The sequence below is a fragment of the Syngnathoides biaculeatus genome, chromosome 4 (assembly GCF_019802595.1).
Source record: "Syngnathoides biaculeatus isolate LvHL_M chromosome 4, ASM1980259v1, whole genome shotgun sequence".
NCBI classification, from domain to species: Eukaryota; Metazoa; Chordata; class Actinopteri; order Syngnathiformes; family Syngnathidae; genus Syngnathoides; species Syngnathoides biaculeatus.
In genome coordinates this window covers 16,314,734-16,386,822 of record NC_084643.1, presented here as the reverse complement: position 1 = coordinate 16,386,822, position 72,089 = coordinate 16,314,734, and the positions used below count along the sequence as shown (strand labels likewise).

General features: G+C 42.6%; 1 long non-coding RNA gene across 6 annotated transcripts; it reads right to left on the bottom strand.

Moving 5' to 3' along the window:
* Window positions 1-18,915: 18,915 nt before the first annotated feature.
* Window positions 18,916-64,731, bottom strand: LOC133499985 (uncharacterized). 6 transcript variants are annotated; one of them, XR_009794801.1, is made up of 11 exons: window positions 64,331-64,731; window positions 60,586-60,729; window positions 60,323-60,499; window positions 60,182-60,246; window positions 44,920-45,051; window positions 40,125-40,278; window positions 39,499-39,602; window positions 39,362-39,405; window positions 38,396-38,542; window positions 34,950-35,078; window positions 18,916-20,794 (listed from the first exon to the last, which is right to left on the bottom strand). It is a non-coding gene; the product is annotated as an uncharacterized LOC133499985 (long non-coding RNA). The 6 variants fall into 6 exon arrangements; XR_009794803.1 differs by having other exon boundaries at window positions 60,360-60,499; XR_009794798.1 differs by lacking the exon at window positions 44,920-45,051.
* Window positions 64,732-72,089: the final 7,358 nt, after the last annotated feature.

Below are 72,089 nucleotides of genomic sequence, written 5' to 3'. Positions count from 1 at the left end.
GCATACATTTGTCTTACACTGTTCAGAAAACTCAACTTGAAAAGTTAATTTTTGAAGTGGAGAAATGTTCAAAATATGTCATCTATATAAAGGCCCTTGAGCATCACATCAAATTTTTAAATAATTAATAATAGTTTTTCAGTCAAAACAGATGGATAATAACTGCCATAGCATGAAGGCAACGAGGTTTGGCCCCGTCCTATAAACAACATCGAGGCCAAGTTATTGGCTGCTGTTACAACCTCTGTCTCATTTAGAAGCTTTTTATGAGCCATTGTTCACCATATGGGGCACATAAAATGCTTTGTGTGTGTGGAGTACTGAAACAGAAAGGAGGTAACATAAAAGAAGGGGCCTCTGTGTTTGTGTGTGTGCACAACAGTCTATGTCATGGGTGTAATGCTTTGGAGTGAACAGGGAAACTGTTTGCCAAGTCCACTTGAATCCAATGACACTTGCAATGCAAAAAAGATTTCCCAAAGAAAGAATCAGACCCATAGCCACAAAGGTAAATCAAATGTGTGGAATCTTCCATCCTATTTTGCCATCCCACTGTGCTGCTCTACTCACCAGCATAGTGCCGTGTAATCCCAGCAGCACCATTGTGCAGAACAGCAGGCACTTCCCGTGCCTGCTGAACGGCGGATTCAGCTGACTGGTAATGCTTTGAGAAAGAGCAGTTAGTCACATTCAAGAGGACTCCCTTATTTATTGTATCAGTCAATAATAAAAAGATGAACATATTTGTCCTACAGCATGACCCAGTATCTCCAGGATGTACAGATTCACATTTCAAGTTAATGCACCTGTATGCTTGCAATTGTATTTGATTGTATTCAAACTGGTAGCACATTAAACTGAAGGCTCTGACCAGCCCAATCGTATTTCAATAAATCCTGCTGATTTTGGACCGAATATTGTGAATATTCGACGTGGAACGCTCCTGGTGACGACTTCAGTGGACTAAAGCCACTATCTGTGCAACATTAGTAACCAAATTAGAGCCGTATCGTTTGCATCGAAGCTGCTCGGCTGAAGTTAGCCAAGCTGAGACCGCTAACAACAAAAGTGTCTGTTTTCTTATATTTGCGGAGGAGGAAAACATCAAACGCTAGTATCTACTTGTCCTGCAAAACCCACGTATAGTATAGAACGAGGATAGTGAGTACCAATAAGAAGTTGGGGAAGGGGAAATGGCAACTTAAACTTGCTTATCAACCTATTATTTCCTTAGCTGAGCTCTCTAACAACGATACGCGTTTGTGATTCAATTCGTGGATGTTGAAGAAACATCGAAGGTGAGTAACTTCATAACTTGTACGACGAGGACCCTGAGGTCTTAGGAAATTTAACAAGTCTTATTTGAGTACATCTGAGTAAACAAATTGGTGCTGTATCGTTCGCGTTGAAGCTGCTCGGCCCAAGTTAGGCTAGCGCGCTAACATCATTACGTAGAGTATACAAAGAGGAACTAACATCAATTGCGGGCTCAACCTTCAACGACTAGAGTGAGGGCCATTGTGGTTTGAATCCCCTCCATCCATGTATCCTTTAAATCGCTATATCCTTTATATTTTTAACAGCGGTAGTATGTGATTTGTGTACCTTATGTGCTGACTGTGTTTATTGTGATTGCTTTCATTTGACCTTAACTTTAACATAGATTAGGTAGTATGTGAATTGTGTATCTTATGTGCTGACTTTGTTTATTTGTTTGCTTCTTCTTTTTGATTATCTGCAGGCAATTGGGTAGCACATTATTGTGCTACCTGTCAGCTGGTCTCAAGCCCGGATAAATGCAGGGGGTTGTGTCAAGAAAGGCATCTGGCGTAAAACTGTGCCAAACATATATGGGCGTTCGTCATACGAATTCCGTAACGGTTAGGTCGTGGCCCGGGCTTCCTACACCTACACCTGGAAATGTTAATCTACAAGGCGTAGATAGACATTCAGATAATGACAATGCATCACATACTGGCTAAGAATGTATTGGAGGTCAAAAGAGTATCAGATCGAGTGATGAGGCTGAAATTTGAAATTGAGGGTATTGTGTATAATATGATTAGCGGCTATGCCCCACAGGCAGGATGTGACCTTGCGTTGAAAGAGAAATTCTGGAAGGAACTAGATTAAGTAGTCTTGAGCATCCCAGAGAGAGAGAGAAAGAAAGAGAGAGAGAGAGAGAGAGAGTTGTGATTGGTGCAGATTTCAATGGATATGTTTGCGAAGGAAGCAGGGGCAATGAAGAAGTGATGCGTAAGTATGGTATTCAGCAAAGGAACATTTAGAGGCAGATGGTGGTGGACTTCACAAAAAGGATGGAATTGGCAGTGGTGAACACTTATTTCGAGAAGACACAGGACCATAGAGTGACCTACAAGAGCGGATGTAGAAGCACGCAGATGGATTATATTTTGTGCAGACGATGTAATTTGAAGGAGGTTACCGACTGTAAGGTAGTGGTGGGGTAGAGTGTAGCTCGACAGCATAGAATAGTGGTGTGTAGGATGACGCTGGCAGCGGGTAGGAAGACTAAGAAGACAAAGGTAGAGCAGAGAATCAGGTGGTAGAAGTTGAGAAAGGAAAAATGTTGTGTGGCCTTCCGGAAAGAGGTGAGACAAGCTTGAGATGGACAGGAGGGGCTCCTAGAAGACTGGAAAACTACTGCCAAGGTATTCAGAGAGGCAGGCAGGAGAGTACTTCGGGTGTCCTCTGGTCAGAAAGGGGAGAAGGAGACTTGGTGGTGGAACCCCAAAATACAGGAAGTCATCCAAGGAAAGAGGTTAGCGAAGAAGAAGTGGGATACGGAGAGGACTGAGGAGAGGTGTAAGGAATACAATGAGATGCATTGTAGGACAAAAGTTGAGGTGGGGAAGGCTAAACTAGAGGCACAACATACACTCCAGGTTGGATACGAAAGAAGGAGAAAAGGATCTCTCCAGGTTGGCCAGACAGAGGGATAGAGATGAGAAGGATGTGCAGCAAGTAAAGGTGATTAAGGGTAGCGATATAAATGTATCTTGACTGGTGCCAGTCGTGTGCTAAGTAGATGGAATTAGCACTTTGAGAAGTTAATGAATGAAAAAAAATGGGAGAGAAGGGAGAGTAGAAGAGGTAAGCGTAAATGACCGGGAAGTGGCATTGATTCGGAAGGGAGAAGTTAGAAAGGCACTAAACAGAATGAAAAATGGAAAGACAGTTGGTCGCGATGGCATACCAGTGGAGGTATCGAAGCAATTTGGTGAGGTGGCGGTGGAATTTTTGACCAACTTGTTCAACAGAATACTAGCGGGAGAGAAGATGCCAGAAGAATGGAGGAAAAGTGTGCTAGTCCCCATTTTTAAAAACAAAGCTGATGTTCAGAACTGTGGAAACTATTGAGGAATAAAGATGATGAGCCACACATTGAAGTTATGGGAAAGAGTAGTGGAGGACTCAGGTCAGTATCTGCGAGCAACAGTATGGTTTCATGCCTAAAACGAGTACCACAGATGCACTATTTACGTTGAGGATGCTCGTGGAAAAGTACAGAGAAGGTCAGAAGGAGGTACATTGTATCTTTGCAGACCTAAAGAAAGCCTATGACAGAGTACCAAGAAATGAACTGTGGTTCTTCATGCGCAAATCAGGTGTGGCGGAGAAATATGTTAGAATAGTACAGGACATGTATGAGGACAGCAGAACAGTGGTGTGTCAGAAGAATTTAAGGTGGAGGTGGAACTGCATCAGGGTTCCGTGCTGAGCCCTTTCCTGTTTGCGGTAGTAATGTATAGGCTTATAGACGAGGTTGGACTGGAATCCCCTTGGACCGTGATGTTGGCAGATGATATTGTGATCTGCAGTGAAAGCAGGGAACAGGAGGAGGAACAATTAGAAAAATGAAGGTATGCACTGGAAAGGAGAAGAATGAAGATTAGCCAAAGTAAAACAGAATGTATGTGTGTGAATGAGAGGGGCGGAGGAGGAAGAGTGAAACTCCAGGGAGAAGAGATAGCGAGGGTGGACGACTTCAACTTCTACTTGGGGTGGACAATACAGCACAATGGAGATAGTGGGATGGAAGTGAAGAAACGGGTCCAAGCGGGATGGAACAGTTGGCGGAAGGTGTCTGGGGTTCTATGTGACAGAAGAGTATCCACTAGGATGAAGGGCAAAGTTTATAAAACAGTGGTGAGGCCGGCCATGATGTACAGATTAGAGATGGTGGCTCTGAAGAAACAACACGTAGCAGAACTTGAGGTAGCAGAAATGAAGATACTTAGGTTCTTGCTTGGTGTGAACAGGTTGGATAGGATTAGAAATGAGCTCATTCGAGGGACAGCCAAAGTTGGATGTTTTGGAGACAAGGTTAGAGAGAGCAGATTTCGATGGTTTGGACATGTTCAGAGGTGAGAGAGGGAATATGTTGGTAGAAGGGTGCTGAGGATGGAGTTGCCAGGGAAAAGAGCGAGAGGAAGACAATGATACCTGGAAGAGCATGATTGGGAGCAATGGTAATCACGGTGGGAATCCCAGAACTCATTGGTGGACACCAGTGGTAAGGCATACCATGAAGCTGAAGAAAGAGTTCTATTGGGCCTCTTTGGCCTCTGGTACTCCAAACGTTGTTGATGGGTACTGACTGGCCAAGCAAAATGTAACTTTTGTGGTCTCTGTAGCAAAATCCCAGGCGTGGGAGGATTTCATTGAGAACATGAAGAATGACTTCAGGACAGCTTCAAGGAAATTCTGGTCCACCATGCACCATCTAGTGGGAGAACCAGTCCACCATCAATCAACACTGCGTGTAGTCGGGATGTGGCGCTGCTGACTTTAGCATGTTGTACTGTAAATCGATACAAGTTTTCGAAGACCTCCTCAATTTTATTGACACGCCTTCCCATGATGAAGTAGAATCTAGGGTTTCTGTGGCAGGCTCTCCAGTCTTTAGAGTTGAGGTCACCAAGGTGGTTAAAAAGCTCCTTGGTGGCAAGGCCCCAGGGATTGATGAGATTTGCCCGGAGTTCCTAAAGGATGTTTGAGGGCTGTTCTGGTTGACATGCCTCTGTCACATTGTGTGGACATCGTGGAATGTGCCTCAGGATGGGCAGACTTGGGTGGTGGACCCATTTTTAAGAAGAAGGAGCAGAGGATGTTTTCCAACTACAGGGAAATCACACTCCTCAGCCTCCATGGAAAGGTCATTTCAGGGATGCTGGGGAGGACGATCCATCGGAAAATCGAATCTTGGACTCAGCAGTTTGGTTTTCGTCCTGGCTGTGGAACAGCGAACCTGCTCTTCACCCTCGACAGTGCATGGAAGTTTGCCCATCAAGTCTACATGTGTTTTGCGGACTTGGAGACGGCATTCGACCATGTTGGGGTCCTAAACCCCCTGACACGGGCTGTTCGGCCCCTCTATGATGGGTGTCCGGGTTTGGTCCGCATTACCGGCAGTAAGTCGCACTCGTATCCGGTGAGTGTTGGTCTTCTCCAATGGATGGATGGAAAAATCAAGCAATGCTTTTCCTTATTCAACAGAATTATAATCGCTGTGCGCAAAGTGCTCCAGCTGACTTAGGCTTGAAATGATGTTTCTCCAGAATGACGTTTTACCGTTTCACACATTTCACACAAATCTTTCTTCAACTAAACAAAAACTTCTTCTTTTCCTTTCGGCTTGTCCCGTTAGGGGTCGCCACAGCGTGTCATCTTTTGCCATCTTAGCCTATCTCCTGCATCTTCCTCTCTAACCCCAACTGGCCTCATGTCTTCCCTCACCACATCCATAAACCTTCTCTTTGGTCTTCCTCTCGCTCTTTTGCCTGGGAGCTCCATCCTCAGCATCCTTCTACCAATATACTCACTCTCTCGCCTCTGAACATGTCCAAACCATCGAAGTTTGCTCTCTCGAATCTTGTCTCCAAAACATCCAGCTTTGGCTGTCCCTCTAATGAGCACATTTCTAATCCTATCCAACCTGGTCACTCCGAGCGAGAACCTCAACATCTTCATTTCTGCCACTTCCAGTTCAGCTTCCTGTTTCTTCAGTGCCACCGTCTCTAATCCGTACATCATGGCCGGCCTCACCACTGTTTTGTAAACTTTGCCCTTCATCCTAGCAGAGACTCTTCTGTCACATAACACACCAGACACCTTTCGCCAGCTGTTCCAACCTGCTTAGACCCGTTTCTTCACTTCCTGACCACACTCTCCATTGCTCTGTATTGTTGACCCCAAGTATTTGAAGTCCTCCACCCTCGCTATCTCTTCTCCCTGTAGCCTCACTCTTCCCCCTCCACCTTTCTCATTTACGCACAAATATTCTGTTTTACTTCGGCTAATCTTCATTCCTCTCCTTTCCAGTGCATGTCTCCATCTTTTTAATTGTTCCTCTGCATGCTCCCTGCTTTCACTGCATATCACAATATCATCTGCGAACATCATGGTCCAAGGGGATTCCAGTCTAACCTCATCTGTCAGCCTGTCCATTACCACTGCAAACAGGAAGGGGCTCCGAGCTGATCCCTGATGCAGTCCCACCACCACCTTAAATTCCTCTGTCACACCTAAGGCACACCTCACCATTGTTCTGCTGCCATCATACATGTCCTGTACTATTTTAACATACTTCTCAGCCACACCAGACTTACGCATGCAGTACCTCAGTTCCTCTCTTGGTACTCTGTCATAGGCTTTCTCTAGATCCACAAAGACACAATGTAGCTCCTTCTGACCTTCTCTGGACTTTTCCACGAGCATCCTCAAGGCAAATAATGCATCTGTGGTACTCTTTCTAGGCATGAAACCATACTGTTGCTCGCAGATACTTACTTCTGTCCTGAGTCTAGCCTCCACTACTCTTTCCCATAACTTCATTGTGTGGCTCATCAACTTTATTCCTCTATAGTTCCCACAGCTCTGAACATCACCTTTGTTCTTAAAAATGGGAACTAGAACACTTTTCCTCCATTCTTCAGGCATCTTTTCGCCCGCTAGTATTCTGTTGAATAAGTTAGTCAAAAACTCCACAGCCATCTCTCCAAATTGCTTCCATACCTCTACCGGTATGTCATCAGGACCAACTGCCTTTCCATTTTTCATCCTTTGTAGTGCCTTTCTGACTTCCCCCTTAGTAATCATTTCCACTTCCTGGTCCTTCACTCTTGCCTCTTCAAGTCTTCCTTCTCTCTCATTTTCTTCATTCATCAACTTCTCAAAGTATTCTTTCCATCTATTTAGCACACTACCGGCACCAGTCAACACATTTCCATCTCTATCCTTAATCACCCTAACCTTCTGCACATCCTTCCCATCTCTATCCCTCTGTCTGGCCAACCTGTAGAGATCCTTTTCTCCTTCTTTCGTGTCCAACCTGGTGTACATGTCTTCATATGCCTCTTGTTTAGCCTTTGCCACCTCTACCTTTGCCCTACGTCGCATCTCGATGTACTCCTTTCGCCTCTCCTCAGTCCTCTCAGTATCCCACTTCTTCTTCGCTAATCTATTTCCTTGTATGACTCCCTGTATTTTGGGGTTCCACCACCAAGTCTCCTTCTCCCCTTTCCTACCAGAAGACACTCTCCTGCCAGTCTCTCTGATTACCATAGCTGTTGTAGTCCAGTCTTCCGGGAGCTTCTGCTGTCCATCGAGAGCCTGTCTCACCTCTTTCCGAAAGGCCGCAGAACGTTCTTCCTTTGTCACCTTCCACCACATGGTTCTCTGCTCTACCTTTGTCTTCTTAATCTTCCTACCCACCCACCAAAGTCATCCTACACACCACCATCCTAAGATGTCGAGCTACACTCTCCCCTACCACTACTTTACAGTCAGTAATCTCCTTCAGATTACATCGTCTGCACAAAATATAATCCACCTGCGTACTTCTACCTACGCTCTTTTACGTCACTATATTTTCCTCCCTCTTCTGGAATTAAGTGTTCACTACAGCCATCTCCATCCTTTTTGCAAATTCCACCACCATCTGTCCCTCAGAGTTCTTTTCCTGGATGCCGTACTTACCCATCACTTCTTCATTGCCCCTGTTTCCTTTACCAATATGTCCATTACAATCTGCACCAATCACAACTCTCTCGCTGTCTGGGATGCTCAGAACTACTTCATCGAGTTCCTTCCAGAATTTCTCTTTCAACTCTAGGTCACATCCTACCTATGGGGCATAGCCGCTAACCACATTATACATAACACCCTCAATTTCAAATTTTAGTCTCATCACTCGATCTGATACTCTTTTCACCTCCAAGACATTCTTAGCTAGCTCTTCCTTTAAAATAACCCCTACTCCATTTCTCTTCCCATCTACTCCGTGGTAGAATAATTTAAATCCTGCTCCTAAACCTCTAGCCTTACTACCTTTCCACCTGCTCTCTTGGACGGACAATATATCAACATTTCTCCTAATCATCATGTCAACCAACTCCTGAGCTTTTCCTGTCATAGTTCCAACATTCAAAGTCCCTACACTCAGTTGTAGGCTCTGTGGATTCCTCTTTTTCTTCTGACGACAAATCCGGTTTCTTTCTCTTCGGTCCTGAATTAAATGAAAGAAATGCTTACAGAATACAAACCCAGTCGGGTTTTGAGATCAACCGACTCAGGTCGCAGAGCCCAAAGCAAATATGATGAAGCAGCACTTAGCTGTTATGAGTTACACAAATGGAGTTGCCAACAGAGGTGACATCAGCCACAAGTGTGAATGTTTTTAAATCCACTTTGAAGACGTTTCTTTTTTTCTCATGGTTTTTAAAGTATGTCTGCTTTTTAATATTATTTCTTGCACTGAACGCTGTTTTGACTTTTAATTTTATTTTCATTTTTTTCATTATTTTATTTTATTTTTTATGTTTTAAATGTTTGATTTCCTTGTATTCAAATGGTTTTAATCATGTAAAGCACATTGAGTGTCCTTGTGTATGAAATTCGCTCCATAAATAGTTTTGCTTTTATTTGCTTAATGTTTGAGGACACTGAATTATTAATTTTTGGTCATACTGCAAGGCAACAGTAACTTGATAGTTGCATCATTATTAGTTCTGAATCTATATGTTCATAGTTCTGAACATTTGTTTGTTATTGGGTTGACATCGGTGAACAAAAAGTATGATACTGGTGATGCATGTTTCTCTGTTGAAAGGCCTGAATGTGTCTTTGGAGAAACAGATGTGTTCTTTTAAACAGTTATAGGTATTTTAGAATGAGACTATTACATAATGACAGTGGAGCATGGATTTAACTCTTTGTGCTACAAATCATTTAGTCATCTTCAAAGTAGATTTAAATAGTCTTCTCTCATCTCGCAAATGAAATACATTGGGTGAATCTCAGACTGTAGGCAGCATGATGGAACTTGTGTCCTCCAGCCCGAGTGAGGTGCATTTGTTCCCCCTGCACCAGTACCTTGCCAGTTGGCAAGTCTAAGCCAGGAAACTGTCAGTGTCGATTGAGCTGAGTGGAAGAGGTCTTGTTGAAGGAGCCTTGCTAGTTCCAGGGCCCACCTCTGTTTCCAAAGCATGGGAATAAAGAGCTCTGCATTCCACGGGGCTGAGCTGCCAGCTTTCCCCCTGCCCATAGTTCACAGGGAACCCTGAATGAGATTAACAAAAGCATTCTGTTGGACCTCTCTTGGCAAGCTTCCATGTCAACAGCTCGCGGGGTCAGGGGTCACACTAACTACATTCATTCCCAGCAGACCCCTTGCTCCAAACACAGGCTGCCAGTCCCACAAACTCCAAGCTTTTCCTCTAATCCCCGAAGATATGTCTGATCTCTCCACATGTTTCTGCTCAATTAAAGCAATATCACACCTTGCAAATGGAACAGATAGAGGAAAGGAGAGTGAAAGCTTGAGAGAATGTGGCGCAATGAGGAACAGAGACAAACGTGAGAAAAGCAAATGAATGGAAGAGTGAAAGAGAGTGAAAGATTCAAAGGAGAAATAAAGTCAGTGGCTGGTGGAAGTCACTAACATGTTTCGTATATGCACCTGATCACACAGTAGAAGTAAAAACACATTTCATGCTTTCATTCATCTAGCCATTCTCAGCACCACTTATCCTGTTCAGGATCGCGGGTGCTGGAGCCTATCCCAAATGACTTTGGACCAAAGGGAGACTGAAATGGTCACCAGTCAGTTGCAGGACAGACATTCACAGATAACCATTCATACTGACATTCATGTCGTCACTGATAGGGCAGTGACCGCATGCTGCCTGCTGCAATTCAGACAAAACACCACACCACACCACACACACCACAGCATTATTCTCGCATATTTAGCATTTTTATTCACCAATGAAAACAGTTCTCTGGTATATTGATAATATGTCTCTGACATTTTTTGGGGACAAAAAAAAAAAAAAAACAAACACTACAAACGTTTTTGCCCCACTTGCATGCAGATGAGGCCCTGCTCAACCCGCCCCCTTGCTGTGCTTCACCATGGTCCAAACATTTTCTATTACCATGAAAATCAACCAGATTTTGATTCCCAACTAGATCTAGTGTATGAAGACAAAAAACATAACACCCCCCCACACCATCATGTAGGCATCATTGAGCAACACTTGTCAATTACTGTAGCGGATCCATGCATGTGGTGCATGCAGCTGACATTTTGTCAGACTCTATATCCCTATAGACCTACGTCGACAAGACAGCTAAATTAATTAATTAAATGTATTTGCTGGTTATCATTTGTGAATGCAGATAACACTGTTAGCTAATACTAATTTTTGGCAGTCTTTGACATGATAGTGGTTCTGTGTAGTCCAGCACACAGACTCTGGCTGTTACTTTGAAAATGACAGAGGCCTGCCAAGCAGAAAAACTCACTTTGGAGGTAGCATCGTGTAAATTTTCTGAACTTTCGGAGCGTAATCCGGCAAAATTCCAAGCAGTATGGTGACAGACACATTTTAGTAAAGAGGCAAATAAAAATATAACTACCTGGTTGTAAAATCTCACACTTTATGTGTGAACGGGTGCTCCAGAAACCCGACTATTTGTCGCAGTTAAAATGTCGATTTTCTGTTAAATGTCCTGATAATTAGTGATAAGGAATGAAATTGGTGGCTCAGTGGCACGTCTGGCTAGACTGTTAGCCTCACAGTTCTGACGACTGGGATTCAAATCCCAGCCCTGCCTGCGTGGAGTTTGCATGTTCTCCTTATGCCTGTGTGTTTTTTTTTCGGACAGTCCAGTTTTCTATCACATCCCAAAAAAATGCATTAATTGGAGACTTGAAATTGCCCTTGGGTTTTATTGTGAGTGTGAATGATTGTTTGTCTCTGTGTGCCATCCGACTGGCAGGCAACCAGTTCAGGGTGTAGCCCTCCTCCTCCCTGAAGATAGCTGGGATAGGCTCTAGCACTTCCATGAACCTTGTTAGGTTAAGCGATTCAGATGATGGATGGATGGATGGATAAAATGGTATGAACATTTCATTTCACAATTATTTTTAACAAAATTATCACAAACCTTTGCAAAACATGAATTTTCAATACCTTCCTCGAGCTGTCAGAAGGGGTTTGTGTCTCCTGATGATCCTAGAAGCTAAGTTGTCTGGGGTCACCCATGGCTAAAAGGTCCTAGGTGAGAGATCAAAGAACGATTCCATAAACCCCCATGACGAATACAAATATTAGATCTCAGTTCCCCTTGCCTGGATATGGGTCACCGGGGCCGCCCTATGGAGCTTTGCCTGAAGATGGGTCTCGAAGACGTGAGTCTGATAGCCGGGCCTACGCCAATGGGGCTTGGCCGGGCACAGCATGAAAGGATAACATTGGTTCCCCTTCCCATGACCCCTCACCTGTGAGAGGTAACAGAGTGATCGGGTGCAATGTGAACTGGCCAGGAGCCAAAGGCGGGAGGACCTTGGCTATCCAGTCCCTGGCTATAGAAACTACCTCTAAGGACATGGAATATCACCTCTCTGGCAGGGAAGGAGCCCGAGTGATGTGTGAGGTCGAGAGGTTTTGGTCTATATATAGTTGGACTCGCCTCTACGCACTGCTTGGGCTCTGGTACTAGTCCTCTTGAGGGTGGTAGGACTCTGTTCCACTCTGGAGTTGCCTACAGTGAGAGGCTCCAAGCAAGTGTGGGTATACTTATTGCCCCCCGCCCTGGCACCTGTACAATGGGGTTCACAATGGTGGATGAGAGGGTAGCCCCCACCCATCTCCATCGGGTGGGGGGATGGGTCCTGACTCTTCAGAGTTCTCATCCTTTTTGGAGTCCTTACAGGGAGTGCTGGAGAGTTCTCCCTATAGGGACTCCATCATTCTACTGGGAAACGTCAATCCCCACATGGACAATGACACTGAGACCTGGAAGCGTGTGATTGGGAAGAAGCCCCCCCGATCAGAACCCAAGTGGTGTTCTGTTACTGGACTTCTATGCTCATCCAGATTGTCCATAACAAACACCATATTCAGACATAAGGGTGTCCACATAGGACTTGGCACAAGGACACCCTAGGTTGCAGTTGGATGATCGACATTGTGGGCATTTCATCTGACTTGCGGCCATATAATGGACGTATTATGATGGTCTTCTTGAATTTCAACTCCCACCTCCGGAAGAACTTGGCTCATGTTCCAAGGGGTGGAAGCTCCTCAGTAGCACAGTCCCGGGGGTGGATGAGATTCGCCCAGAGTTTCTAAAGGCTCTGGATGCTGTGGAGCTCTCGTGACTGACACACCTCTGCAACATTGCGTGGACATCGGGGATGGTGCCTCTGGATTGGCAGACTGAGGTGATGGTCCCCCTTTTTAAGAAAGGAGACCACAGAGTGTGCTCCAACTACAGTTTGTCACATTCTTCAGCCTCCCTGATAAGGTCTATTAAGAGGTGCTGGAGAGGAGGGTCCGTTGGGAAGTCGGATCACAGATTCAGGAGGAGCAATGTGGTTTTCATCTTGGCCGTGGAACAGTGGACCAGCTCTTCACCCTTGGCAGGATCCTCGAGGGAGTTCGCCCAGCAAGTCTATATGTGTTATGTGGATTTGGAGAAGGTGTTTGAATGTGTCCCTTGAGGAGTCCTATGGGGGGTTCTTCAGGAGTATAGGGTACCAAACCCCCTGATGTGGATTTTTCAGTCCCTGAATGACCGGTGTCAGAGTTTGATCCACATCGTAATATGACGACAGACACTGCCAAGGTTCCTCTTTGTCACTTATTTGTTCATAACTTTTCTGGACATAATTTTTAGGTGCAGAGGGTGTCTGGTTTGGAGGCCTCAGCATTACATCTCTTTGAAAATGATGTGATTCTGTTGGCTTCATCAAGCCGTGGTCTCAAACGGTCACTGGAGCAGTTCGTAGCCAAGTAAGGAGTTCAAGTATCTTGTCGTCTTGGTCATGAGTGAGGGAAGAATGGAGCGGGAGCTCGACAGGTGGATCGGTGCAGCGTCTGCAGCGAAGCAGTCCATTGTGGTTAAGAAGGAGCAAAGATGAAAGGCTCTCAATTTACCAGTTGATCTACGTACCTACCTTCACCTATGGTCACGAACTGTGTGTCATGACCAAAAGAACAAAATCCTGGATACAAGTGGCCTAAGGGAGCTTCCTTCACAGTGTCCGAGAAATTACTTAGAGATAGAGTGAGAAGCTCGGTCATCCGAGAGGGGCTCAGTGTCGAGCAGCTGATCCTCCGCATCGAGAGGAGCCAGATGAGGTGGCTGGGGCATCTGATCCGAATGGCTCCCAGTTGCCTCACTGGTGAGGTGTTCCAGGCATGTCCCACTGGAAAGAGACATTGGGGACGACCCAGAACACGCTGGAGAGACTATGTGTCTCGGCTGGCCTGGGAATGTCTCGGAATCCCTCCAGTAGAGCTGGATGAAGTGGCTGGGGAAAGGGAAGTCTGGGTGTGCCTGCTCAAGCTACTTCCCCCACGACCTGACCCGGAAAAGTGGTAGAACATGGATGGATGAGTTTCAATAAAATGTGGACATAGAAAATTGTAACGTATACAAGACCTCATAAAATTTGCAACAGTGATATATTTAACAATGATGGGACTCAAACTAGGCGGCACAGTGGCTCAGCTGGAAAGCGTTGGCCTGTGTGGAGTTTTTATGTTCTCCTGATGACTGTGTGGGTTTCCTCCAGGTACTCCAGTTTCCTCCCACATCCCAAAAACATGCAACATTAATTGGACACTCTAAATTGCCCCTATGTGTGAATGTGAGTGCGGCTGTTTGTCTTGACGTGGCATGCAATTGGCTGGCAACTAGTTCAGGGTGTACCCCGCCTCCTGCTCATTGACAGCTGGGATAGGCTCCAGCACTTTCCGTGACCTTCGTGAGGATAAGTGGCTAAGAAAATGGATGGATGGGACACAAACTAATCAGAGGCTGTTTAATTATTCTCATTCTAGCTAAAGAAAGATTGTTTCTTCTTTTCTTTTTGGATACTACATACAGAAACCTGACAAGCTGCACTTTGAACTGACAGTGTTCATGAGGTTTAAACACACATCTCAGTTGATTGTATGGAACCTTTTAAAGGACATGTCAACTCAACTTTATCAAGGCATTGGCAGTTCCTCCTTGAGGGTCCAAGCCCATATCAAAACCGTAAGCGTCCTCTCTCTTTGACTGAAGGGCTGAGTCTGGAATATGTGGATTTCAGGGCTGTTTGTCATTTCCCCTCCACAGCTGAAATAAGTGCGCAAGAATCTGGTTGCTATGGATGCTTTATTTTTAATGCCTCTGCTCACCTTGTTTGCGCAGGTTTTCTCTGAAGTTGCTGCCACATTCCACATGCATGCATGTCAAGTCAATTGAACATTAAATTGTCCATAACTGTGTATATGAGTATGAATTGTATTTGTGGCCAGAGATTGACTGGCAACCAGTCCAGGTTGGCTCCTGCCTCTTGCCCATAATCAATTTTCCGCTCATGTTCAACACTTAACCAGTGTGCACCCACTTAAAAATACCTTGTGAGAGTGGAAACACAATCTGAGAAAATTAGGGTCAATTGAGTTGAACTAACTGGGGGTAAAAGACTGGTTGTTGGATAATTGAATAGTTGAATAATCACAACATGAAGAAAATTCAGGCTTTGACATCAACCTTTTTCTTCTTAGATGTTGATAATGTTTATTAAAACAGTGGAAATATCTTCTGCAATACATAGTCTTACAGTTTCTGTTTTTTCCTGAATAGGATACTACAGAATAAGCACAAAAGAAAGAGGGACATTAGAAAGAAACATACAGTAGATTGGAAGAAGACTGTTGGAAAATTAAATATTATTAGAGACAGGGTACTGTTGTCCACAGAGTGAATCATGTTCTTGTCCTTGATCTGCCTGCTTTTCTTTAAGCTGGATCCAGATCCCCACCCTCCTGTAGAGTCAGTGACCCAGAGGAAGGGAGGTCTTGGTCAGCTGAAGGCTCCACTGGGCTACTGTGGGCAGTGGTGGAGAGTGGGTGGAGCAAGGGGTGGTGTTGTACTCGATGGAAGGTGAAACACCAAAACAGGGGAGAGGAGAGAGCCAGTTGATGAGAGGATGAGAACAGCAGAGGATATTTACACTCCAAGACGCTCTGAGAGGTTGAGTTTCAAAGTCTCTCAAACAGCTGTCAATATCCTGGCCTCGCAATATGCGTCCAATTCAAATTGTCCAAAACGGTCAGCAGTGGTAAAGTCCTAGTGCGACACTTAGTCTCAAAATAAATCTAAAAAGCTTTAAAGCTACTGGATGCAAAAATTGATAGAAGAAAGATTCAACATTTTGGCTATAGATTTAATAAAATTATTTTCAGACAGTATTTTATCTAAACAAATAATAAACAAAACAATGGTTCTCAAATAAAGTCGAATTCAATTTAAGGCAGTGTAGCGCATATCTGAAAATATAAATACACAAAAAAAAGGACATCTTAATTTCTTTTTAGGTGAAGGTAATCTATCTGAAAAGTACAACTGTTAAACAAATCAACACACTAAGTTCAATATAACAAGTGTGTCACAAACGTTCCAGGACTGGTGTCACTTCACCAGACTACAAATTCTGAGTTTAAAACCAGAACATTTACAAACATGGTATTTTCTCTGTTCAGTGCGTGAGAAAGGGTGAGAAAGGACAACTCATGGCTGCCTCACCATGTCAACGTGGTTGTTCACAATACCTTGACCATCTAACAGTTCCTGGCCAAAAAGAAAATAGCTGCGCTTGAGCAACTGTCCTAGTCCTACTCACCCTACCAAGCTCCATGTAATTGCTTCCTCTTTCCCAAGCTTAAGCAGGTGACACCTGTCCCTGCAATTCATTAACACACCTAGTTGTTTTTACATTTAATTATCAATCCATCCACCATCCATCCATTTTCTGAGCCGTTTATACTCACAAGAATCACGGGAGTGTTGCAGCCTATCCCAGCTGTCATCAAGCACAAGGCGGGTACACCCTGAACTGGTTGGTTGCCAGCCAATCGCAGGGCACATCGAGATAAACAGCCGCACTCACAATCACACATAGGGCCAATTTAGAGTGTCCAATTAATGTTGCATGTTTTTGGGATGTGGGAGAAAACCGTAGTGCCTGGAGGAAACCCACGCAGGACAGGGAGAACATGCAATCTCCACACAGAGGGGTCCTCAGAAGTGTGAGGCCAACGCTTTTCCAGCTGATCCACCGTGCCGCCTACATTTAATTAATATTTCATAAACTTTAACATTTCATATTTTGAATAAATCGCTAAATGCAAGTAAGACAGGCGGAGATAGGGAGGGAGAAATGACAACTATACTGTATGCCATTATTGCAACATGTATTTTAAACTGATATTCTTTGGATTTTACAAAATGTATTGTCAAGTGAATGTATAATTTATTACAGTAAGAAAACCTTAGTTTGTCTTTGACAATTACTAATATTATATGTCGCATCAACTTGTACTGTACAGTACACAGTACCTTGTCTGATAATTCTGTCAGTCATCTGTGTGCTTTGAGGAGTTTGAAGCGTGTTCTACTGTAAAGTCAATAGAGGGCGCTAGGAATCAGTATTTGGCGCCATTCAATTTGGTTGCAGTAAACAAAAAAAAAAAAAAGAATGCCAGTGTAGTGCCTCTCTAGTGTATAATACTTTGACGAGAGGTGGGTAACCCGAGTTATTTCCCCAATCAAAATTAGGAACTAATCAATTAACTTAATGGTAATTACTCTAAACTTCTATTTCAACTTTACTCCTGACTTGTGCATTTATTCCCTCTCAAAAGGACGCTGAAATAATATTTCCCCTTATGAGTTAGTTATCTTCATTTAAACAACCAAGCTACCATATAAACACCCCACTTTTTTAACTGTCTTGCAGATAGTCTAATAATAGACCTGGTTATGTAACAAAAAGTGTGAACATTCAAAAACAAAATAAAGGATGAAAAATCAAATATGTATACAAAATAAATACTCATTCAAATATACAAAGTCAACATAACAGGTACACAAGAAATTTAAACCCCAAATTCCCTGCAGTGTTTCAAACGGCAGTACTGAAGAAAGTCGAGGGTTGTGTCCACTTGCCCAGCCTCATCCAAGTCCTCACGGTCCAATCCGTTACGAAGCTTTCCTCCTCATCGTCTTCTTCCTCGTGGTTCAACATAGGCCTCGCTAGTTTGTGTTAGCTTGTCACTAGCATCCTAGAAAAGTTCTATGCATCCACTTAGCCTCTGTATTAGCAGCAAACTCCACCACGTTATGACGTGATTTGAGTAGTCCACACAAACAACGCACTATCACAATTGAACTGTCAACAGTCCTTGTCGAACACATTGACCAATGTTGATGAATGTCCTCCCTTAGCTTTTCTTTTCTTCAAACCAGCCACTCGACCACTCTTTCCTGCTTCTCTCTTTCTTCTCTCTCCTCAACCCCTCACGTCCTGTCCTTCTTAAACACAGGTTACAATAATAAATGACAAACTAAGGTATTTCTTTTCACAAATTATTAAAACACATGTAAAGGTCAAGTGTCATCCCTATAAACATTCGAAAATAGAAAGTGAAATGAAAAATACATATAACATTATTCACGCAGAAGTCGTCCGACATCGACACATTTACATTTAGCACCCCTGTCATACGTACCCGGATCTTTTGTTACATTATGAGAGACGGATTAGTAGTTCGCCCCAAACTATTATTTTTTTTTTAGTAGCGGTACACACACGTACCTGTCATTTGGAACCCACGAAGCTCTCGTCCATTGCACCCGTGGAATCAATTTTTCACGACGAACTGGGTCTCTTGCAAACTTATGAAGGGTAAATCCGTCCTCCCGAGTGTTCAAGCAGTGTCCAGCAATCCAACAAGCCGGTATTTTGGCTAACACAAAGGAACAACGAACTACCTTCCCGGAGGTAAAACTAATAGAAACAAACAAGTCCACTTGAGGGCGGTCCTGCCATGTACTTCACGTCCTGCTTCTTCTCGAAAATGAATCCCTCGATAGGATTTTCATGGTGGGAGTTACAAAAAGTTGTATACTCAAAATCATGTTTTGAGGTGAAAAAACGCATGGGTTCATGTCGGCTGCAGTTTTTTCAATGATGATGCTAAAAAATAATGCATTTCATGACAGTGGCCTTTTAAATACAAATCCATCCAAAAGAAAATAAATTCACCACACACTTTAACAAATATTTCCCACCTAATTTCTACTCTATTTATATGAACTTTTAACTGTAGCATTTTTTTAACTGGGTTACACCAGGCTTGGTATCTCAACATGCACATGACAATTCCGATATCTGACAAAGTAATTGTTAAATGTGTGGGTGTGTGAGTTATCAAAATAACTACAATATCAATTTTTTTAAAAGAATACAAATGTATCACTTTATTCTGCACAGTGACAGAGATGCAGCCACATCATATTTGCAAAAGATAAAAAAAAAAACGGACATTCGCTCTCAAGTGTAAACACTCAGCAAACTCAACAGCATTACCATAAGGTGCAGCTTCAAGATGTGTAACCAAACAGTCAAATCCCAACAATGGTGTTTTATGATCTGTTTGATAACTTGTGTGAAACAACACTCCCTGTTCACTTACAAATCCCTGCTAATCCCCATGAGGTAGTGACAGCTGATTTAGAGAAGCTTGTGGCTCTGTTGGTGAAGGTAAACTAAAATACATTATAGCAGAAAGCTCTGCTGAGGGCCTGCAGAATTTAAATCACTCTTTAAAGAGGCAGGGAGTTACAGCATCAGTGAGGCCCACTGCATGGACCAATCGTTAGAACACAGACAAATAATACAGTATGTTTTTAAGGTGATCTGTTCAATTTCTTTGAGTAAGAATAATGACTAGTTGAAAAAAAAATACTTTGAGCAAAATATTCTTCTAATGGTAGTCATAATATTCAAATATTTAACTCTATTTATGGTGCATGGGTTATTTCATATACACACTGTGGAAGACACTTAATTAGAAAAAAATAGAGCAATTTTTTAATGCCATCCATCCATTTTCTGAGCCGCTTATCCTCACAAGGGTCACGGGAGTGCTGGAGGCAATCCCAGTTGTCATCGGGCAGGAGGCTCGGTACACCCGGAAATCGTTGCCAGCCAACAGCGGGGGACATGAAGGAAGACAACAATCACACCCACAATCACACATAGGGGCCATTTAGAGTTTCCAATTAATGTTGGATGTTTTTGGGATGTGGGAGAAACCGGAGTACCCAGAGAAAACCCACACAGGCATGGGGAGAACATGCAAACTCCACACAGGCGAGGCCAGAGTTCTCAGAACTGTGAGGCCAACACGCTACAGTTGTGTCACTGTGCTGTTGTCACTTGTGTGTATCCCCCATCCTCACTAGTGTTGCAGCTATCGTTGGGCGAGAAGTGGGGTACAACTGAAATTAGTCCCAGCCAGTCAGAGGGCACATACAAACAAATAACCACTCACACTCACGTTCTCTGGCCTGTTTAGTCTTCACTTAAACTACCACACAGGTTTTTGGGATGTGGGAGGAAACTGAAGTGCCTGGAGAAATCCCACGCAGACACCCACGGAAACTCCAAACAGGCAGGGCCAGGAATCTAACCCTGGTCCTCAGAACTGTCGGGCAGATGTCCTAACCAGTGGTTCGCCATTCCACCCAGATGAAGCGATAGAAGAAAATGCCATGTACAAAATGCCAACATGTAATTTGCATCTTCAAAAAACATCACAAATCATGAAACTTCATTTTCGACACCTAAAGATAAAGACATTTTAACATTTTGATGACCTTTTGTTGGATAACAACCACAAATAATTCAAATATTTAGTCATATTGATGGATTTTCAAAAGGGAAATACAGAGGGACATGTCTATCTTATTGACCAAATGACATGAAAATGATGCATATGCCAATCCTCACATGAATACATTGGTGAAAAAGGGAACATATGATAGTAGATCAGAAATATCAATGTAAAGCTAAAAAGATAAGAATAGGGAGGTAGCAGTATGCCTGGTTAAAAAACTACAACAAAAACAGGTCGAAAATCACTGTGGTGTGATCCACACAATCAAAAGCTGGGAGGGTGTGGAGGCACAGAGTAGAGGAGACATTGGGGTGACGATGAGTCCCGGAGCAGGGGTGAGACAGGAGGTGAGAGAGACCTGGTGGCAGGGCCTAGGCCTGGGTGGTGCGGCGTTAACAGGCCCCTGGGGATCCAGTGCTGCAAGACCATATGGGGAGCAGTGAAAAGGAGGGAAACAGCGGGAGCCCCACGATGACAAGCCACCACTGCCCCTGCTTCAGCTGTTCCTCTGGAGCCCTGGGGACCTGGGGATTAGACACACACAACAAAGACAACACATATAGGACACACACAAACTTACACATTGACAACACAAAAAAAATGGCCCCAAAAAAATGTCCTCACAAAATAATGATGTCAAAGGTAAACACACGCACACACTTGATGTAGTTCTGAAATAAAATGTTAAGCAAATAAAGGCCATCTAGTGAGACTGCACAGGCAATTAGGTGCAATGTGGCAAGGCTAAACTCATTCCACTCATGTACTGATTTTTGCATGCCACACAAATGCACCACAATAACATTTGAGAATCCAGCACAACCCACTTACACAAGCAACTACATTTCACACATCCGCATACCAGAAGAAGATGTACTCACAAGCTGACTCATTATTGTTTAGATGTTATGTACTGCCCGAAATTAAAGGTTGAGACATCTTATTAGAACATGCATTTCGAACATTTTGTGTGACTTTTATGAAGTAAATGATTCTATTTATTGTGAATTGACAATGTTACTAGCTAATATAGAGTAGATAACAGTCAGGGAAGCTGATTCTTTCCCAAATAATCGACACAACAGCTGCTAGCCGGCACATACATCTCCTCATCTGAGAGAATATACCAGGTGTGGAGAAAGCTAACAAGGCAGAATGGAAATAAAATAGAAAATCATCACAAATGTGCTTCAAAATTTATTATTTCCAATTCTTTCATACTCGCGACACCAGTCCCATTCTGATGAGATCCAATAACTTCTTCTTTTCCTTTCGGCTTGTCCCGTTAGGGGTCGCCACAGCGTGTCATCTTTTTCCATCTCAGCCTATTTCCTGCATCTTTCTCTCTAACCCCAACTGCCTTCATATCTTCCCTCACCACATCCATAAACCTTCTCTTTGGTCTACCTGTCGCTCTTATGCCTGGCAGCTCCATCCTCAGCAACCTTCCACCAATATACTCACTCTCTCGCTTCTGAACATGTCCAAACCATCAAAGTCTGCTTTCTCGAATATTGTCTCCAAAACATCCAACTTTGGCTGTCCTTCTAATGAGCTAATTTCTAATCCCATCCAACTTGCTCACTCCGAGCGAGAACCTCAACATCTTCATTTCTGTGACCTCAAGTTCTGCTTCCTGTTGTTTCTTCAGTGCCACCGTCTCTAATCCGTACATCATGGCCGGTCTCACCACTGTTTTGTAAACTTTGCCCATCGTCCGAGCAGAGACTCTTCTGTCACATAACACACCCGCCACCTTCCGCCAGCTGTTCCAACCTGCTTGGACCCGTTTCTTCACTTCCTTACCACACTCACCATTGCTTTGGATTGTTGACCCTAAATATTTGAAGTCCTCCACCATCACTATCTCTTCTCCCTGTAGCCTCAAACTTCCCCCTCCACCTTTCTCATTCACGCACATATATTCTGTTTTACTTCGGCTAATCTTCATTCCTCTCCTTTCCAGTGCATGTCTCCATCTTTCTAATTGTTCCCTGCATGCTCCCTGCTTTCAATGCATATCACAATATCATCTGCGAACATCACGGTCCAACGGGATTCCAGTCTAACCTCGTCTATAAGCCTATACATTACTACCGCAAACAGGAAGGGGCTCAGAGCTGATCCTTGATGCAGTCCCACCTCCACCTTAAATTCTTCTGTCCCACCTAAGTCACACCTCACCGCTGTTCTGCTGCCCTCATACATGGCCTGTACTAATCTAACATATTTCTCCGCCACACCAGACTTGTGCATGCAGTACCACAGTTCCTCTCTTGGTACTCATAGGCTTTCTCTAGATCCACAAAGACACAATGTAGCTCCTTCCGACCTTCTCTGTACTTTTCCACTAGCATCCACAAGGCAATGAGATCCAATATAAAGAGTAAATTCTGATTGACCGCTCCAAGAAATTGTTTATTTTTGTGCTTGTACTTTCAAAAAGTTTTCAAAACATGCATTAATTGGATACTCTAAATTGCCCCAAGGAGTGACTGTGAGTCTGATTGTTGTCTGTCTCCATGTGCCCTGTGATTGGCAGCCATCCAGTTCAGAGTTTACCCTGCCTCCTACCCGATGACAGTTGCAATGGGCTCCCGCACTGCCACAACGCTAGTGAGGATAAGTGGCTCAGGAAATTGATGGATGGATAATATCAACTTTTAATATGATATACACATAAGCAAACAACAAGTGAAGTATGGTAGAGGAGGACCTGAAAATGTATGGTTGCATAAGGCCGACGGACACTGCATCATCACAAAAAACAAACAAAAAAAACGAACAAAAAAAAAAACAGTTCTGATTTACCCCACCACATCCTGCATGTACAGTAGAGTCTATATTATCACACTTATTAAATCCATAACAAAAATTCATTCCTAAAGAGTGGAAGTAGGCAAGAATAAAACCCAAAGTGTGAATATTTTAACTCTCACAGGCTCCCGTTCACTTCAACGCACACAGCGTGGTATTTGGCCACAAGCTTTTTTTATTTCACCCACAAGGCACATTATGAATTCTGAATTTCGTTAAGTATTGCTGTTAAATCTAAGATTTGATTGCCGGCATCATACTGTCTCTTGCTCGCTGAAAGGTATTTGTAGCAAATTTTATGTGTTCAATGACTGTATCTGCAACGTTGTGATGGCGTAAATCGGCGATTTAGATTTCACCTGTCAATCATAGGGCAACTATGAATAAACAATGATCTGCACCCACATCCACACCGTGCTGCCATATGTAACTTCAACACAATGGTATTTTTAGCTACCTGCACTGGCAACCTGCCAAGCTGCTGTCAAGCCTGCAAACCAAACTTTCATCTTAATCTAATGTTATCTAAAAGTCTACCTGTGATGTGCTTGTGGAGGTTGTCTGGTTTGATCAAATGATAGCTTATGGTGGTAGCAGCGGTTGTGAGAGTGTCTGTGCTTGTGTCCATATGTGTGAATGAAATCGAAAGCTTAACACAACTGCTAAATCTATCCCATGGCAGCAAATACCTGCTGCCTGTTCCCTTTCTGTCCCTCCTGTAGCCTAGGGCGGTGAAAGCAGCCTTGGCTAACATTGAACTGCATTTCCTGGGGCTGAAAGCGAGCACCACCTGTCCCCCTATTGTGAATTATAAGTAAAAAGTACCCTCTCTTTTCCTCAGTCATCCATTTTCACAAAATACAATTGAGTATAGATACTGTTTGGCAAGACTCCAAGGCAGAACGACTGCATAAAATCTCAGCCAGGCCAACTATTTCCGGTTGTCATCCTCTTTTAACTATTCTTTATTTTTTATATATTTTTATTTTATTTTTAGAAATGCAAAGAATCTCAAAGTCAAAAGAAGAAGTTCAAGTTTTAGAAAAAAAGCGGCATTGCTGCCAAGCATTCCTTGGTGTATTTTTGCCAGGGTTTTTGTAATCTAAGTACAACAGCTTTCTTAACTCTTACAAAACAATGTCTTTATGGACTATGACCTTGCCGTTGTTCCTAATTTGAGCCCAAACAGATATGATTTTTTTTTAGCCCAACGCAGGGTCCAACATTTGACAGAGTAAAATTCAGATCTATTAATCGCCTCCATCCATTTTCTCAGAGGTCAGGTCACAGGGGCAATAGCTTAACTGATCCTAATTAATCAACTGATTAATTAAAAAAAAAACGATTTTTTTTGCCGTCCCTTAATGCTTACAGGTTCAAATATTTAACTGACTTCACAATACAAATGGGTAAATATTTGAGGAAAGCTGATTTTTGCCATTGTATTCATGTTTTTTTGTGAATGTCATTATATTTGTCTTGCGTGGTAATTTGTAAATATGTTTTAAAAATGTAAAAAAAAAGCCATCTTTTCGCTGAATTGATAGTGCTAATATCATTCAATCAAATAATCTGTTGGTCCCTGGTCCTCATCGCCCTCACCCTGGTGCTAAAAAAAAAAAAAAAAAGAAGTCTCCAAGAAAAAATATCTGCCAACCAAGACAGCAGCTTGAAAACCTTTTATGTGTAGCAAAGGCATTCATTTTTCCGTCCTGGGATAAAGACATGGTTATTCACCAGGTAAAATGTCAGTAACATGAACAAAATATAAATGCTCATCTAATTTTACTTTAAAGTCTTAAAGTATTGAATTGTATTGTAAGTGGACAAAGACTGTACAAAATAGTTGAATTTCTGAACTTGCAATCGTTTTTGCATACATGCAGTATATATCGATGTTTATGGATATAATTTGACTGGTAAACTAGTAGTGCTCAACATAAATTAAAGCCCACTTTGAAAAACCTTTTATGTATTTCTTTGTACACAAAAATACTTTGAAATGTGAATATAATGAGGCTCCTGTAATTTTAATTTTTTTCCACTATGTAGCATTTGCTAGACTTTTTAGAATTAATTGCAACATGGTTAACTTGTATGAAAACTATATTGTGTGTGTGCCCTTTGTCAAATTTAATTTGCAATTAGTGCACACATTTGTGGGAGTATTTTGTGTATATAGTATAGCCACAGTGAATATTGATTCTGAGACTCAAGTTTAACTGAACACTGCATACAGTAAGTGATATTACTACGATTACTCCTGGCAATGTGAAGATGTTGAAAGAAACATTGAATGCAGAAATCAGAAATTCATTTGGACAGATCAGACTCTCAGAATACAGCAACAAAGGAGGGAGAAGAGTCCCAGCTTGTGTGCATTAGTGAGTCTGTGTACGTGTGTGTGCATGCACGCACACGTATGCTTGCGTGTTTGTGTGTGCGTATGTGTGTGTGTCCCAGTCCCAGAGCGTAAGGTGAGAGTGTTGTTGTGCTGTGTATTTTATTGTGCTTTAGCTAGCAACTGAGCCAGATTTTTAATTGCAGTAGCAGTTGTGGGAGGGGCTGTTGGGGCGGCTCGTCACCCTGCTGTCGTGAGTTGGGAGCCTGGGAGTCAGGGCAGGTCCTGATCCCCTCCCAGGGGACTCGGAGACCCAGCAAACAGTCACCTCGTCCTCTTGACGATGCACACCTGAGACTCCTGGAGCGCCCGCCATCGCATTACCAAACCCACCCCCTCCCATCAACTGTCTTCCAACTCCAGCCCTTTCAGTGCACTTTCTCTCCTATCCCCCCTCTGACATTATTCAGCTCACAACATCTGTCTATACACGTCCACTGATCAATTGGCTTGACTCGGAGCATATTGACACTGGCATCGGCCTCATTGATCAGATCCAGCCTCTGTGGTTGTGTTTTCAAAGATAATTGGGCCCCGAAACCTGCCTCACTATGAGTGACAGTGAGCTGAAATGATTATCAACTGGATCTAGTCCAACTACAATCCCAGCAGGACCAGGAGGACCAGCTGGACATGATGCAGACAACAGGGATTCCCATTTTTAATAGTACCTGTGAGCTATGGTGTCCAACAGCCATGAGTCATCAACATGAACGATTGAAATGTTTGAACATGTCATTAAATGACCCCCACCCCCATTGGAACATATTACAATTAATCTCAACCCAAAAGTAAAGCGTTGACAGAATAATGTATGAGATGGGGGGACAGTCAAAAAGTAATGAGCCCAACTTCATTTTACTTAATACTTTTTTCCTGAATTTTTTCAAGTTTGTAGTTTCGATGTCTGTTTGTGGGGTTATTTAAACGCAGGTTTTGTTTAAGCCTGTCCTCTTACCGTCAGCCATTTTGGAAACGATGTCTATGGTGGATGCCCATCAGAAACAGAGATCTGTGATTTAATTTCCACGAAACATTTTCAAGAAGTTAAAAATGTGTATGTGTAAGCAGTGAAAAAGTGGGTGTGGGATCAAAGGTGAAAAACAACAGCTTGCTTTGAGTAACATTCACCACAAGTAAACGAGCAGTAGACCATCTTCAAATGTTAATTATAGGCATAGTGTTACCCTTGATGATGTTACCAATGATGAAATACCCCTCAAACCACAAGTTTTACACATTTTGAAAATGTTTCATTGTGGTTCCACTTCCAAAGCAAGACATTCATTCACAGATCTTTACTTTTATTGGGCATTCAACAGTCAGTTCATTTGCAAAGAAAAGTACGGTATCTTTTTAAATGGGTATCCAATATTTTTTTTTTAAATAAATCTAATTATCGGTGATTTTAAATTCAATTAGGGCAGCTGGAAAGCGTTGTCCCAACAGTTCTAACGTCCCGGGTTCATTCCTGGACCCGCCTGTGTGGAGTTTGCATGTTCTCCCCATGTCTGCATCGGTTTTCTCCGGGCACTCCCACATCCTAAAAACATGCAACATTAATTGGACACTCTAAATTACGCCTAGGTGTGATTTTGAGTGCAGCTGTTTGTTTGATGTGCCCCGCGATTGGCTGGCAACCAGTTCATGATGTACCCAGCTTCCTGCCTGTTGACAGGTGGGCTCCAGCGCGACCCTTGTGAGGATAAGTGGATGGATGGATGGATGGATGGATAAATTAAATTGGTGGCATTACTTTTTGACTGCCCCTTGCTATTGCTGCCAAAATGTTGCAGCAACGTATTGAACTATACCCCCTGCTGCCTTCAACACTCAAACTGAGTTGTCAGCGAAATGATACAACGCTTTAATAAAAAGGCTGGCTCATATTGAAAGTCATTATTTCGTGGCTTTAGCTAACCCCATTATGTTCCCATTAGAGGTAATAACATAAACAGCTACCTCATTTGTTTCATTTGGTCCTTCTACATACTCAAAATTAAATGACACTGGATTGTGACTAAAGAAGACTGAGTGTGGTCTGACTTCATTAATGTTCAATTTACTCCTGTGATGTCATGAAAAAAAAGAAAAGTGACTCCTCCAGATATCAAAAGTGATTTATATAGAGGACAGTGAGTGAGGTAAATCAATATTTAAGCGTGCAATTAATGGTCTGTGAGGTGTTGTTTTTAATGATGCTTACAAACATTGACGCAAAACAGGGTGAGGAAGATGAGAATAGCTTTGCAAAACAGTGATGTAGTTGGTAAATAGGATGAGCTGCAGTAAGCCCAGGGCATAAGACTACATATTCAGAGAGAAGAGGACTCAACCTGCTTTTGGAGGATGAAGGTTGCTAGAAATAAGTATAAGATCACTGAAAGTGAGGGAGAGAAAGAGGAGCTAAAAGCCTGAATTTTGACCCTCGCCAATTTAAACGAGAGAGCCCCCACATCTCCACTGCTGCCCCTTCGGCCCCTCTCTGAGCTCAAACCCTCAGTTAGACGCTGTGCCCTATGCTCAGACTGTCAGGCCAGCACACCAGCTCACTACCGAGAGGCATTATGCTAATGGGGGGGTCTTCTTTTCTCTGCATGGCCCTTCACTGCTCAGTGGATCGGCTTGCCTTAGGGCGCTGTTGCTTGTTTTGACAGTACATCCCCTGATATTTGGGATTAGTCCAGCTTGTTTGGCTGAACTAGGAGAGGGGGATCTTCGGCTACTTTGGGTTTTTGGAGCTTTGCTGGAGCCAGATGTCTCTTGCTTTTATCCCCACCAGGAGAAAGCCTGCAAACCCCAAGGCCTGCCCAAAGCCATGGGCAGCCGTAACCATCCAGGCAGTGTCAAGACCCTCAATGCACACATGTGTCACATAAATACACGCCTCATACCATACCCAGGAAACATAATATTCACAGCACATGGAGTAAATAGTCACGTAATACCTTCAACAACAAAAGAAGACAGAACCAACAAGCAAACATAGTAGCCTTCTGGAAAAAAAGATGCAGATAAATCAAGTTCAATATCCATCTATCTATTTTTGATAATGTTTATCCTCATCAGGGTCACGGGTGTGCTGGATCCTGTCCATGCTGACTTCAGGCAAGAGGCGAGGATACACCCGGAACAGGACACCAGCCTATTGCACGGCAAGTGTAGACATACAAGCTTTCATACTCATGTTTGCACCTAAGTGTCATTTGGAATCTACAATTAACCTAACGTGTATTTGGTAAAGGTTTTCTCTGGAGTACTTGGCAGGCAAACAGGGGGAGAACATGCAAAGTGCACACAGAGTCCAGATACAAATCTACAATCACAAGTTGAGCCTGTTTCTGAAAATCTGAACATTTGAAACTGAAAATAAAAAAAAGTTAAGAATGAATAAAATATATATATATATATATATATATATATATATATATATATAAATCTACAGTATTCCTGGCAAGGTGAAGGGGAAAAAACACCGTGGAGCCAGCAATTTCCAGGGCAGCCTTACGTGAGAAAGTGTTGTTTTATGGCTCCATTCCTGCTCTTCATTGATGGAGGCGTCAGGCTGCTATCCCTTTGAGAGAAGCATTAACCTCAATATTAAAGTGGCTGACCTGTACTCGATGGTTCAAACAGTCGGTAGGCACATTAATGTCACATTCCCGACATTAGTGTCTGAAGAAGGAGGTAAAGAGAATAAATAAGAAGTGGAGTGATCTCAGAAGCAGTCCATAACAGAAGGCTCGTGCTATGTTTTATTCACTAATGTCAGGTGAGGTAAGGCACACTCAGGGTTGCCCACAGACAAACCTCATCCCTTTTTTCATCCAGATAAACTGGAATAAAAAAGAGTTATTCCCCAGTTATACTACAAAACAGTTGCTAGTGAGGCAAACTACATCGAGCAAGATCTAAACCATGGAGATGAGATGAAAGTCAGAAGGATAAACAGGAACATTTCAGGAGTAGAAGGAAGGGTCATGAATAGAGATACAGTGGATGGAATTAAATTTAAAAATGAGAAACTCAAGAAGAATGGGAGAGGAATGAAGGGGACAATCAATAACAGGATAAAATGAGCACTGGGAGGAGAAGTTGGTTGAAGAGGAGAGGAAATCTAAGAAAAGGAGAACAGGATCTCAAGAGAGCCAGGTCACAGAGGCCCAGTGGTGATGTCAGCCTATTAAACTGATTTCACAGGTTCCCTTAACGAAGCCCCTGGCATGTTAAAGGGCAGGAAGCATCCTATTTCAGCCGTTACTTCCCCTCCCTTTTATTGTGCAGCAAGTGCAGGACTTATCGACAACTCCTGACAAACACGCATGAAGGAGGGCAGCTGCTGGGGCGCTCCTCACAAGATCTGTAACACACCGTGGGATTCAGCGGCAGGCCCCAGTCTAGCTCTGTCTCATTGCTCAATACTGTACTGACACAAATCTAACCGTGAATGTTGAGCACTCAGGTTTAATCAATACAGTTGTCTGTTCATATCTGCAGAATGATGGTTTATCCTATCATTGGTTGTTCTGGGGATGACACAAATCTGGGTATACAATGGTTTGATCTTACAACATCCATCCATCCATCCAGGGCACATAGAGACAAACAACAGTCATACTCACAATCCCACCTCGGGGCAATTTAGAGTCTCCAATTATCCATCCATCCATCAATTTTCGGAACTGCTTATCCTCATGAGGGTCGCGGTAGTGCCGGAACCAATCCCAGCTGTCATTGGGCAGGAGGCAGGGTACACCCTGAATTGGTTGCCAGCCAATCACAGGGCTCATGGAGAGAGACAACAGTCTCACTCACAAGCACACCTCGGGGGAATTTTGACTCTGTAATGCATGTTTATAGAATCAGAGGAAACTGGACTTCCCGGAGAAAACTCACACAGACACGAGGAGAACATGGAAACTCCACAAGGGCGGGGCTGTGATTTGAACCCCGTACCTCAGAACTGTGTGGCCAATGCGCTAACCGGTTGCTCCACCATTCCACCAGTTTTACAACATAACTGCGATAATTAGTGCTTCTTCCAATTTTGTAATGTCACGATCATCTGATTATCTAGAATGGCTGGCAAAGCAGAACAAAGACGTAAATTCACAATTCAATGTTACACATTTGAAGGATTGTTTCTCATATTCTGTGCTTAAGTTAGGAATAAGGCTCAAATTATCAAAAAAATCTTTCGAGGCTCTGACTGTTTAGTATATTTAACATACACTTGGAATATGTATGCATTTCAACCTCATTACACTGTAATTCATTTTGAGCATATCAAGCCAAAAAATGAAGCTATAATTACTACAATTGTTTTGACCTCCATGTTCTTCTTTGTCCTCAGTGCTTCTTCCATGCTTCCTGCCTTGTTGATCTCTCCAGACACGCTGTCAAGCCCTTCCACTTTGTCACACCACCACTTCCCGCATGTTCCACCATCATGACTTGGAGGTTCATCTCTGAATGCAATTCTAATAAACCATTCTCTACAAACTTCTCCTGCCTCCACCTGCTTCTCAAAACAGTCAAACCTGATATTATTGTTTCGTGAGAGATTCTATCCGTATCACGATTCGTAGATGACAATTTAACAAAAACAGATCAATCTAGTTGGATCCTTGGATGTGTGTTTAAATTCACAGATGGGTAGTATGCCAAAGCATTCGTACTCAAAGTTGCCAGTAAACATTTTGCCAACTTCGCATAAAGACAAGATAATCAAACGAATAAAAGACATGCCTTTGTCGGCAAGAACTGTTCACCATCGTACCAGCATGATGGCAAATCAAATTGAATTACGTTCAAGATGAATGGATGGAAGTCTCTACGCCTGCGTGAAGCTTAATCTGACGATGTATGAAACAGACTCCAAAGCCTTCAGCAAAACCATGCAGCACCAGATGTCGCATTAATTGTAAGAAGTACTTTTGTCATCATTAGTGAGCAACAGCATAACAATGTTATTTAAAATAATTTAGACTTATTGTACTCTAAACCTGGAAGGGCATGATTGGGAAGAACGCCCCACCTCCCCCATGATCAGAGCTCAAGTGGTGTTCTGTTACTGGACTTCTGTACTCCTTACGGATTGTCCGTAACGAACACAATGTTCAGGCATAAGGGTGTTCACATGTCTACCTGGCACCAGGACACCCTAGGTCGCAGTTCGATGATGACTTTGCGGTTGTGTCATTGGACTTGCGACCACGTCTTGGACAATTGGGTGAAGAGAGAAGCGGAGCTGTCAACTGATCACCACCTGCTGGTAAGTTGGATCTGATGGTGGGGGAAGATGCCAGTCCGACGTGGCAGGCCCAAACGTCTTGTGAGGGTCTGCTGGGAACAGCTGGAAGATTCCTCTGTCAGAAGGAATTTCAACTCCCACTTCCGATAGAACTTTGCTCACCCCCCGGAGGAGGTGGGGACATTGAGTCTGAGTGAATGAAGTTCCGCGCCTCCATTGATGAGGCCGCTGACTGGAGCTGTGGCTGTAAGCTGGTCGGTGTCTATCGTGGCGGGAACCCACGAACACGTTATTGGACACCAACAGTGAGGGTTTCTGTCAAGCTGAAGAAGGAGTCCTATCGGACATTTCTGGCCTGTGGGACTCCCAAGGCAGCTGATAGGTACCGGCTGTCCAAGCGGAAAACAGCTCTGGTGGTCACTGAAGGAAAAAACCCGGGCCTGAGAGGAGTTCAGTGAGGCCATGGAGAATGACTTCAGGACGGATTCAAGGAAATTCAGGTCCACGGTCTGGCATCTCAGGACTGGGGTGTATAGTGGGGACAGGGAGCTGCTGACCTCAACTCCGGATGTTGTGAGTCGTTGGGGAGAATACTTCAATTCCACCAACATGCCTTCCCACGAGGAAGCTGAGTCTGGGTCCTCTGGGACGGGCTCTTCTATCTCTGGTGTCACCGAAGTGAATAAAAGCTCCTTGGTGGCAGGGGTGGATGAGATTTGCCCGGAGTTCCTAAAAGTTCTTGATGTTGCAGGGCTGTCCTGATCAACATGTCTCTGCAACACCGCATGGACCTCGGGGACAGTGCCTCTGGATTGGCAGACTGGGGTGTTGGTACTCCTTTTCAAGAAAGGTGTTCCAACTATAGAGGGACAACACTCCTCAGCCTCCCTAATTAAGGTCTACTTAGGGTTACTGGAGAGGAGGGTCTGTCGGGAAGTCGAATCTTGGATTCAGGAGGAGCAATGCGGTTTTCATCCTGTCGTGGAACAGTGGACCAACTCTCCACCCTCGGCAGGATGCTTGTAGGTGCATGGGAGTTCGCCCAACCAGTCTACATGCGTTTTGTGGACTTGGAGAAGGTGTTCGACCGTGTCCCTCGGGGAGACCTGTGGAGGGTTCTTCGGGAGTATACGGTATCGAACCCCCTGATACAAGCTGTTTGGTCCCTGTCAGAGTTTGGTCCGCATTGCCAGCAATAAGTTAGACTCGTTTCCGGTGAGAGTTGGACTCCACCCAGGCTGCCCTTTGTAACCGATTTTTTTCATAACTTATGGACAGAGTTTCTCAGCGCAGCTGAGGTGTAGAGGGTGTCCGGTTTGGTGGCCTCAGCATCGCATCTCTGATCTTTGCAGATAATGTGGTTCTGTTGGCTTCATCAAGCCGTGATCTCCAGTTCTCACTGGAGCAATTTGCAGCCGAGTGTGACGGGTGGGATGAGAATCAGTACCTCCAAATCCGAGACTATGGTCCTCAGTTGGAAAAGAGTGGCGTGCCATCTCTAGCTCGGAGATGAGATCCTGCCCCAAGTGGAGGAGTTCAAGTATCTTGGGGTCTTGTTCACGAGTGAGGGAAGAATGGAGTAGGAGATCAACAGACGGATCGGTGCAGCGTCTGCAGGGATGCGGACTTTGTATCAGTCCATTGTGGTAAAGAGGGAGCTAAGTCAAAAGGCCAAGCTCTCAATTTACCAGTCGATCTACATGACTACACTATGGGCATGAGCTGTTGATCGTGACCGAAAAAACAAGGTCCCGGATACAATCGGCTGAAATAAGTTTCTTCCGCAGGGTGTCCGGGCTCTTCCTTAGAGATAAGGCGAGAAGCTCAGTGGGGGCCAAGGAGGGGCTCAGTGTCGAGCCGGTGCTCCTCCGCATTGAGAGGAGCCAGATAAGGTGGCTGGGGCATCTAATTTGGATGCCTCCCGGATGCCTCCCTGGTGAGGTGTTCCGGGCATGTCCTACCGGAAAGAGAGCCCGAGGACGACCCAGGACACGCTGGAGAGACTATGTCTCTCGGCTGGCTTGGGAACGCCTCGGGATCCCTCCAGAAGAGCTGGAAGAAGTGGCTGGGGAAAGGGTAGTCTGGGTATCCCTGCTGAAGCTACTTCCTTGGACCCGACCCGGAAAAGCGGTAGATAATGGATGGATGGGTGGATTGTACTCTAAAAGTGTTGGTCTTACATAAATGCGCGCATATACCTGTACTGAATTTTTAAAATCCTATATGGCTCTTTTGAAATTACATTTTAAAATATTTGGCCTTTATGGCTCTCAGTCGAAAACGTTCCCGATTCCTGCGGTATAGGATTCTTGAAATGAATGTTCATATTTGTTTGTCAAAGTTTTAAGGTGGATGCCCTTCTTGACTCTCGCTCTCTGTAACGCCCTAAAAGGCCACCCATATATCCTCCTTTTAAGGTTCAATGTTAGTGGAGGAAGAGCTGGTGTTGCCCTCATTTGATTGCATGGTACCGGAGAGCAACATGATTCCAGTAGAGGTCCAAAATATGAACAAGGCTCCTTCTGGGTTTAATGTCAGAAAATACAGGGTGATAAACATTTCAAAATGATATAACAAAGGGGTCCGCTTGCTATCGGGAATGGTGGAAGCCATTTGTTTTTAAGGGTAATGGAAGATGAGCATGTTCTCCCCGTGTTTGCGTGGGTTTTCTCTGGGCACTCAGGTTTCCTCCCATATCCCAAAAACATGAATAAATTGGAGACTATAAAATTGCCCCTAGGGGGGATTGTGAGTGCGACTGTTTTCTCTCTCTATGTTCCCTGTGATTTGGTTGGCAACCAGTTCAGGGTGTTCCTCCTGCCTGAAGATAGCTGTGGTAGGCTAAAGCACTCCCGCGACCCTTGTGAGGATAAGTGGCTCATAAAATGGACTGATGGATGGATGGAAAGAGTTGAAATGATATTCAAGTATTTTGGGGATCTTTGTTCAAGAATATGTTGTTTGAGAATATATTTACAGTTTGAACAACAGATATAGGTGATGATTGTAAACCCCTATATAGCAGTTCACACATCGCTAAATGTTTTTGATGTGTGATGACAATTATAGTTACTCTATCTTCCTCAGTCACTGCTTCCGAAATACTCTGAGCAAATCTACCTACCAAAGATGAAGGATGTCAAGCCCAAATGCTTCTAAGAGCTAAAACTGTGTGTCTGTGTGTGCATGCCCTCTTTTCAAAACATACACACGATCTGCTGAATCGTCCTGGCTGTTAGTTGCAGCTGGTGCTCTGTGGCCCTGCGATCAGTCCCAGCAGCATATGTTACCAGGTGTTCTCTCCCTCCAAATGCAGTCTTTCATCAAGGTATCCCAACTGCAGACAAATTAATTAGGAGAATATTAAGTCAACATAGCAGATCACAAAAGTTGAATGTGCAATATCAAAAAGTCAAGACTTTTTGGGTCATGTCCACTTCTTTAAACTCCATTTTATGCTATCTAGTATAATGCAAAGGACTATTATATTGTCATTTAATTAGATTAGCATTTAGTCTAGAATATAAAATGAATTCAAGACTGTCTTGGCATGATGCATAAAATGAAGTCAATGGTATACAAGCTCATATAAAAAAAAAAACATACTTAAAAAATGTCAAATATATATATGTAGATGTGTTGAGGACGCTACCTCTGCTAAAATAATCAATCCCCAAACATACTGATGAAAGCAGATGAGTACTGGTGAAATGTGTTTGGGATTGGTCACAATAGAAAATTCACACAGAATGTTTCATCGAGTTGTCAGATAATGTCTAAATATTTTGACTGACCATATAGGCTAATGCTGGATTGGTTAAAGCAAAGTACCACAAACCCTAAATATGTGGCAGGTCAAATGTGGAACAACAGGTCATGCAGGAATTTGAATGAAGATGTCGAGCACCATTTTTATGGATAGTGTGGTTCAGTGTTAGAAAAGTCATTCACTTTCTATTTTCAGTTGGCTATTAAAAAAATTCCATATATGAAAAAAAGTCACACTTGTTTTAAATAAAAAGTAAAAAAATAAATAAAAAAATTGCCACAGAACCTGACCTAGACTCAGATATTTTCTAAGGAGTATTATAGCCTTAACCAAAGGACAAACATGAACTGCAATCAGAATCAGTTTGAGAATGTTTTTCCTTCTGCTCAGTCAATTTGCACCATGCACACAGTTCCTTCCATGTCATTGTCCAGGGGTTGAAAGATAAATACAAATAACAGCGTTGTTGAACACATCTGACCCATGACTACTGATTGACTTGTGGTATTCTGTGTGCTCTTTAAGGCATTGAAAACAATGCAATCTGTCAGTCAAACAGCAGGGAAAGCACATATTCCATGGCAGACCTAATGCATGAAGAACCTGATTACAATCATTTTCAAAAGAAGTTTGTCTTTAGTTAATCAAAGATGAATTTGCCCTGAGGTGTGATTGTGACTGTGACTGATTGTTTGAGTATACGTGCTCTGCGATTGGCTGACAACCAGCTCAGGGTCTACTCTGCCTCTTACCCAAAGTTAGCTGGGATCAGCTCCAGCACCCACATGGATAAGCGACTTAGAAAATGGATGGATGGATCTGTGTCTTTATCAATATGGCTAATGGATTTTTTGATGGATCGGTGTCATGGACTGATTGTAGTGTTTTAGTTTTTCACTTGCCATCTGAAAATTACAAGAAATTATCCACTAATTGTTTCAAATTTCTTTATTTGTTTTGTTGTCAGCATGGTTGGATTTATGGTTAAAGTCACACAATTCAAACTTTTGACTCCCCAGTTGGATATGGTGATGACACTGAAAGAGAAACAAACTGTAGGACCTCTTTAAAATATGCTCAAACATGTCGAGTGTATCGGACGTCAGCCAATACGAGTGCAATATGAATAAACAGATTGAATGCAACCCATCAACGTGAGCTTGACATCAAGGTTTTCACTCCTGCGTTTTGAATTAATATTTTCTTGTTCGCTTATGAAATGTTTACTCAGCAAATAAAGCATCGAGCTTGCTGAAATGTAGGGGGAAACTTTCAACTTTTCAGAATGCAACAGCATTTCCTGACCCCCAAAAAACCTGCTGTTTAAGCTTTTCCAGTATGTGTTGTGTACTGAGGCACAATAAACAACCGCACTGAAGCCACACTGGCTATGCTATGATTGCTTAGAGTAGTGCCCACACAGCTTCAGACATAATGCCACCTGTGCCGTGGCAATAGCAGACTGAATGAGTGGTATTAAAAGATTGTGAGATTGAATCCATGTAGTTTTAGGCTAAATGCAGTCTTTGTTACAGTACTGGAAGGATCTCAGTTGAGTGCTTTTTCTTTTGATAACCAGTTCTTTGATACCATCCTGAGATTTCAGTATAGGCTAAAATGTATTTTCATCAATGACAAATAAGAAAAGAAAATATTAATATTCTTACCATGGTCAAAAAAACTCATTCATTTTCCCCAGTATTATACTAGATAACTGGTATTACATCAACACCCAGACAAAGCAGTGTAAAGTGTAAGACACCACTATTTATTCAGTGAATGGTGCAATGGGTCTTTGGTTCTAGACGTGAGTTATTTGAATATTCCTCCATTATGGGCTACCACCCTCTTTTTGCCTTCCACTTAAAACAGCCCGACATCAGCCACTTCAAAAGAGCCGGGCTTCAAACACTTCATTCCCAATACGACAAAGAGACTTCACAGTTACATCTCTGACAAACTCTGCAGCAGCTAAATGTAAAGGATGAAATGTGTAAAAATCAAGACTGAGCTGTGCTGGTGTCAAAGAGGAGATATAAGAGGCAGGGAACAAGAGAGTGGGAGAAGGAAAGGACGTCAGACTGAGACAGAATAGAGAGCAGACAGTTGGTGAAAGACAAAACCCAAACAAGTTTTGTGTAATCATGCAGGAAAGACAGAGACACAGAGGTTTTTGCTTGTTCGACAATAGCTTTGGATGAAACGCTATATTTACATATCAGATTGGAGTGCTCTAGCAAACATGAGATCTGGAGAAGTGGAGGCATACTAATGAAAATAAATAAATAAATATAAATACATTAGCTTCAGGACAAAACCTCATGTTTGGAAGTAGCAAGTAGAATAATTGAAGGCTTCTTCAAACTCCTGTCCAAAAGTATGGGTAGGCTACCATTTGTGGGTGATTGTTACATCCAGTCAAGAACAAACATAATTATTATAAACATCAAGAACTTCAAACTAACCCAAATATTTCCAGTATGGCAAGTTTAAATATTTTTTTTGACTAATGTCAACATCGCTCTTTCTCTCCATGTCCGCAATGCATGCACAAATCACTTTCAATTAAAGAAAATCCTTTGATCAAAATGAAATATTTCAATTCCGCTCCCTTCTGTAAATGTAAATTAAAGTACATCAGTTATTGTACATTATGTTAAATGAGCAAATTTGTAAACAATCAGAACTTATTTTTTCTGAGACATACATTTTTTTGTGTGTGTAGCATAACAAACAGAATAATTTTTGTGGAAAATTGTGTGTTGGATAAAAGGACTGAATCCTGAACATTTTACAAGTTCTTACTGAGCCAGCCAATTAGAAGCCTCGGTGGGTCAAAGTGCATTATGGAAGGTGGTGGGAGTTTAGAAGCAGCACAAACATACTGAGATGGACTCCCTCTCCTTTCATCATTTCTTTCTTCCATAGCCTTTCTTCTCTGCTGTAGCGGGAGAAGAGTGAGCTTTGCAGCTTAAGGGATTCACTTGAGCGGCCGTCATTATTCCCTCTCAGAATCCAGTCTGCCCTCCACCCTGCCACCATCACACACACATATACACTAAGCGTTAACAGAGGCATGGCTGCAAGTGCGATGCGCTTTCATTTTATGAATCAGTGGTTCCGTCTAAAACAGATGTATTGTAATGAAAGCAACATTTCTTTTTTTTTAAATTCATTTACATATCTTGTGGTTAAAAATATATATTTTTTAATAAAGGATAGCTGATAAATTTATACAGCGCATGAGGGAATGTCCCGTCCAATGGGAAATAGTAAGGGAGGTTCAACTTTACGCATTTACTTATGTCTGTGACAAAGTAACCTCATTGTCTATTTGTATAACAGTGGAAGTGATTGGAGCTCATGATCCGAAACACTTGCTGTGTGGATGTGAGCATACAGTATGACGTGTTGTTGTGCATTGTAATCAAAACTAATAGAAGCCTTCCCTGATGTCAGTGGCTGCGGTATATGCGTGAGAATCAGGCACAAAGCCCAAGATATGGTAACCTTAATCACCTTCTTACACGCACACGCACGCACGTACACACACACACACACACACACACACACACACGCATGCATGCATGCACATACACAAAATTGCAGCCATTCCCAATGTCAGATGTATCCGTAGCATTCTGTGCCTCTCTTGCTGAACCAATGAAATGACAGCCACTTAGTCTTTAAAAGACACATAAACAAAAAAGGCAAAGATGAAAATAAAGCAGGTGGAGTGACAGAAACTAGAAAGGGAGAGAAAGAAAGAATGAAGGGAAGCAAGGATGATGGGAGGGTGTTGGGGAGGGTGATGGCATACAGAAAGAGGAAGTCAATTATGTATTCTGAACCTGGCCGATGTAGTCCACAGGGATCTGGATTTGCACCTCAGGATCTGTAAATAATTGACAGATAATATTAATTGGCTTTGGATTAGTGAGCAAGCTCAGTATCACACATTAATATTTGATCAGAGGATGATAGGGACCCTGGCAGGGGATCCGAAGGGGCAGCTGAGGCTGTTTTGTTGATTAGGCCAGATAAGCGAGGAGACAGAGGCAAGTAGCAGCAGCACCAGCAGTAACAGTAGCACTACACAAACACACACACACACACACACACACACCACACACACACACACACACACACACACACATCAATACTGCTGGCTACACACAACTGTGGTTTTATGCTCCTGTTCTCTTGGCTGCTAAAAGCTCTCATTGCTAGAAAACTGCCAGCTCCTTACATCTCTATAAAGCATAAAGAAAGAGGGGAAAAAAATGGAAGACTTCCAGGGTCCCTTTGATTGATTGATTTGAATTACCTTAATGTTTAAGATCATCAAACAGCCATAAATAGACGCTAACTTAAGTAAACAAAAACATAATTTTTATATGGTGATTTGGTTTATTAAATGTTGGAGATTTTGGCAGTTTATACCTTTAAAGGATTACTAACGTGGATTTGGAATAAAAGTGTTAATTTAAAAAGAAAACAAAAACATCTTGGTTATCTAGTGCCCAGGAATGGCCCCTCTGATGCCAACTTCTGTATGACATATTTTTCTTTCTGCTTTGTCAATATTTGGCAAAGGAATATTTGGGTTTTTACTCTGATTGGTTGCCTTTGTGTAGAAGACCCAGTGATGAGAGCTCCCTGGGTTGGGAGCGGAAATGGAAGGCAAAGATCTTCTGAAGTGATGTATTGTCGATAAGGTCGAGAAATTTGAATGACTTTAGTCCTCTTGGCAGAAAAACATCTTGACCTTAAGAATACATGGAAAACTTGAATTAGTATTTCACATGTTTACTGGGGCACAATAGAGACAAAATTACATCCCAAATACTGGAAAAAGTTGGGTTTGGAAAAATATGTTCTCTTTAAGTGAACAAACAAATATTTTTCCAAGCAACCTGACCCTGTGTGAAAAAGCAAGCCTAAACCTTGTAAATGGCTTGACCACCTTCAGCTATAACAAGTTAAATCAAGTATTTTCTATCATTGCCAATCTCATCTTTGTGGTACATTTTGGCCCCGTGTTTATAACAGCATACACACAGCTTGAATTTAGGCAGACTTGCAAGATTTTGAGCATGAACAGACTTTTTGAGTTCATGCCACAGCATTTTAATGGGATTGAAGTCTAGACAATGTTTTTCTTTGTTTTTTTTATTTTTTTATTTTTAGCCATTCAGAAATTGACGTACTGGTGTGTTTTGGATTATTGTCCAACTGCAAAACCCACAAGTGCTTCAGCTTGAGGAGACAAACTGATAGCTGAACATTCACCCAAAAGATTTCATGTTAAAGAGCAGAATTCATGTTTCCATCAATCGTAGCTAGGTCCTGATGGAACAAAGTAGCCTCAGAAGATCACTTGACCACACCCATATTTGACTGCTGGTATGATATTATTTTTCTAAAAAGGTGTCCTTTTTAGACCACATGCAATGAGACACACAACTTCCAAAAATTTCAACTTTAATGTTGTTAGTCCATTGAGTACTCCACCATAATCCTTTATGTTCTTTTTGGTCAATGATTGTTGCCTTGGAAGCCTGTCTTGGATGCCATTTTCACCCAGTTTCTTCTTTAATGTTACATCATGAAAACACACTTTAGGGACACTTGGAGTTCTTGAGATTTCAGCCTGGGTTACTTTATGACCTCGTAGATGAATTGCTACTGTGGCCTTGGGATAATATTTGTTGGCTGGCCAAAGTTCAGCACGGTACCATATTTTTTGTTTCTTTGCTTGTAGATAATGACTCTCACTGTGGTTCACTAGAGTCCAAATGCTGTAGGAAGGGCTCTGTGACCATTTCCAGACTCCTGTATATTGAATCAGTTCACATCTGTTCATTAATTTCCTTGTACCTTTGTGACTTTTTTGGCCAACTTCATTTTGTCATCCAGGTTCTATTTAAATGACATCTTGATTTAACAGGACTAGACGTAAATAAGTTTGGGGGTGGTGAGTCAAAATGAAATTACCTTTTCCAAAATATGTAATTATCTATCCATCATTTATCTTAGCCCTTCATCCCCACAAGGGTCTTAAGAGTGTTGGAGCCTATCCCAGTTATTTTCGGGCAGGAGGTGGGGTAACTGGTTACTAGTCAATTTCCTGGTACATAGAAACTAACAAGGATTCACACTCACAATTACACCTAAGGGCAATTTAGAGTCTCCAACTAATGCATGTTTTGGGGATGTGGATGGAAAACGAAGTACCTGGAGAAAACGCACACAGGCATGGGAATAACCTGTAAACGCTACACAGAGGGGGCTGGGATTTGGAGCCCTGTCCTCAGAACTGGGAGGCGACTGAGCCATTGCTCTTTCAGATACTTTGAGTGGCCCACGTACATTGTGACCAAAAAAAAAGCTCTAAGAGACTGAACCCTAAACTTTCCTGAACTGATTTCCTGACAGCAAACAACAACAAATGCACACCCTCATTCCAATCTTTCTCTGTCTCAAAAGAATGAGTCTTGATCACATTCTTCAAAGTTTGATGAAACCTCTCAAATGTTCCCTGCGACTCTGGATGATAAGCACTGTATTTAACCTGTTCTATGCCCAACTGATACGTTGCTTGTTGAAATACCTTGGACATAAAATTTGAGCCCTGATCAGACTAGACAACTTTTGGCAAGCCAACTAAGGTTAAAAATTTGATCAAAGCCTTGATGATCACGGGAGCAACAATCCGACAAATAGGAATAGCCTCTGGAAATCTTGTAGAAGCACACATGATAATGACAGATTTTGGGCTTTTCTCTTTTGCCAACTTCAAAGAGTTGAACAACCAGGCAAATGTTCTTTCCAGCGAATATTCCAAGTCAACAAATATTCCAGAAAGGTCCAAGGACAAAAGGCAGAATGCAGTATGGCGAATACTTAGGAAGTGAAGAAATGGGTCTCAGCAGGTTGGAACAACTGGCGGAAGGTGTCTGGTGTGTTATGTGACAGAAGAGTCTCTGCTAGGATAAAGGGAAAAGTTTATAAAACAGTGGTAAGGCTGGCCATGATATACGGATTAGAGACAGTAGCACAAAAGAAGAAACAACAGGAAGCAGAACTGGAGGTAGCAGAAATAAAGATGTTGAGGTTCTCACTCGGAGTGAGGAGGTTGGATAGGATTAGAAATGAGCTGATTAGAGGGACAGCCAAAGTTAGATGTTTTAGAGACAAGGTTCAAGAGAGCCGACTCCGGTGGTTTGGACATGTTCAGAGGCGAGAGAGTGAGTATATTGGTAGAAGGGTCCTGAGGATGGAGCTGCCAGGCAAAAAACTGAGAGGAAGTCCAAGGAGAAGGTTGATGGATGTGGTGAAGGAAGACATGAGGGCAGTTTGGGTTAGAGAGGAAGATGCACGAGATAGGCTAAGATGGAAATAAATGACACGATGTGGCGACCTTAACTGGACAAGCCGAAAGGAAAAGTAGAAGATGACGGTGGTTGGGGGGGTGCAAATTGTTTAATTTCCCCCTGGTTTACAATTTTGAGCACTGACACAGAAAAAGTTAATCTCCAAAAAGTGTGGCGCAGCCCAAAAAGTTTGAAAACTATTGGTATAGGGCCAAATGAAAGAAACAAAAAATGACATTTTATACATGTATGCCACGATCTAGAGGTAATGAAAAAGCTGTACACCTTCATTTTAATATGCCACCGCCACTGAGAAGTTCTGAAAAAGTTGTACACTGTCATTCTTGCATGCCACCTAAAGGTTTTGAAAAAGGTGTAGCCTACTCTTTCATTCCAATATGAGAGGAGTACACCTGACTGTATGTAAGCAAAACTGTGCTAAAACATGCACCAATCCAGGCAAAATGTGTTTTTTTTTTCTCAATACAACTGATGACTGAACAATAATCATTATTATTTTTTATGGTTTTTTACAGGGGTTCTGTTTTATTTAATGATAATGCTGTTCTGAAATTCATGACAGTTTATTTTGAATTATATGATCTCTGGTTCTTGATGTTTTCTTTAATAAATTGCAGCAATCTTACATATTCTTCCTGAGTACTCAGACATATGAGCACAATGGTATGTTTTCTAATTTACTCAATAAAAGTAAAGCTGTGGATTTAAAAATAAGAGCAACTAAAAATGTAAAATGCATAATAGGATGAACGGTTTTCAAGAACTTTACATTGCATTATACACAATAAATTACAGTACTTTGAAAGACCCTGTAGGTCTTTTGAATCATGTTTAACCATCATTTAATTGAACTGACTAGGTGGTGCACCATACAGGCTTTTTTATAATCTGATAATAACTATTTAAAACATAATTATTTTTATCTGAACTGTATCAATCAATAATTTTAGCTCAATTGTTTGATTATATTTTCTTACATTTTCCACTTTTCTGAGTGCTTTAATACAAACATTTAATACATTTTAATAATGATGGTAACAGCCCCCCTCCCAACGGATTTGTGTCAGTCTCATCAAATGTTGTTGAATGGATGAGAGTAGTATTGTAGTTTACCAGCCTCATGAAGAACTTAACACTCCAATAAAATTCCCCCTTTCAGATACATAATAATCCATTGAGGAATTGAGAGCGATCGTAAAATAAATCTTCTGATTACCTGATGATCTTTACGCTCCCGAATCACTTACACCAGTGAAAGGCATAGCCATTTGAAAGGAGTGGTGTAATACTTACATAGAAAACAAATAATCTGGCTAAATGTAACTAGATAGAAACTTTCCCACAACAGCAAAAAATGAAAAAAAAAAACGAGACAGATTTGCGCACAACAAGCTGGCAGACATATACGCGAAATTAAACTCATGGATGCTAATTAAAGCGTTAAAGGAAGTATGCAGCTAGAGTCTGACAACATAATGAAAAATTGAAGAGCAGAGGGGAGGCAGGACCCTACACATCCAACACCCCTCTCTCCCTTTTCTCTTTGACAACAATGCCACCTCACCCTTTCTACACTTGCTGCTCCCTCTCATCTACCATATGCTGCCATTTGTTTAGTCAAATCCCATTTAAGCGGTGCAGATCTATGGCTGTTATGCAGTGCTTTGCCACAACTTGGATGACTCTCTATACACGTATTGCTTGCGCGTATTCCTCATGTCCCGTGTCACTCGGCCATCTAGAGAAGTCTCCAGGGAATGGCCTTTTATTGGTTTTCCACATCATTTGTCTGGTGATTACTGCTATCCTCCCCTGAACGAGGGGAATAATCACCGTAATTCAATTTAAAGATAGGAAGATATAGGGGTAGTAGCTTGGAGACACATGCTGTGAAGAGGGTAAAATAGAGAACACCTATTGGCAGAATTTTGGGAAAGCCAGAAAATCTCCAGGACTGATGTCACAAAAGATATATATATATTTTAGTGCAAACTACAATACACAAGATTTACCTCTGGCAGTAACACTCTTCCATGCGTTCTTTGCCATGCTTTCATGGTCTCCTTTTTCCAGGATCCTCCACAGTGCTGTCATCGGTGCCATCTTGATGTCATCCCTGTTTTTTTTAAATGGTTTCCCTTGATCTTGAGAAAGAGATAAACAAATAAAATAAAATAAAATAATCCCACAGAGACAGGTTGGTTGATGAAGTTATTCCACCAAAGCAATGCTCTTCTCAGACAGGAACTGTGGGATGCTCAGGGCATTGTGAACATTTGCATTGTCCAGCCATGAGTTCAGCTGCCACAATTTTCTCCTTGTCCAACAATGAACAAAGCAAGCGCCAGAGAATCTCTTTGAGGTCATGCAGGTTTATTGTCTGGCTCTGTAATAAGAACTTGCAGTGAACAACGCCCCTCACAATGAAGAATCTGATAAACATGACTTTGATTTTGGACATCCACTGTCTTTGTTTCTTCGGCCTTGGCGACCTGGGACTCTTCTACTGAAGGCTATAGGTTTTGTTTTCTAGAGTGTACGCAAAGATTCATGACTCATAACTGGGGATGACTCTCAAAATCAAGCCTAGTCTGATTAGTCTCACCAATATTCACGTTTCTAATTGTTTGACAATGTGACAAACAGGATATTTATATCAAGCATGGCGTCAGTCAGGAAGGGCATCTGGCGTAAAAACTGCGCCAAACAAATATGAGCGTTCATCTGAGATGACACGCTGTGGCAACACCTAGACCACCTAGAGTGTTCATCATATGAATTCCATAATGGTTAGGTCATGGACCGGGCTTCCTACGCCCGCCCCCGGAACTCTTAATCTGCAAGGCGTAGGTGGAAATTCAGATAATGTAAGTCGAAGACAAAAAAAGAGGAGGAAAGCGACTTAGGCGGCAGAAGAAGAAGAGGAATGCACAAACCCTGCAGCTGTGTGTCGGGACTTTGAATGTTAGGACTATCACAGGAAAAGCTCAGGAGTTATTTGACATGATGATGAGGAGAAAGGTTGATATATTGTGCATCCAAGAGACCTGGTGGAAAGGTAGTAAGGCTAGAAGTTTAGGAACAGAGTTCAAATTAATTTACCATGGAGTAGATGGAGGAGGCATTATTATAAAAGAAGAGCTGGCTAAGAATGTCTTGGAGGTGAAACGAGTATCAGATCGTGTGATGAGGCTGAAATTTGAAATTGAGGGTGTTATGTATAATGTGATTAGCGGGTATGCCTCACAGGTAGGATGTGACCGAAAGGTGAAAGACAAATCTTGGAAGGAACTAGATGAAGTAGTTCGGGGCTCCCAGACAAAGAGAGAGCTGTGAATGGTGCAAATTGTAATGGACATGTTGGTGAAGTAAACAGGGGTGACGAAAAAGAGATGGGTAAGTAGAGCATCCAGGAAAGGAACTTTGAGGAACAGATGGTCGTGGACTTTGCAAAAAGGATGGAAATGGAAGTAGTGAACACTTTTTTCCAGAAGATGCAAGAACATATAGTGACCTACAAGAGCGGAGGTAGAAGCACGCAGGTGGTTTATATTTTGTGCAGACGATGTAATCTGAAGAAGATTACTGACTGTAAAGTAGTAGTAGGGGAGAGTGTATCTTGACAACATAGGATGGTGGTGTGTAGGATGACTCTGGTGGTTGGTAGGAAGATTAAGAAGACAAAGGTAGAGCAGAGAACCATGTGGTGGAAGCTGAAAAAAGAAGAATGTTGTGCGGCTTTTCGGAAAGAGGTGAGACAGGCTCTCGATGGACAGGAGAAGCTCACAGAAGACTGGACTACGACAGCCAAGGTAATTAGAGAGACAGGCAGGAGAGTACATGGTCGTGGAACCCCAAAATACAAGGAGTCATACAAGGAAAGAGATTAGCGAAGAAGAAGTGGGAAACTGAGAGGACTGAGGATAGGCGAAAGGAATACATTGAGATGCGGCGTAGGGCAAAGGTAGAAGTGGAAAAGGCTAAACAAGAGGCATATGATGACACCAGGTTAGACACAAAAGAAGGAGAAAATAATCTCTACAGGTTGGCCAGACAGAGGGATAGAGATGGGAAGGATGTGCACCAGGTAAGGGTGACTGAGGATAGAGATGGAAATGTGTTGACTGGTGCCAGTAGTGTGCTGAATAGATGGAAAGAATACTTTGAGAAGTTGATGAATGGAGAAAATGGGAGTGAAGGAAGAGAAGAAAATGATAGATAGAGACGGGAAGAATGTGCAGCAAGTAAAGGTGATTAAGGATAGCGATAGAAATGTATTTTGACTGGTGCCAGTAGTGTGCTCAGTAGATGGAATTAGCACTTTAAGAAGTTAATGAATGAAGAAAATGGGAGAGAAGGGAGAGTAGAAGAGGTAAGCGTAAATGACCGGGAAGTGGCAATGATTAGTAAGGGGGAAGTTAGAAAGGCATAAAGAGGTTGAAAAATGGAAAGGCAGTTGGTTGATAACATACCTTTGGAGGTATGGAAGCAATTTGAAGAGGTGGCTGTGGAGTTTTTGACCAACTTATTCAACAAAATACTAGGGGGCGAGAAGATGTCTAAAGAATGAAGGAAGTGTGCTATTGCCCAATTTTCAGAACAAAGGCGATTTGCAGAGCTGTGGGAACTATAGATGAATAAAGTTGATGAGCCACACAATGAAGTTATGGGAAAGAGGTCTGGAGGCTAGACTGAGGACAGAAGTAAGTATCTGCGAGCAACAGTATGGTGTCATGCCTAGAAAGAGTAGCACAGATGGATTGTTTGCCTTTAGGATGGTAGTGGAAAAGCACAGAGAAGGTCAGAAGGAGCTACATTCTGTCTTTGTGGATCTCGAGAAAGAGTATGACAGAGAGGAACTGTGGTACTGGATGCGTAGGTTTGGTTTGGCGGAAAAATATATCAGAATATAAGAATACAAGACATCAGAATCAGCTTTGTTGGCCAATTGTGTAAAACACACACAAGAAATTTTTCTTCGGCAGTCGATGTTGTCCGGGTAAGACATTCAGAGAAGGAACAAGAGCAACAAAGGAAAAAGAACAAAGAAAATGACACATTTCTGTTTATAGGAACTATTACTTATAAGAGTTGTGCAAAACGTAAAATCTTCATTTAGAACAGGTCAGAGATTAGTGTGTTAACGTCCCACATTGTGTTAAACTTTTACAGTTCGTGATTCCCACTATAGAGCAGTAAAATGACAATTTTGCAAAGGGAGCAGTTTAAAGTGACGAATCGTGCGGTAGTCTAAATCAGCAAAAAATGATCACATATTGCTGGATTCGCCGGAAATACACAACCATGCAGCGGAAAAACCCGAGAATGTCATGCTCCTGGATTCCAGCCAGGGCTGGGCGTGGCCAGCTAATCTGAAGGTGCACACCTGCGCCTCATGACCTTTGATTAGACCCAGTACATATAGGACCCGGGGGACGACTATTACTCTGCTAGATCGTTGCTCTTCATGCCTCGTTCCCGCACTCCTGCTTTCTCGACTTCTGACCTCCGTGCACCGACCCACGCCTGTTCATTGACCACCCTCGTAAGCCCATTCGTACTGGTAATCAGACCTAACCTCGCACATTCAACAAGTCAGAGAGGTGCTCCGGCGTCTGCAGCAGCACCAATTATACGTGAATATGGATAAGTGTGAGTTCCATCGGGCATCCGTGTCCTTCCTGGGCTTCGTCCTGGCTGAGGGAGAGATACGGATGGATCCCGGGAAGGTCGACGCGGTGCTGCGGTGGCCTACCTGCACCAACAGGAGGGACGTGCATAGGTTTTTGGGATTTGCCAATTTCTATAGGAAATTCATAAGGAACTTCAGTTCCGTGGCCGCTCCTCTGCATTCGCTCACCTCGCCACATACCCCCTTCGACTGGTCCGGGACCTGCCAGGAGGCCTTCAGCAGGCTCAAGGCAAGTTTCACTACTGCGCCCGTTCTCATTATTCCGGACCCAGATAACTAGTTTGTGGTGCAGGTGGATGCATCGAATTCAGGAATCGGAGCAGTCTTGTCGCAGACGAGTCCCAGGGATGGAAGGATCCACCCGTGCGCGTTCCTATCTAGAAAGTTGACCCCGGCAGAGAGGAACTACGACGTGGGAGATAGAGAACTGCTGGCGGTCAAGAGCGCGTTGGAGGAGTGGCGGCACTGGCTGGAGGGCTCGCAAGTACCGTTCGTTGTCTTCACGGACCATAAGAACCTTGAATACTTGAAGTCTGCGAAGACGTTGAACGCCCGTCAGGCCAGGTGGGCCCTATTTTTCACCCGCTTCCACTTTAAGGTGTTTTTCCGCCCAGGCTCCAAAAACGGCAAGCCGGATGCACTCTCGCGGATCAACAAAACAAAAGGGCACAGACTCAGTGACAAGGATAGCTCTACACAAGACTTACTGTCAATAGCGGAGAATCCAACTTGCAGGAAATGCAACGCAACAAGCTGGCAAATGCCAATGACAAAACTCCAACTTAAATGCGTGGTCTAATTACAGTGCCAAATGCGAAACAGCTGTGACAGGTGTCAGAGGTGGCACCGCCCAGAGCAGTGGCCTGGCCAAGCCCCGCATGGCATTGGCCAGGACTTGCTCATGACAATCCATCTTCTACGCTTATCCGAGTCAGGTCGGTGGGGGCAGTTGCTTGAGCAGAGATGCCCAGACTTCTCTTTCCCCAACCACTTAATCCAGCTCATCTGGTGCCTTTCAATGCGGGTAAGCAGCAGCTTTACTTTGAACCCAAAAGGATGAACAAGCTTTTCACCTATCCTTCAGGGAAAGCCTGGACACCTTGCTGAGAAAACTCATTTCGGCCGCTTGTATCTGGGATCTTGTTGTTTCAGTCATAACCCACAGCTCGTGAGCATAGGTGACGGGAGAAACGTAGATAGAATGGTAAATTGAAAGCTTCGCCTTTGGACTAAGCTCCCTCTTTATCACAACGGACTGATACTAAGTGTGCACCAATGCAGTCGCTGCACTGCCTGTTGATATCCCGCACCATTCTTCCCACACTTGTGAACAAGACTCCAAGATGCTAAAAATCCTCCACATGGAACAAGATTTCATCCACGACCTGGAAAGGGCAGGCCATCTTTTTCTGACTGAGGACCATGGTCTCAGATTCTCATTCCAGGTGCTTCACACTCAGCTGCGAACAACTCCAGCGAGAGTTGAAGATCACAGCTAGATGAAGCTTACACAACCATATCATCTGCAAAATGCAGAGATGTAATACTGAGGCCACTAAACCAGACCCCCTCTAAACCTTGGCTGCACCGAAAGCATCTGCCAAAAAAAGTTATGAACAGAATCAATGACAAAGGGCAGCCTTGGCAGAGTCTATCTCTGACCAAAAATGAGTCCAACTTACTGGCGGCAGTGCGGACCAAACATTGACACCGGTCGTACAGGATCTGAACAGGCCATATCAGTGGGTTCAGTACCCCATATTCCTGAAGGACCCTCCACAGGACTCCCAAAGGAACACCCTCAAACGCCTAATTTGTCCTCCCGGAATTGCACTGGAAATGTGGACAACAGTCACAATTGTTAAGCTTGTTCAATGCAGTATTTACAATCACAAACCCTTGTGAGTACGAGTTATCAAGACCATGTCAGCGATCAATCCATCCATCCATTCATGCATCTAGCCTTCCATCGATCAATCCATCCTACCATGCATCTGCTTCAATCTTATTACTGTGGTAAATTTAATTGGTTTCTAAATTTATATCTTACAATTATTTCATCCACATGTTTTTTTTCCTTCTTTCTAAGACTATCTCGTGCTTCCTCCTTTCTAACACCCACTGTCCTCTCTCACCTCTGAACATGTCCAAACCATCGAAGTCTGCTCTCCCTCACCTTGAATCCAAAAGATCAAACTTTGGCTGTCCCTCGAATGAGCTCATTTCTAATCCTAGCCAACCTGTTCACACCAAGCAAGAACCTTAGCATCTTCATTTCCTTATCCACATAATGTAATGTCTTATAGTTTGACAGAACTCACCATAATCACCCTTCTCTCACCCCTCTTTTAATATGGTGATGAAAAAAATAATTGTAATTGTCATAACCAGAAGGCTAGGGCGGACCAAAATGCATGACTCGGCAGACAGGAAGGGGGTTAAAGGAAGATCTTTATTCGTTCCAATGTCGAATGCAAGGGAGTCAGTCAGAGCGAGCAGTAGTATCAGGAGCGTCAAGCTTACGGGGTTGGTCGGAGGACAGGCGGAGGTCGGTACAAAGGGGTTCAGGATTAGGAATACGGAGGTGCGGGAATGAGGCATGGATGGCAACGATCTGGCAAAGCCGGACGGTCTGGCTTGGCTGGGTCCTATATATACTAGGGTTCATTATAGCAATGAGGCGCATGTGTGCGCCTCCTAATCAACACAGGTGTGCAGGGGACCTGCACAGCCAGGGCTGGACCGGTCGGACTATGACAGTAATAATACATACATAATGCTGTATATCATCTCAGAAGTGCTGCAGTCGGTGTACTTTTTTTTTTCAAAACCAAAAAAAAAAAAAAAAACAGTCCAGCTGTTCTTTGGTGTAACTTAATACGTACTTAAATGATATTTGACCAGAAGCAACATTTTATTAATTGCAACTGAAAAAAATTGTATAACCAATAATCGTCTTTACATGAAAACTTTCTTTTCCTTTCGGCTTGTCCCATTAGGGGTCGACACGTTGTGTCATAATTTTCCGTCTGCTAGACTACCTGAAAAATGTGCCTCAAACAAACACACATACTAAATATTCGCCACTCACTGTTTCAGTCAGTCAAGATTAAGTGTGCACCTCTTTCGTATTTAATTGAAAGCAACTGGAAACTAAATGGTGATCAGTGGGGCCAAGAGAATGTATTGAGAAAATGATGAAAAACCTACCAAATCACTAAATACAATTGCAAGCATCTTCTTTTTCTTTCGGCTTGTCCACTTAGGGGTCGCCACAGCGTGTCATCTTTTTCCATTTAAGCCTATATCGTGCATCTTACTCTCTAACACCAACTGCCCTCATGTCTTCCCTCACAACAGCCATCAGCCTTTTCTTTGGTCTTTCTCTCACTCTTTTGCCTGGCAGCTCCATCCTCAGTACCCTTCTACCAATATACTCATTCTCTCGCCTCAGGACATGTCCAAACCATCAAAGTCTGCTCTCTCTAACCTTGTCTCCAAAACATCCAACTTTGGCTGTCCCTCGAATGAGCTCATTTCTTCATTTCTGCTACCTCAAGTTTTGCTTCCTGTTGTCTCTTCCGGCCCACCGTATTTGTACATATCAGATGAAAATGTACTTGACAGCTTGATTACTTCTGCAAATATATCCATCCATCCATTTTCCGAGCCACTTATCCACATAACGGCTGAGGGAGTAATGGTGCCTATCCCAGCTGTCATCGGGCAGGAGGCAGGGTACACCATTAACTAGTTTCCAGCCAATCGCAGGGCACTTGGAGACAGACAACAGTCGCACTCACAATCACGCCTAGGGGTAATTTAGAATCTCTAATTATTTCATGTTTTTGGGATGTGGTAGGAAACCGGAGTGCCTGGAGAAAACCCGCACAGGCACAGGGAAAACATGCAAAGTCCACAAATGAGGGGCCAGGATTTGAACCCCGGTCCTCAGAACTGTGAGGCCAAGGCCCTACATCTGCGCTACTATGCCACTTTTGGTAAATATATATAAAAATTCAAAAGTAAATTTTAAAATACAGTTTATGGTATAAAGGGTCTAGAATTGTTGGAAACAGATAATGGTTAATGTGCAGTGAAAAAGCTGTAAAAGGTAGACCGTCTACAGTATTGCTATTTTTCTTCATTCTAATAGAGGGCTGGAGTGAGTAAGTCAATGGACGCAAGGGAGGGATGCTGTTGTGATCCATTCATAGCCTTTGATCCCTGGGATGACCTTAGCTATTGTCTGGACTGTGAAAATGAACAAACCAGAGACATGAGGGACCCTATCCATCACTTTTGAGTCCCAAAATTAACACTGCTGTTCTGTCCGCATGTATGTGCTCTCAGAAATAATCTTGGGCACATGACCATACTCTTACAGAGTCAAATAAAGTACCGAATTGAAGGTCTTGCAAACTGCTAATTAATAACTATGGGGCTGGTGAAAGAGTTGTGTAGGTATTTTGTAGCCAAAAACAGAAAATGTGCAGGTCACACCCTTCTGCTCATCCAAAATAATAAACAGATGACTGAAAACTATATCGCAAATAACTACTAAAGCAGGAGGGATGGCAAAGACAGGAAGGGGCCATTAAGTCTGAAGAAACTGAGGAAAGGTTTTTCTACTTGTTGTGAAAGTGCGGCAATAAATCTCGAATGCAACAGCAATACCCAGAGTATATTAAACCATTAGGTTCCTACATGTTTAAAGGAACCCTTAAAGACCACTTCCTATTAAGGCTTGCCAGTAAAGGGGCCTTTGAAATGAAGCTCTCAACTCGGCGCAGAGCAGTGATGGGTAATTCTGCCATGCCCGGGGCCAAGCCCAGACTAAACTGCAAGAAAACATTTCCATTGCTGCAACATCATCTTCTATAACATTCTACATGCATGTATACTGACAGAAACCAACTCACTGTACTCATGGTTTGTGCATGTGAATAAATGTTCACAACAGCAAACATGGAAGGAGATGTACTGGTTGTTGTTCATATGTAACACTACACGGAAGACTTAAAAAAAATATATTCATGCTAGACTTTTCAGTTTGCCATCACAGGTTTTGTCGTAGGCTGATTCGCTGGTTGTGGAATATGTCACAATACAAGTTGTTCCTGACAAAATCTGGGAAATCACTCAGGAAATCTGATGGAATAATGGGAAATATGTATTCTGCCCTCAAACTATTAACTTCAAGTTGTGTCCAGATGTATTTATTTAATCATTTGTTTGTTTGTTTATTTATTACCCTCAAAACTTTTGCTGCATGTAGACTCTTACTCTATAGCAATGGTCACTCATGCTCATTTGTCTCTCCATTAATTGAGTTTGTGTGCTCCTGTGCCTGTCGGTGTCATCCCTTTCCCCTTCTGCTTAATATGAACAACATCTCGACCATTCACATGTGGCATTAACAGAAAGATTATGATTGAAAAAAAAGTCGACTGTAATTCATATCAAAGAGATACCTCTAAGACTTGTTGGAGAGGGGCAAGTCACTGGTCACTGTGAGCTTCCTTTCCATGCTTCTTGTGAGTTTTTTTTTTGTATTTGTGTGTTTCAGTGTATGTCCTGTTCAAAAGGTTAAAAGGGCCATAGAGACTCAATTTTTCACTTGTTTCAGGCTGTGGTATATTTTTTTTATGTAAATTTGGCTCAGAATACAGGAAAAAAAAAAAGACCAATAATTCTTGAATATATCCATCCATTTTCTGAGCCGCGCTTTCTCACGATCGGTCGTGGGATGCTGGAGCTTACCCCAGATGCCAACAGTCAGGAGGCGCAGTCCACCCTTAACTGGTTGCCAGATAATCGCAGGGCACATGGAGAAAGACAACAGTCGCACTCACAATCACATCTAGGGGCAATTTAGAGTCTCCAATTAATGATGTTGCATCTAAGAAGTCCATTTTTTTAATCAATTCAGAAAATAAAAAAGCAACTACCTCTTTTATCATCTAGTTATTTCTGAAAATGTGTCTGTGAGCAAGCTGTTTGGCATAAAAATGCTTTTGTTCTTTACAGGGATAGCTTTTCACACACACACACACACACACACACACACACAGAAGGTGCACTATTCCCAACAAAAATAGTGACAAAAGTCAGATTTGCAGTTGGGCCAGCAGTTAATGAAACCCTATCCAGGTGTGGCCAACCAATCAGACATGAAGAGCCACATTTTCTACTGTGTTATGGCAAAGAGCCACATCGTGCACACTAAAGAGCCATATCATACAAATAGATATCCCTCCCTCCTTACACACATACCTTTGCTCAACCAGATTTATTGGAAATGTCACACACCAACACGATAACAAAATATCCACTCCTACAGTGCCAAGACCACAGGCCAGTAATTTAAAACAAAATTCAGTGCTCTTTCTCACGGAGATAAACTACTAGTTCAACCAAGTCTTGTCTTGTATGGGACAATTCTCATCGAATACAACGCTAAAATACTCAAGTCATTCGAGATCTGTGTGCGCCACCCTTGCCCAACACTCAAAATGGGCTGATATGTGTAAGACATGTAATAGTCATAAAGTGTATGAAAATGGGTGCTCTTCACGATATGTTGATGGAAGCATACCACAGATGATATTGATATTACCTACATTATTGTATGTAATGTTATTGTGATTATAATGACTATTATGATTTTTACAAATCCCTGTTCCAATGAAGTAGGGAGATTGTCCTTCCATCCATCCATCCATCCATCCACCCTACCATTTTCTGAGCCGCTTATCCTCATAAGGGTTCCGGGAGCACTTTATTGAGGGAGGAGGCAGGATACACCCTGAACTGGTTGCCAGCCAATCACAGGGCACATATAAACAAACGGCCATTCGCACTTACGTGCAAATGAAAGTATGCGATCAATACATGTTTTTTGGGACGTGGGAGGAAATGAGTAAATTATTTTTTTTAAATGATTTTGCTTCGGATTACATCTTTCCCCGTTTCCCAAAGTAAACATGCATATAATTGTTCAATCATTCATATCTAGAAAATCTTCCCATTCCTTACTTACAAATATTTTGAACTCTGGATCCTTCAGTAGAGAAACATTAAAGTGGTAGGGTGCACAAGGTATCATGTTCGATTCAAGTTTGAGGCAGGAAGAAAATGCAACATGATCTCTAATTAAAACTAATACGAACACATACTAATAATTAGTAGTCTGTTGGAATTCACCTTGGTGTATGAGAGGGTAATCTCCCTTCACTTTCAGGTGGGGGTCAGGTCTTAACTGTTGTTTGTAGCTATGCACCACACAGAAGATCAGAGTACCCCACTTTTTTTTTGGTGTCCTTAGAAGGGTTGTTGAAGAGGGCTCCCACTAAGGACACAATGCTTCTGTTGGTAGACTTCAATTCCCATGTGAGCAGTGACAGTAAGACTTGAAAGGCCGTGATTGAGAGGAACGCTCCCCCGATCAAAACCCCAGAACCCGAACAGTGTTGTGTTATTGGACTTCTGTCCTCCTCACAAATTGTCCATAATGAACACCATCTTCAAGTGTCAAAGCATGCACTTGGCAGAAGGACACTCCAGGTCGTAGTTCAATGATCCACTTTGCGGTTGTTTCATCAGGGGTGTGGCTGCATGTCTTGGACACGTGGGTGAAGAGAGGGGCAGAACTGTCAATTGATAACCACCTGGTGTCAGCTCTGATGATCAGGAGAGGATGTTGGTCCAACCCGAAAGTATTGTGAGGGTCTGCTGGGAACATCTAGTAGAATGCACTGTAAGCAGGAGTTTCAATTCCAATCTCAGACAGAACTGTGGTCATGTTCAGGGAGAGGCCGGGGACATCAAGTCCAAGGTGACCAAGTTCTGTGCTTACATTGCAGTGGCGGTCAACCTGAGCTGTGGCCATAAGGGGGTCAGTGCCGTTCGTGACGCGAATCCCCGAACCTTTTTGGTAGATACGAAGGGTGAGGAATTCCATCAAACCAAATGAATCTTATTGGCCCTTCTGGGTAGCTTTGAGGAAATTTTGGTCCATGATCCGCCGTCTCAGGAGGCGGAAACAGTGCATCGTCATAACACTGTATAGTGGGGGTCGGGTGCTGCTCATCTCAACTCGGGACATTGTGAGTCAGTGGCAAGAATACTTCAAAGACCTCTTCAATTCCACTGACACACCTTCCCATGAGGAGCATAGCCTGGTTTCTCTGAGGAGGATTCTGTTACATCTGGGGTTGGGGTCACTGAGGTGTTTAAAAAGCTCCTCGGTGGCAATCATGCGGGGGTGAATTAGATCTGCCCAGAGTTCCTAAAGGATCTGGATGTTGTGGGGTTATCCTGTTTGGCACATCTCTATGACATCACATGGACAATGGAAACAGTGTCTCTGGATTGGCAGACTGGGGTGACAGTCGACCTTGTTAGGTGACCAGAGGGTTTGTTCCATCTCCAGTAGGATTACACTCCCCAGTCCCACTGGCAAGATTTATTCAGGGATTCTTGAGAGTCGGGTTCATCAGGAAATCCAATTTCAGATTCAGGAGGAACATTGCGGCTTTTCTTCTGGCTCTGGTACAGGGGACCTGCTCTATACCCTTGGCAGAGTTCTCGAAGGTGCATGAGAGTTTGCCCAACCAGAGTTTTGTGGACTTTGAGAATGCATTTGACCATGTCCCTTGGGAGTCCAATGTGTGTGTGTGTGTGTGTATGTGTGTGTGTGTGTGTGGTGTGTGTGTGTGTGTATGTGTGTGTGTGTGCACGCATACTGTATTTGTATATCTGTGTGGATGAGTGGCAGGAATGGATTGATTTTAACCATGTACAGCATTTAGAGAGGCTTGATTTTGTACAAAAATTACTGTATAAAAACTATAAAATGTGTTGTCTTTTAATTTGATACCACTGTTAAATTGAAACTTGTTTTGTAACTGAGAAAACAAATTTCTGAAATGTTGTAAGTACTGTATCATTCTTTCCGCTGATGCATGATGTGGAACTTGAATTGCTCAACAATCTGGGCTCCCCATTGTAAATTTGCCATGCCAGGGGGGACGAACCATACCTGATGTTGCAGGTACCAGAATATGGCACCAATGTTACTAGAAAAGGAGTCACTGATGGTATAGTTTCACACATTCCTGCCTATGGTGCGGGCAGCGTGGGATCAATTCCCACTCAGTGATGGTGTCGATAGGTGCCCTGCGACTGACTGGCGACGAGTTCAGGGTGTAGGCCGCCTTACGCCCGAAGCTAGCTGGGATAGGCTCCATTTTTCCTGCAACCCTTGTGAAGATAAGTGCCTTGGATAATAACATGACATGACATGTTACGAGAAAAAACAGTTAAAATGTCAGCTGTGTTGTTAACCAGCCCCCATTACTTAAATGTATTTACAGTTTCACAAATAAATCAAATGTCGAACTGAATACTGAATCTTCTTCTTTTCCTTTTGGCTTGTTCCGTTAGGGTCGCCACAGCGTGTCATCTTTGTCCATCTAAGCCTATATTGTGCATCTTCCTCTCTAACACAAACTGCCATCATCTCTTCCCTCACAACATCCATCAACCTTCTCTTTGGTCTTCCTCTCGCTCTTTTACCTGGCAACTCCATCCTCAGCACCCTTCAACCAATATACTCCCTCTCTTGCCTCTGAACATGTCCAAACCATCGAAGTCTGCTCTCTCGAACATTGTCTCCAAAACATCCAACTTTGGCTGTCCCTCTAATGAGCTCATTTCTAATCCTATCCAACCTGCTCACTTAGAGCGAGAACCTCAACATCTTCATTTCTGCGACCTCAAGTTATGCTTCCCGTTGTTTCTTCAGTGCCACCGTCTCTAATCCGTACATCGTGGCCGGCCTCACCACTGTTTGATATACTTTGCCCTTCATCCTCGAAGAGATTCTTCTGTCACATAACACACCAGACACCTTCCGCCAGCTGGATCTCTACTCCCTTTGGCTTCACTCTTTCCCCTCCACCCCTCTCATTCACGCACATATATTCTGTTTTACTTCAGCTAATCTTCATTCCTCTCCTTTCCAGTGCGTGTCTCCATCTTTCTCATTGTTCCTCCGCCTGCTCCCTGCTTTCACTGCATATCACAATATCATCTGCAAACATCATGGTCTAAGGAGATTCCAGTCTAACCTCGTCTGTCAGCCTATCCATTACGACTGCAAACAGGAAGGGGCTCAGAGCTGATCCCTGATGCAGTCCCAAATAGTGCATTTGTGGGAGTCTTTCTATGCATGAAACCATATTGTTGCTCGCAGATACTTATTTCTGTCCTGAGTCTAGCCTCCACTACTCTTTCCCATAACTTCATTGTGTGGCTCATTAACTTTATTCCTCTATAATTCCCACAGCTCTGAACATCGCCTTTGTTCTTAAAAATGGGAACTAGTACACTTTTCCTCCATTCGTCAGGCATCTTTTCGCCCACTAGTATTCTGTTTAATAAGTTGGTCAAAAACTCCACAGCCATCTCTCCAAATTGCTTCCATACCTCCACCGGTATGTCATCAGGACCAACTGCCTTTCCATTTTTCATCCTTTGTAGTGCCTTTCTAACTTCACCCTTATTAATCATTGCCACTTCTTGGTCATTCACACTTGCCTCTTCTTCTCTTCTCTCTCCTTTTCTTCATTCATCAACTTCTCGAAGTATTCTCTCCATCTATTTAGCACACTACTGGCACCAGTCAACACATTTCCATCTCTATCCTTAATCAGCCTTACCTGCTGCACATCCTTCCCACCTCTATCCCTCTGTCTGGCCAACCTGTAGAGATCCTTTTCTCCTTCTTTCCTGTCCAACCTGGTGTACATGTAATCATATGCCTCTTGTTTAGCCTTTGCCACCTCTACCTTTGCACCATGTCACATCTCAATGTACTCCTTTCGTGACACCTCAGTCCTCTCAGTGTCCCACTTCTTCGCTAATCTCTTTCCTTGCATGACTTCCTGTATTTTGGGGTTCCAGCACCAAGTCTCCTTCTCCCCTTTCCTACCAGAAGACACACCAAGTACTCTCCTGCCTCTCTCTCTGATCACCTTAGCTGTCATAGTCCAGTCTTCAGGGAGCTATTGCTGTCTATCAAGAGCCTGCCTCACCACTTTCCGAAAGGCCGCACAACATTCTTCCTTCCTCAACTTCCACCACATGGTTCTCTGCTCTACCTTTGTCTTCTTAATCTTCCTACCCACCACCAGAGTCATCCTACACACCACCATCCTATGCTGTCGAGCTACACTCTCCCCTACCACTACTTTACAGTCAGTAAATTAAAATTAGTTATGGTAAATTAATTTAAACCCTGCTCCGAAACTTCTAGCCTTACTACCTTTCCACCTGCTCTCTTGGATGCACAATATGTCAACCTTTCTCCTAATCATCATTTCAACCAACTCCTGAGCTTTTCCTGTCATCGTCCCAACATTCAAAGTCCCAACACTCAGTTGTAAGCTCTGTGCATTCCTCTTTTTCTTCTTAAGACGAATCCGGTTTCCTCCTCTTCTTTGTCTTTGACCCACAGTTGTTGAATTTCCACCGACGCCCTGCAGGTTATAGGTTAGGAATATACAGTATTCAATTACCTCTTCGGCATCCGTTTGATATTTTCGGTGAGGGTTACCCATCCATCTTTCAACATTTTGAATTTCTGCAAATCAAAAAGAGGATGACAAAATTCGGAATTAGTTTGTTGTTAAAATTAAATTAAACAACTTTTTCCATACTTAATCATAGCAGTTCTGCAGAAGGGTCTTCCATCACCTTCTGTTCAAGGACAATGAAGTTGGCCAGATATTTTATCTGTACAATGTCGATGTCCTCTTCTTGTGGTGCAATATAGTCTTGATGCCTGCCGGTGTCCCTTAACTCAGTCAGCAGCATCATCCCTTTTCTTTGGAACCCTGAAAAACAACACATGCACAATGCAAAAACACAAATATGACAAAAAGGTCTTAAGATGAGTTATTCATAGACATTTTTAGCTTACTTGCTTCTTACATGGGCCAAAACGCTTTCGAGGAATGGTAGAGCCTCATGTTTGGTGGTGGATTGCTCGAGGTTGATGGTAGATGTCTTGGTTTTGAATGTCTTAGGGTTCTTCATGGTAACAGTGGACCACCTGTTCCACTGCCTAAAACAGCATGAATAAAAAAGAATATGATAGTAACCAAGTTTTTTTATTGTGTTCTTTGGACCAGATTTCTTCTTATAAAGTACTTTAAACACAACATGTATTGACTTTGGTATCACTTTCCGAATCCTCCACTTCAGGAGGTTTTTGGAGCTGTAAAGAAAATAAACCATGACTGCAATATCACATCACTGAAAAGTTGATAGATACTCATGCTATAAATTCATTGAATTCCATGGAGTCTTTGAAAAATTAAAACAAGACATCCCAAATTATACATTTATATAAAAAATGCTACATCAATGAATGACACTGTTGATATGCATGCATTGAGAGAATTAAATGAGAGATGGCAATTATGATTCCACCATACACAACCGGTGAAAAATAATTTAATGATCACTTTTACTGTAGCCGTCTTATTTGAAGTTGGGTGGGTACCATAACCCACTTGTGTTATCTGAAAAAAGAACAGATATTTTGGATTAATTATAAATGTAATCGGCACAGCCAGCACCCTTAATTGGTGGAATATATATCCTCAATGGTGGAGAGCAGTGTTTCAGGACATTTCAAATATATTTGGTTCTGTAGCAAGATTCCATGGACTAAAATTGCGAACCACTCTCAAGATGAACATAGCTTTTCTTCATAGGTCAATATATTAATGTAAGTACCAAATTTTTCATGACACATGTTCTTGTTCAGGGTGTACCAGGATCCTGCCTGTTGATAGCTGGGATAGGCTCCAGCTCCCCTGCGAGCCTCGTGAGGATAAGCAGCTAAGAAAATGAATGCATGGAATTTAAAAAACTATCATTGGAAAGACTTTTGAAAACCCCTTAAAATCTTACTTAAATGATCTCAATAGCTCTTTGCCCCTCACATTCATGCATATATATTCTGTTTTACTTTGGCTAATCTTCATTCCTCTCCTTTCCAGTGCGTGCCTCCATCTTTCTAGTTTCTCCTCCGCTTGCTCCCTGCTTTCATTGCGGATCACAATATCATCTGCGGACATCACGAGCTGCCAGCCAAAAGAGCGAGAGGAAGACCAAAGAAAAGGTTGATGGATGTTGTGAGGGAGGACATGAGGACAGTGCGTGTTCGAGAGGAGGATGCACGAGATAGGCTTAAATGGAAAAGATGACACGTTTTTGGGACCCCTAATGGGACAAGCTTAAAGAAAAAGAAGACATGTTGTGTTCTAAAGAACTGAAACAACATTGCTTCAACATTGTAGTCGTAAAGTGCATGAACACACATACAAACAAAACAAAGTGCATGTCCACACATCCGTGTGGAGGTGAATTGTCCCTACAAACAGAGGGATAGTAATATAGCTAATGCTTCAAAAGACAATTTATTTTGTCTTGACAAGGACTTGCATTTGAAAAAAGGACACTGATACTATACACAAGTGCAATTTCAAATGTATGTCCAGAAAGTATCTTACTGTGATCTTGTGGTTTATACAAACTTAGACATGGCAATTATAAGAATTTTACAAGATGATAAATTTATATCAACTCTTTTGTCAAAATGTGATACATTTTTGTTTGACCATGTCCTTCCTGAAGTTGTATTTAGAAAACCTGAGAACAGCAGACCTAGAGATATTATTCCTGACAAGGAGTTGTGGAATATGTGTGATGCTTCTGTCAGGAGGAGGAGCATGGACGTATGATCATGTGTGATGGTACTGATTGTCCATACACCTGGTTTCACTATGAGTGTGTAGACATAAGAAGGAAGCCAAAAGGATCTTGTTTTTTTTCTTGTCCAAGTTGTGTGACGGGATAACGAGTGTTGGTGTACTTGCCATTTCACAAGGAAAATTATTGTTGTCTGTTTTCATTTGCAGTAATGGACAAGAAAACATACCTATTTTATCATTAATGCATGTCATTGAATCTGTTATGTACAGACGTATCAAATGGATCTGTTAACCATTAAGATAGCAATGATGTATAATTCCTTCATATGTCATTTCTCATAAGTTTTTGTCAAAATGAATGCACTTTTTATGGAAGTTGTGTAAATCTTAAACAAATGTCCGCTGTTACTATGAAGCATCAAACAATGAAGGCTGCAAAGTTTGTTTTTGGGTAATGTGAACAATATATTAATTCATCCTCAACTTTAAGTGTATGTCATAAATTTTACTCAAAATTTAATTATGAGAAAGTTTGAAAGGGAAGTCAGATTAATAAATACCCTTTCATTTTGCAGTAACTCATTAAAGCAATTTAGGATGTAAATTTGAAAGAGCACAGCATATTGTCACAATATTGTCAAACTGGGACACAAGGTTAATTCTCATTGTTGTACATTGAATCTTAACATTTTTAACACACTCGATGACTCTCTCCACATAAATCCTCACACGAGGTAGCCTCCTCCCTGTCTCAATTTCCTTAAGGCTGAGCTGTAACTTCCCTCTTGTAAAAGCCGGAATGGCCAGAAATGCACCATGAGCAGCAAGATCATCAGCAATCAAAAAAACTACGATCTGCCAAAAACAAGATCCCCATGTTCGAAAAGAAGTTATAAAATTTAGCAACATAATTTCTGCATAATACCTACAAAACAATCTAGTCATGGAAATCAATTAATACATAGACATAGCCTCTTATACATGTAGGAGACATTGACAAAAGAATCATATAATAACATAAAATAAAAATATAACTCTTATGATTGTGCCAGGATATTATACTATATATAGTATAATATATATTATACTATATTATATTATATTACTTGGTGAATGAACAATGAAAAGGTATAGATGAATATGCATGCAATGCATCAAGTTGCTTTAAAAAAACAACAACATTCAAATCTTTTTAGACAATTATATATTTAAGGAAAAAAACCTAGAGAAAAATGATCTCCCAAACTCGATCCCCGCTATGTTCTGGTGCCCAATTCTTTCGATTGATGATGGCCTGAAGCCATAGCTGTTTTCGTCCTTCTGCGATCGGTATTCAGTAAAATTTTAAGCCGGATCCTTTCACAAAACGGTTTGTACAGCCAAGTAGTACACACGATACAACCACTGTACGAAAATGCAAAGACTTTTATTCATCAAAACTGAAAATTAAATGTATAATCTTACAAATCAATGATCACACTCGCTGACAACTGTTGTGTTTACTTGGGTTTCTGCCTACCGGAAGTCCTCAACCGATCACGTGATCATGTCAAATGTAGTCACGCTGGCATGTCCTATACGGCTTGTCGCCCAGGTACGTTATCACCACGAGGTCGTGGGAGCCAGCTAGCTAGCTGCACATTCAAGGTTCATGAAGATATACTGGAAAGCCACCCGAAGGCGAATACATGCTTTCTAGCACTTTCCCTACACCACTCACGACAGACGCCTTAGGTGGTGTGTGCAAAACGTTAATTTATTGCCTTCAGATTGTTGGAATTTTTATTTCTAAATCATCATAAACTTAAGTTAGTAATCTGATTCCAATTTGTGACCTTACCCAACTGCCACTCATCCAACAATACGCGCGCTCGTTCTGCAATAGAAAGGTATCAGGAAGCCGGCATTTTCACACACGAGTGGATTTATTCCTTCAACACACACCTGGGTCTCGGGTCCCTCTCATTACAACCCTGTACGTCTCTGTTGCCACCAGCAGACGTTCTCTACATCCGAGTTTCCCAGAACAATTTTAAAGTACAATCTACTGATTCACTATTGGTTCTGTGTCTCCTCACGTATCCTTGGCGCTCTCTCATTGGTCTCCTTTGGTCCGCCGGATGTTGGCCCGACTCTTCCCCTGCAGAATCACGTGCTGGCTCCTCCTGGTGGTGGTTTCCTGACAGTAGTTTTTCCACCAACTGCCTCTGAGTCCTCTCGTCTCCGCATCCTCCTTGCAGTTAGCACCGTCTGTTCTAAAACATACCATTCTTGCACCACATACCCTGTTTCGTTCCACCAGTCACACGCTCAGCACTTTACAGTCTCACACTTTCATACACAGGATGTAGCAACATCTAATGAACTACTTTAAGCTCAAACTCTTATATTCCTTTAACAGCAAGAAAACTGGAAGCTCAACCCACTTACACAAGCAACTACATTTCACACATCCGCATACCAGAAGAAGATGTACTCACAAGCTGACTCATTATTGTTTAGATGTTATGTACTGCCCGAAATTAAAGGTTGAGACATCTTATTAGAACATGAATTTCGAACATTTTGTGTGACTTTTATGAAGTAAATGATTCTATTTATTGTGAATTGACAATGTTACTAGCTAATATAGAGTAGATAACAGTCAGGGAAGCTGATTCTTTCCCAAATAATCGACACAACAGCTGCTAGCTGGCACATACATCTCCTCATCTGAGAGAATATACCAGGTGTGGAGAAAGGAAACAAGGCAGAATGGAAATAAAAGTGAAAATCATCACAAATGTGCTTCAAAATTTATTATTTCCAATTCTTTCATACTCGCGACACCAGTCCCATTCTGATGAGATCCAATAGCTTCTTCTTTTCCTTTCGGCTTGTCCCGTTAGGGGTCGCCACAGCGTGTCATCTTTTTCCATCTCAGCCTATCTCCTGCATCTTTCTCTCTAACCCCAACTGCCCTCATGTCTTCCCTCACCACATCCATAAACCTTCTCTTTGGTCTACCTTTCGCTCTTATGCCTGGCAGCTCCATCCTCAGCACCCTTCTACCAATATACTCACTCTCTCGTCCAAACCATCTAAGTCTGCTCTCTCTAGTGTTGTCTCATCCAACTTTGGCTGTCCCTCAAATGAGCTCATTTCTAATCCTATCCAACCTGTTCACACCAAGCGAGAACCACAACATCTTCATTTCTGCTACCTCAAGTTCTGCTTCCTGTTGTTTCTTCTGTGCCACCGTTTCTAATCCGTAAATCATGGCCAGCCTCACCACTGCTTTATAAATTATGCCCTTCATCCTGGTGGATAGTCTTCTGTTACATAGAACACCAGACACCTTCCTCCAACTGTTCCACCCCGCTTGGACCCATTTCTTCACTTTACCACACTCTCCGTTGTTCTGTATTGTTGACCCCACGTATTTGAAGTAGTCCATCTTCGCTATCTCTTCTCTCTGGAGCTTCACTTTTCCTCCTCCGCCCCTCTCATTCACGCACATATATTCTCTTTTACTACGGCGAATCTTCATTCCTCTCCTTCCCAGTGCGTTACCCCATCTTTCTAATTGTTCCTCTGCCTGTTCCCTGCTTTCATTGCAGATCACAATATCATCTGCGAACATCATGGTTCAAGGGGAATCCAGTCTAACCTCGTCTGTCAGCCTATCCATTACTACCGCAAACAGGAAGGGTCTCATCGCGGAACTGTGATGCAGTCCCACCTTTACCTTTAATTCTTCTGACACACCAACGGCACATCTCACCGCTGTTCTACTACCCTCATACATGTCCTGTACTATTCTAACATGCCACGCCAGACTTGTGCATGCAGTACCACAGTTCATCTCTTTGTCACAGGCTTTCTCTAGGTCTACAAAGACACAATGTAGCTCCTTCTGACCTTCTCTGTACTTTTCCACGATCATCCTCAAGGCAAATAATGCATCTGTGGTATTCCTTCTAGGCATGAAACCATACTGTTGCTCGCAGATACTTACGTCTGTCCTGAGTCTAGCCTCCACTACTCTTTCCAATAATTTCATTGTGATGTTCATCATCTTTATTCCTCTGTAGTTTTTACACAGTTCTGAACATCGCCTTTGTTCTTAAAAATTGGGACTAGCACACTTTTCCTCCATTCTTCTGGCATCTTCTCTCCTGCTAGTATTCCATTGAATAAGTTGGTCAAAAACTCCACACCCACTTCTCCAAATTGCTTCCATACCTCCATCGGTATGTCATCGGGACCAACTGTCTTTCAATTTTTCATTCTGAACAGTGCCTTCCTAACTTCTCCCTGACTAATCAAAGCCACTTGCCGGTCATTCACGCTTGCCTCTTCTACTCTACCTTCTCTCCCATTTGCTTCATTCATTAACTTCTCAAAGTACTCTTTCCATCTACTTAGTACACGACTAGCACCAGTCAACATATTTCCATCGCGATCCTTAATCACCTTTACTTGCTGCATATCCTTCCCATCTCTATCGCTCTGTCTGGCCAACCTGTTGAGATCCTTTTCTCCTTCTTAAGTATTCAACCTGGAGTATATGTCATCATATGCCTGTTGTTTAGCCTTCACCACCTCTACCTTTGCCCTACGATGCATCTCAATATATTCCTTATGCCTCTCCTCAGTCCTCTCCGTGTCCCACTTCTTCTCCGCTAATCTCTTACCTTGAATGACTTCTTGTATTTTGTGGTTCCACCACCTAGTCTCCTTCTCCCCTTTCCTACCAGAAGACACCCCAAGTACTCTCTTGCCTGCCTCTCTGAATAGCTTGGCAGTAGTCTTCCAGGAGGTCTTCCTGTCCATCTAGAGCCTGTCTCACCTCTTTCCGAAAGGCCACACGATATTCTTCCTTCCTCAACTTCCACCACCTGATTCTCTGCTCTACCTTTGTCTTCTTAATCTTCCTACCCTCTACCAGAGTCATCCTACACACCACCATCCTATGCTGTCGAGCTACACTCTCCCCACCACTACGTTACAGTCGGTAACCTCCTTCAGATTACACCCTCTGCTAAAAAATATAATCCACATGCGTGGTTCTATTTTAGCTCTTGTAGGTCACTATATGTTCCACTCTCTTCTGGAAATAAATGTTCACCACTGCCAATTCCATCCTTTTTGCGAAGTCCACCACCATCTGCCCCTCAAAGATCCTTTGCTGAATGCTGTACTTACCCATCACTTCTTCATCACCCCTGTTTCCTTCGCACACGTGTCCATTGAAATCTGTACCAATCACAAATCTCTCTCTCTCTGGGATGCTCAGGACTACTTCGTCTAGTTCCTTCCAGAATTTCTCTTTCAACTTGAGGTCACATCCTACCTGTGGGGCATAGCCGCTAATCACATTATACACAATACCCTCAATTTCAAATTTCAGCCTCATCACTCGATCTGATGCTCTTTTCATCTCCAATACATTCTTAGCCAGCTGTTCTTTTAAAATAACCCCTACTCCATTTCTCTTCCCATCTACTCCATAGTAAAATAATTTAAACCCTGCACCTAAACTTCTAGCCTTACTCCTTTTCCACTTGCTCTCTTGGATGCACAATCTATCAACCTTTCTCCCAATCATCATGTCAACTAACTCCTGTGCTTTGCCTGTCATAGTCCCAACATTCAAAGTCCCTACATAGAGCTGTAGGCTTTGTGCATTCTTCTTCTTCCAACTAAGGCTCTTTCCTCCTCTTTTTTGCCTTCGACCTACATTGTCTGAATTTCTACCTACGCCTTGTCGATTGACATTTCCGGGTGCGGGTGTTGGAAGCCCAGGCAACGACCTAACTGTTGTAGAATTCATATGATCAACGCTCGTATATGTTTGGCACAGTTTTACGCCGGATGCCCTTCCTGACGCAACCCTCTGCATTTATCCGGGCTTGGGACCGGCTGATAGGTAGCACAATAATGTTCTGCCCAACGGGCTGCAGATAGTAAAAAAGAAGCAATGAAATAAACAAATTCAGCACAAAAGATACACAATTTACATACTACCTACTCTATGTTCAAGTTAAGTCAAATGAAAGCAATCACAATAAACACAAATAACATACTACCTGTGTTAAAATTCCGGACAGTCCTGACTACCCGGGTTCAAATCCAGCCTCACCTGTGCAGTGTTTGCACATATCCCCGATGCTTTTGTTGTTTATCTCCAAGTACTCTGGTTTCTTCCTACATTCCCAAAACATGCAAGTTGGGTTATTTGAAGACTAAATTACCTGTGCGTGTGAATGTAAGGTCAAATGGTTGTTTGTTCATACAGTATGTGTCCTGATATTGGCTGGTGACCAGTTCAAGGTGTATCCAGCCTTTATCTCGGAGTTCACGAGGATAGGCTACAGCACATGCATGACCCTAGGAGTACAGTACCAACAGGCCAAGGGAAATGCATCATTGGCAGTTGCTGAAGTTGTAGTTTGGTGTGTCATGGAGAACACCTTCTGGACAGACAGCTTTGATGAATTTCTGGTCCAGCATTCGGCATTTAGGAGGGGAAGCAGTGCACCATCAAAACTGTGCAAAAAGAGATTGTGTTGCCCTCAACTCGAGAAAATTTGAGTTAATCAGAACAATTTGTGAAGTAAAACACATTAATTGGGTGCGACATTACCTACTTTATTCACTTAGATGACATGATGAAGCATGTTTGCTGACCAGACTTATTGTAATTGTATTTGTGTGCATGAGTGCGTGAGTGTTTTTTGAATGAGAGAGAGACAGACAGACAGACAGACAGACATCTGAAATATCCACAACTGATTACATTGTTGTTTTTCAGTCTGTATAGTAAACACTCACATGGGGCGTCCCCCCCCTACCACACACACACACACACACACACACACACACACAAAATGAGTCACTTTGATTAGCACATCGGCCTCATGGTTCTGAGAAGCCGGGCTCAAATCTGCCCTCACCTATGTGGAGTTTGTATGTTCTCCCTTTGTCTGGATCAGTTTTCCCTGGCTTCTCCAGTTTCCTCCCATATCCCAAAAGCGTGCATGATAGATGAAATGGCGACTCTAAATTACCTGTAGGTGGTAATGTGAGTTGGGAATGGATGTTTGTTTCTATGTGCCCTGCAATTGGCTGGCGACCAGTTGAGGATGTACCCCGTACGCTGACCCAAGACATTTGGAATAGCCTCCTGCATAACCTGTGACCCTAATTAGGATACGCAGGACTTAAAATGGATGGATGGATGGATGGATGGATGGATGATGGATGGATGGATAGATGGATGGATGGATGGATGGATGGATGGATGGATGGATGGATGGATGGATGGAGTTACTGTGATTGGCCCATGAAGTGTTTGTGTGCAGTCATGTGACTGCCTTGTGCCGTATAATTGGTGGATTCGGGTTAAAAGCTCGAATCGTCACCTGTGATCAAGTTAGATTGGCTCAACGGTACCCTGTGCAGAAGTCAAAGATATCTAAAAATACATCGCACAAGCAAAAATAGATAAATAAAAATGGCAAGCAGCATGTTGATCATTGAAATGGTGGAAAAATATTAATTCTTCTACACTTAAATACACAAGGGAGAGGAATAAAGATGATGAGCCACACAATGGAGGAATAAAGATGATGAGCCACACAATGAAGTTATGGGAAAGAGTATTGGAGGTTAGACTCGGGAAGTAACTATCTGTGAGCAACAGTATCGTTTTCATGCCTAGAAAGAGTACCACAGAGGATGCTTGTGGAAAAGTACAGAGAACGTTAGAAGAAGGTACATTGTGTCTTTGTAGACCTAGAGAAAGCCTATGACAGAGTACAAAGAGAGGAACTGTGGTACTGCATGCGCAAGTGTGGTGTGGTGGAGAAATATCTTAGAATAGTACAGGACATGTATGAGGGCAGCAGAACACAGTGAGATGTGCCGTAGGTGTGTCAGAAAAATTTAAGGTGGAAGTGGGACTACATCAGGGATCCGTGCAGAGCCCCTTCCTGTTTGCAGTAATAAAGGATAGGCTGACAGATGAGGTTAGACTGGATTCCCCATGGACCAACAATGGTGTGGCCGGCCATGATGTACGGATTAGAGACGGTGGCAATGAAGAAACAACAGGAACCACAACTTGAGGTACCAGAAATGAAGATGTTCAGGTTCTTGCTCAGAGTGAGCAGGTTCCATAGGACTAGAAATTAGCTCATTAGAGGGAGAGCCAAATTGGATGTTTTGGAGACAACGCTAGAGAGAGCAGACTTAGATGGTTTGGACATGTTCAGAGGCGAGAGAGTGAGTATATTGGTAGAAGGGTCCTGAGGATGGAGCTGCCAGGCAAAAGAGTGAGAGGAAGACCAAAGAAAAGGTTGATGGATGTTGTGAGGGAGGACATGAGGACAGTGGGTGTTAGAGAGGAAGATGCACGAGATAGGCTTGGATGGAAAAAGATGACACGTTGTGGCGACCCCTAACAGGACAAGCCAAAAGGAAAAGAAGACAAAAATACTCAAGCGAAAGTAAAACGATTGTTGCATTCAAACTACTATGACAAGTACAATTTATCCAAAATGTCATTTAAGTAAATGTAATCAAGTAAATGTAGCATGATACTACCCACCTATGGCTGTAGGTATGACAGAGGAGTTTAAGTGGAGATGGGAAAACATCAGGGATCAGCCCTGAGCCCTTTCCTGTTTGCAGTGGTGATGAACAGGCTGACAGATGAGTTTAGACTGGAATCTCCATGGACCACAATGTTCACAGACGACATTGTGATCTTGGGTGAGGAGCAATGGTGAGTGTGGTAATTAATTGAAGAAACGGGTACAAAAGGTGGGAACGGGTGGTGGAAGGTGTCAGGTGTGTTATGTGAAAGAAATGTCTATGCTAGGATGATGGGCAAGGTTTATAGGATATTCGTGAGGACAGCTATGATGTATGACCTTGAGAAGACAGGATGCAGAGCTGGAGGCGGTCGAAATGATCATGTTGAGGTTCTCTCTAAGAGTAACAAGGTTAGACAGGATGAAAAATGAGCTCATCCAAGGGATGGCCAAGGTTTGGCTTTGGACACCAAGTTAGAGACAGCAGATTTCAACGGTTTAGACACATCCAGAGGAGAGATTGCGAGAACAATGCTGTGAAAATGTTTCTATCCCCATGCTGAATAGGTCCAGGGGCCCATTAAATCTTCACAGAGGGTCAGAAAGTTTTTGATGGTTTTTTTTTTGTACCTTAATAAATTGAACTGTCATTTGAAAAGTCCATTATGTATTTTCCTTGGTTTGACTCCGAGTGTTACTATTCTTGGTTTAATGATTTTAAACCTTTGTGTATAGAAATCAGAAGGGAGAAAAATACATTTTCACAGTGCTGTATATTGGTAGAAGGGTGATGAAGAGAGAGCTGCCAGGCAAGAGAGCTTGAAGAAGACCAAAGAGAAGGCCGAAGGATGTCATGAGGAAAGACATGAGGGCAATTGGTGTTAGAGAGGAAGATGCAGGCAATAGAGATCGTGCATGTACGTCATAAAATCACGTCACTTTTGTTTACGTCGCCATATTGCTGGTCTAACAAAGTGTTGTTCAATGCTCAGTAGGTTGGAGACGACACGAAAATATGTCTTGTCCAATACCATTAGACATTTAGAAGGTGAAAATAAACGAAGGTACATGGAAGAATTAGATAAACTCGGCATAGAGGACACATATTCAATGCCAAAGTCAAT